The sequence below is a fragment of the Cupressus sempervirens genome, chromosome 6 (assembly GCF_028749045.1).
Source record: "Cupressus sempervirens isolate cs-2001-9-10 chromosome 6, ASM2874904v1, whole genome shotgun sequence".
Classification (NCBI taxonomy): Eukaryota; Viridiplantae; Streptophyta; class Pinopsida; order Cupressales; family Cupressaceae; genus Cupressus; species Cupressus sempervirens.
In genome coordinates, this window is record NC_143123.1 from 217,379,710 (window position 1) to 217,451,798 (window position 72,089).

Sequence of the window (72,089 nt, forward strand, 5' to 3'; positions counted from 1 at the left end):
CAACCCCACAAAACCTTGGCAAGTGCATGTAGGTCAACTTGCATCCTTGTGATGGGTGTCATTTTAACTTGCTACAAATATCCTAGAACTTGTTGCATGAGACTTGCAACTTAAACACCAAAAACTAATCCACTTATTTTGGATTGTGGAGCCACGCTCTTTCATACATTTGAAATTTCTAACTTTCAAATAACTCTAGGTTGTGTTCTAAGATTTTTTTAACTTTGAAATATATGAATTTTGTCAAAATAGTCATCCACCTCCATCTTGATAAAATTCAAACTAAGAATGCTTACAAGGAAAGTTTCTCATAGCAATGAAAGACTATACTACTTTGTTGACGAGCTTTGGGTATCCAACTTTAAAAATCTTGCCTCATGGAGAGAATTTCTAATTTGTCGCAATATCCCATTAGTTTTGTTGACAATGGTTTTGTAAAGTTAATGTTTGTGAAAAGGAAGCATCAAGGCAAGTTATGGAACTTGAACCCCAAACCTTGAAGTTCAAGGTTCAAAGTTCAAAAGCTTAGCATTTGAAATCAGAGGGTCTGAAGAACAAGTTCAAAGTTCAAATTTCAAAGTATTAGAGTAAAGTGTTAATTTAATTTCATTTATTAAATTAACTTTACTCCCTTCTTAAGATTTCACTTTATGCACTTTGCATTTCCATTAAATAATTAATTAGTAATTATTCAATGTCATTTACCACTTAGGGTTTCCCTTTTAGGCTTTCAATCTCCTTCTGTAAGGATTGATCTTTTGCAATTATCAATCATCTTTTCAGTCTAATAATATAGTTCACATACTTTTAGAGCAAAACTCTTGCCTCTTCTTTATTTTTCTTCTCTGCGACAAGTTTTTGCATACAAGTGCTCTTCGGTTTTTGTGGATTTATATTGCTCAAATCCTTCATGGTATCAAAGCCGGATCTATTGTAGCTTGTTCAATATTTGGAGAAAAAGAAGAATGAGGATTTGATAGAACAGATCTGGAATTTTTTGGGTATTTTCTATGAAAATAATGGAGTCTCTGAAATAGTGAAGTACAAACAAAGCTCACGGTTGGAATCAGAAGACGTCAAAACCCCTATTTCCATATAAAAATTGTCCAATTTGGACACAATTGGAATTTGAGGCCAAAAAGTATTGCTTCTCGATTGGGCATGTTTCCCGAGGCAATGATTTTTTTTGGGCATCGGAATCAAGATATTTTGGCTCAAAAATTGAAACTTTTTGGCATGTATATCGAGATCTTTGGTTCAAAAATTGGGACTTTTTGGCCTCATGGATCGAGATTTTTTGGCACAAAAATTGATATTTTGGTACGTGGATCGAGATTTTTTGGCACACAAATCAAGATTTTTTGACATGCACAATGAGATTTTTGGTTCACAAATCAAGATTTTTGGCACGTAAACTAAGATACTTTTACACGAACATCAATATATTTTGGCAGGGATCCTCAGGCGTTTGGTACCCATTTTTTCTTTTGAAGCCAAATGATCCTTTTTATCTTCCAGAGGGCATAACTTGCTCGTTTTAGCTATGTTTTTCGATCCAAAAGAAGTGTCTGAAAGCTCTTCTCAAGCCCTATCCAGATAGGTTTTTATTTTCATTAGTATTTCTCAAGTACATGTGTTTATCAACTAAAGCAGTTTTTCTCTTCCTATTTATGCATTCCTTCTAGTAGCTGGGGTTCGATTTTTTGTATTATGGGGGTTGTTTTGTATTATTGTTTCTATTATTTACATCACTAAACTAGATTTTTTTTAAGAAACAATCCAACACCTTCTAAAACAATGGTTGAGACCTCTTATTGTCTAGAACTTCTGACCCCTCATAACTATCACAGATGAAAGACCTTGATGACATTGCTTCTCTAGTCAAAAGGGTTGTGGTCTTGTTTAAATGTAGTGCAGCTAGTTTTACAGAGGCCTTTTGAGGTCATGCAACACAAGAAAAAGATGGATGAGGCAATGGGATTGATTGCTTTACAAGTCTCTGGCAGTCTACAATTTCATCTTGATGAGTGCAATACCCCTCTAGCTATGTGGACCAAGCTTGAAGGCTTGTTTGGTATAGTGAATGAGTTTGGGGCACTTTAAATTGAGGCAGAGCTCACCTCTCTTGTACCGGATTCTTTTCCTTCCATTGAGGACTTTATTACAGAGTTGTGGAAAAATCAAGACTGACACTGAGTACATATACCTAGTTCTTTCTAAGCTCTGTGGAAATTTTTAGATTTTTGTTTCTACTTTCTATTCCACTAAATATGCTTTGGGTAATAGATTTACCATGCCATCCGTTGAGGTTTTTTGTGATCATTTGATTCAAGAGCAGGATAAGCTCTCTCAATTGGATTCTCTCACAAGCTCACAGACTTATGCATTGGTAGCTCAGCCATCTTCAAGGACGAAGGAGAAGACACATAACTCTCATTCTACAGAGTCTCAAATTGGTTCTAGCACTAACAGTTCATCAGGGCCACCTCCTCCTACGGGGTAGCCAGATCAATCAAAGTGTGCTTATTGTAATAAGCCTAATCATGATGAGTCACATTGTTATGAGAAGAAGTTAGATGGCTATTCCTAACAGGTTTTAGATTTGACAGGTCTCCTTCAGAAGAGAAACGTTGATATTCCTTCTACTTCTCGTAGATCATCTTCATCGTCATCATTTCAGTCAGATGGAAAAGATATAGGAAAGGGTCATGGACTATGTGAAACTGCTACTCCACCCTCTTCTAGATGGTTACTAGATTTAGTTGCTTCACACCATATGGTATCTTCTCAAGATTTGTTCTCTTCTTTTGAGGTTTCTCCTACTCCGCACATTTTGATGGGGAACAACACTATTATGACTATGTGTGGGAAAGGTTCTATTGGAATTAATGATGGTACATTTCATGATGTACTTTGTGTTCCATCTTTGTCCTCTAACCTTCTCTCTATTTATCATATTACACATAGTGGGACAGGGAAGACAGTTGAGTTTGCACAAGATTCGGTGCACATCAGAGATAGTGAGACAAGCAATATTGTTGCTACAAGGATTGTTGATCACTCTTCCTGCATATACTCTTTCTCTCATTTTGGTCCACCATCTCCATTATCAGAGACTCACTCTCCTTCACGAGAGACTACTAAGGTGAAGTCAGGTCACTTGAACTTATGAGTTGTTCCTAAGACCAGTGTTGTGACTTCTACACCCCCACCTCCTGTTTAGATTCCATATATCGAACAAGATTACTCTTCAACATTGCTTACCATTGTAGCTCTAGTCATTGAGCCACCTATTGCAGTTGTTGAGGATATATCAGAGGACACACATCTCCTCTTAGATGACAAATTCAGTACACTTGTTATCCCACCTCCATTGGAGATTCAATTTCAGGATTCACATGCATTCTCCTTTGAGCATCAGCTAGAACTTCTAGCTTCATCTTACATTCAAGGGTTTCAGCCTCCTTGTCCACTACCTTTGTTTCTTTCAGATTGGAGCCACATTGGTATGTTCATCGACACAGGAGTTATGCCATTCTGGGGGGACTATGGAGTCTCAAGCTTCTATCATAGGGAGTTTTATTGTACTTGTGGTCTTCAGAGAGTCTCTTGAGATTGTATATGAGCAATGTTAGTATGCTAATACAAACCAAATTTAAATAAAGCTTCTACAAACTAAAAAAAAATCATAAACTTCAAGATAGACTAAGATGAGCTCTCAATTGAGAATATGAGCCATTAATGGGCTCTCTCAACGAGAAGCTCTCTTGTTGAGTAGCTTTGTCTAAATACATAGGATGTATGCTCAAGCTTTATGCTTCAAAAAGGACTTCAAATGGAGTTGGAATTTGGGTGTGAGTGTATGGTTTTGATGTAAAATGGCTTCTTAAAATGGCATTATGACTTTACTTCATGGATTGTGTTAAAATGGCTTGGGAGAGGATTCCTTAAATAGGCAAAGGGCTTGAGGGATTGAGGGCTAAGATGCAAGGATGGGAAAAAGCTCATGGAGGGCTCAGATTGCATGAGAGGAGAGCACATGGATTGTGCTTCCTTACAGCCAATCAAGGAGTGACACATGTCACATGGTGAGAGGATGGAGGAAAGGGGAAGGATGAGTCAACAAAGGAGGCTCAAGGGATAAAATCTTCATAAAGACCCTCATAATGGCTTGTAAGAGCAATAAAAGGGCTTGGAAGAGTCATTTATGGCCTAGTGGGCTTCATAAAGTTTTATGGTTGAGATATTTTGAGGGAGATGAGAGCAATTTCGACTTGGGCTTGATTAGGAGGGTTTTAAGCTTGCTTAGGATTGTGCAAATGATTAGAGGATGGATTAGGATGGTTTAGGATTAGCTTAGGGATAGGCAAGTGGATGGCATTTAATGAGGGTGGGTGAAGGAGGAAATATTTGTTAACTTTGGCTTGGGTTAGTAAGTCTTAACCCATTTTTAGGGAATGTGACAAGGTTAGGAGGGGATTAGGATTAGGTTTAAAGACATCTTCTAGAAGAGTCTAGACTTTGGATGAGGATAAAAACTTTCTAGAATTTCCTAGGATGAGGATGAAGACTTTCTAGAAGAGTCTAGAAATTCTTAGGATGAGGATAAATTAGATTTTTAGGAAATAAATAAAGTTTTATTTATTTCAAGGGTTTGGGTTGAGGAGATATTTATTAAAACTTTTTTAATAAACATGAGGATTAATATTTAATCTTAATTAAACATTTTGAGTTGGGCTTAGGGGTAGGAAATGATGGGATTAGCCTTTAATCAAAATTAAAGAAGGATTAGAAGATTTTGGAAGAGGTTAGTGGTCTTAAGGAAATTGTCCAAGTTTTGGGCAAAAAATAAATTTTTTATTTATTTTGGGTTTTTTGGTCAATTTATTAATTAAATAATTAATAAATAAAGAAATAATGTTTAAATAAGATTTAAACATTTTTGGGAGGGATTCCTTAATTAAATATTTTTAATTAAGATAAAGGGATTTAATGGCATAAAAATAAATTAAATAATTAATTAATTAATGATGATGTCATCAGAAATTTTTCAAAAAATAAAAATACTTTATTTTCTAAAGGTTTTTAGGTGTCTACAGAGATATTTCATTTGTGCATATGTTTCTCTCTCTTTTTGAAATAGGGTTTTTCCTAATGGGTTTTCTCTATTTCTCTGTTTCATAGAGATTTGGCTGTGATTGGGTACCTCATTAGGCCTTATTGTTGAGACCCAAGTTTGCTTTCAACATTGCATTCTAGTTGCCTTGTTTTTTCTGCATTGTTTGTAGCTACATTGTTGCTCATCTTAAAGGGCATACCTCATCAGGGGTTGTAATCGGGACCCAAGTTTGGTTTCAGCATTGCATTCTAATTGCCTTGCTTTTTCTGCATTGTTTGTAGCTACATTGTTGCTCATCTTAAGAGGGGTTGTTAGAGTAAAGCATTAATTTGATTTCATTTATTAAATTAACTTTACATCTCTACCATCTCCGAGGCCATTAGAACCATGAGTTGTAGTAAGGCTGCTAATGAGGAAGGTTTCCAGGTAGAACTCTTCAAGTTGGGGATCTCAGTTCTTGGATCTTCTATTTTTGTTCTTTTCAACAAAGTGGTTACTGGTTTTTCGCCCTCTTGGTCCCATCATATTATCCACCCAATCCATAAGGCTGGTCCAACGTCTAATCCAGGCAATTACAGGACTATTATGATTGGGCATACCTTTGCCAAACTCTATGCCATAGTACTACATATTGAGCTCACGAGATAGTTGGACAGTTTGGGTTGCAGGGCTAGAGGTCAGGCAAGCTTCTGAGCTGATTTTCAAACTACCAACCATATTCTCACCCTTAGGGCCATTATTAAGAAGGCTTGGCACCACTTGATGAAAGTCTACTGCTGCTTTGTTGACTTTCACAAAGCTTTTGATTCAGTCCCCTGGGCAGTGTTATTTCAGCAACTCAAAGATATTGGGGTTTTCGAGATTCTTATTGTGACCATCATGAGACTATATGAGAATGTCATTGGATATCTTAGGACTCCACAGGGCTTATCTGACTTCATTCAGAGGTTTATTGGTGTTAAGCAAGGTTGCCCTCTTTCCCCTACACTTTTCAGCATCTACATTGATGAGCTTAAGACTTTCCTGAGGGGCATTTCACATCCTAAGGATGGGTGTTATCTTCACAAGGTTCAGGTGTCCATCCTTCTCTTTGTTGACGATGTGGTGCTTTTTTCCTCCTCACCTGATGGGCTACAATGCCTTTTGGATGGTTTGGACTCCTATGACTCTCGACAGTTGGTGGTCGACTTGCGCAAGACTCCAATTATGGTTTTCAATAACTCGAAAACCTTTGATCGCTGATTCTTTTTCAGAGGGACCAAGATCAAGAAGAGCTCCAGTTACACCTATTTGGGCATTTTGTTTTCAAGATCACATTTCAACTTGAGACCAGCCATGATGTCGCAGGTGAATAAGGGGTTGAGTTCATTAGCTTTGCTTGAGCGACAGTGCTTCAGACACCACTTTCAGGATACTATGTCTAAGATGTCTATCTTAGACTCCCTGGTTAGACCTACTATCCTTTATGGTTCGACCATTTCGGGGCCCTCACTCCTGACCACCCATTGGGCTTCTGTGGAGAGAGTTCAGACTCTCCTTCTACGGCGCCTCATTCGTTGTCAACCGACTACTCCTACTAGTATTATCTTAGTTGAGTTTGGTGCTCATCCCTTCAGACTTTGCACGATATTTGATCTAGTTTGGTTACTTCACAGACCCAAGGGTTTTGCAGATTTTGTTGATGACAAATATCGTTATTCTTACCTAGCTTATTGTTCCTCAGCTTTGATTTCTACCTCAGATCTGACTAGTTGTGCTTGTTGCTGGTATGCTCAAGTTTCTAGGCTCCTCAACACTATTGGTATTGATATTGATCACCTTCCCCCTTTTCAGTATTCCTTGGACGCTCCCACTCATCTCCTTCCTTCTCGTTCGGAGTTGAACGAGATCACCAAGATGGACATCTACAAGATGTATATCCAAGTGAGTTGGGTTGATCCTCCGAGGGGTCTTTGTCCTCATAGAGCATTCTATGCGGATCACTTTATGGACATCCAAGACAGTGTCATTGTTCGTCCTTACTACTCCTTTCAATAATGGCCCCATGCCTTACGTATTCAATTGGGTTCTTTCAAAATGGGTTCTCACTGGCTCCATATTCAAACAGATCATCAAACCAGCAAAGTCAAGAGGTTTTGTCAGTGTTGTGACATGGATGCAATGTAGAACAAGACACATTTTATATTATATTATCCCATATACTATGAGATTAGAGGGAGGTTTCATTGCTTATTCAGAGAGTGTAGGTCCTTGTCCTTCTTTTTTAGGTATGATAACCAACAGTGCCTTGCTATTTATATAGAGGAGGCTCTTTGTCTTTGGGATCTCACCCTTTGGGAGCTTTTCGCCCCTAGGTCTATGGATCTTCACCCGCTTATCACCTCTTTTTTCACTCTAGTTACCTCTCCTAGGGGAACCAAGCAACCTCGGTGCTCATCCACAGATACTCACACCAAATTGAGTAGACCTTGCAGAGACCACATGCACCACCACCATCAGCAATGTAGCTCCTCTGTCTGACATTGGGTTCAGACTTCTCAATGCACAGCTAGTTATCCCTCCATCTTGAGCTACTTTTCCATGGTTGTGAACCACTAGTTTTGTGGTTTTTAAGCCCCTTTTTGTTGTTGATCTTTTCTTTTCTTCTTGCTCTGCTTGTCTCCGCTTTGTTTTGTTGTTTTCGAATATCGTTTGGTGATCCTGCTGCCTATTGGCCCCTGTTTCTATTCTCAATCCCTTAGACCCATTTGTGGTCTCTTGTTGGACATTAATAAATTATCTTATCTTAAGATTTCACTTTATGCACTTTGCATTTCCATTTAATAATTAATTAGTAATTATTAAATATCATTTACCTCTTAAGGTTTTCCCTTTAAAGTTTTCGATCTCCTTCAATAAAGATTGATCTTTTGTAATTATCTCTCATCTTTTTTGTCTGATAATATGGTTCTCATATTTTCAAAGCAAAACTCTTGCCTCTTCTTTGTGTTTTCTTCTCTATGACAAGTTCTTGCATGTAGGTGTCCTTCAAATTTGGTGGATTTGTATTGCTCAAATCCTTCACAAAGGTGTTGATTTATTGGTTCAGAAGTGTAGGTTTGTAATGTCAGACGCAGAAAGTCTCAAGTGTTCATTCATATTATGATTCAAGGATTTATTTGATATTGAAAGGCCTGAGATTTAGAGTTGTGATTATCAAATACATCCAGTTCAGATACACAAAGCATCGATTCCTTTATTGAAATCTGATACAGTTGTAAGAAATTCAAGGAAATGGATTAAGAGATTTCTACAAAATCTAGCTCTTTAAGCATGTGTGTGTGATACATCTCTTATTATCAAAATGAAACCATAGCAAATATAATTTCATATAAATAGATGGAGGATACTACTCATGGTGTATGAGGTACACAATAGAACATCATCCATGTTTCAAAGGAGTAGTCATTCGGCACGAATGACTAGTGCTAACTTTTTGTGAGGTTGACATGTTTATATTAACTGAGCAACTAGAAGATCATCGAACCCAAGCCTGAATCTTCGAAAGGGAAAACATGACACACACCACATTGTGAACACCAGTATTGCCAATATGTATCTATTTAACCAAAGTAGAGATTGCTTGCAGCTTAAATGATAGGCCAAGAAATTTGGCATGTCATAGGGATGAGGATTTATAAACATCAAATGTCAGTATCTGTGTGATCGATGGGATCAAACCTCTCAACACAACATTTTACTAAATCAGCATTCGATCAGTTGGATTCAAAAAATGAACCTGCAGAACCCTTCCATTCAATGGTAGACCGATATTGTGCTCATAAGATCCAAGAAGATATTAACACAATCTCAAATTGGGAGCAATTCAGACCCAACAAAAGCATTTTGGCTATTGAACCTAAATAAACTTCTAAAGTTTAATGCCACTTCAGAATCAACTTCTAGATCCTGGCAAAGTGTTAAGGATACCAACAAAATGCTTGACCAAATGTCAGATATGTTGAACAAAAAATTAGACAGTTCAATCCTTACTAGACACCTGCAATCTTGTGACTAAAATTTGGAGGAATTGTTATTGCAAAATGTTAAAAAGGTCATGGGGTCTGAGGCATCGAATATAGACTTAGGGGAAAGAAAGATCATGTCTGTTTCAAAAAAGGCTTGGAAATCCCAAAGCATCATTCTGAATAACACTTAACTCAGGTTCGCCCAACACGGTACTTTATGAAGCATTCTGAATTGGGAGGCCCACATTTTTGGGAGGCTACAGCATACATGGCCATTACTGGTAGTGAGGATCAGCTCTTCAAATCAACATCATTAGCATACTGGGCAAGTATGTTAAAATTTCACCATCCCCTGTATGCATTTTGAAGGTCACAGGAATCATGTCAGAAAATTATAGCATCAATTAGGATGTCAACAGCATAGGCTCGAATCATTATCAAACAAAATAGAAGAGTTCACAGACACGATATGAAGCCAAAATGAGATCTTCAAAGACGAGGCTCTTGTTGAATTAAAGGACCGAGAGGTGTCGAGTCGTGGGAATTTTGAAGTCATCCAATTAACTTCAGTAAAGCACCAAGATTGACTGCAACCCATTCGAAAAAATGCCAATGGTTGCACTTCAAAATCAACTGAAGGCAATTATCAGCTAAAATGTTATGAGGGCCCCAAAACAGAGTAATGGTGATGATGGTCTACCATCTTATAGTGCAAATATCAATCTAAGCTCCCAAAATCAAGCTTTGCACTTGATAAATATATTCTTTCCCCAAGAGGAGTAACTGTCACGAATGATGCAGAAAGCCGTAAGCTTTATGACTTGAAAAGTGTTAAAACAAAATTACAAAGAATTGTCATCATCATTCACCATCACTTGGCCTCATTCTCATGCTCTGACTATGGCAGAAATGAAATTTTTTATTATAAAATTGTAATCATCATTTGGTAAGATATCCATAAATAACTTTGTAATAAATAAATTATCGAAGTGAGAATATCATAAGGATGAGACAAAAAGTGAAAAGAGAAGAACTGAAAAGACTTTTTCAAGTATCAGTTATAAACCGATAACACGAAGGATGTTGTGGTAAGGAAGAACATAGATGGGTGGGTTGTTCTTCTCGGGATTCTGAAGGCTACAGAGGGAGAAGACCTTTTCAGATGTAAATGGTAACAGGGATTGGCAATCGGAATGATGGGTTTCCCTCTTTGGCGGAGACCGTGGAGTGTGTCTTGCAGTTCAGCATTTCGAATTGTTGATTCAGCAAGTTTATTTTCAGGATTGTATTGAAAGCTGTGGATAGATAAATATAAAGGGGATGAAAGGGTTGATTATTGGCATCAAACTGTGTTTTGCGACCGATATTGAAGAATTTTTCTGAACAAAATTCTCTCTTTATTTTTCCATTTATTTGTGTTTTCTCCGGCAATCTTTGATTTGTGTGTTTAATTTCTGCATTTTTCCTTCACAATTGTGGAGTTACAGTTGCAGACTCTTCACATTAATTTGAGTTGTGTTTGGTTTTTCACAGTTGTGGTATGTTGGGCACACCTTACACTTTTCAGCATCGTGGATATCTCATGGTGACGGGTATCCATAAGGCACGCCTCTTTAGTTAAGAGCATACCCCATTATTGAAAGATTTAAAACATTATTCATTGCACATCCACCACGACGGAGCTGTACCTCTAAAATTCAGAGGAAAATCAATAATTTAGTAACAATTTCTCCAACTGTTGGTTGCATTGGTTTCTTGGAATTGAGTTTGAAATGAGTCAGATTAATGAGTAATTAGGAGACAATCTGTTAATCAGCACACTTCATTTTGCAAAGTTTAAATATTAAAAAGATGGTGTTTGGAACACTGACACCGGGCTAAGATGTATATATCCCTACTGTCACTAAGATTAAGTGGTTGCCATGAAGTTCTAAAAGAGCATTAATATTTAGAAAGTTAATAATTGTGCACATGAGATATGGCTAGTGATAAAGAAATTGTACAGAAGACCTTCCTAGAGCCTTAAATCAGGCATGTGGCAATAAACAGGAGTTACTATATTTGCAGTGCCATGAAATCAACATGAATTCAAATATTTAACTGAAAGTTTCACCGTCCGGCATATTAAAAACTTGCACATTCAAATCTAAGACTAAAAATTACACTGCCCTCATAAATATTGAAACCAAAAATGTTAAATCATACAAGAACTTCACATGGGTAGACATTCAGAATTCAATACATTATATAACCTTTGAAAAGTAAATTATCTTTAAAAATGTACATTAAACTTCAATATATTATATAGATATGAACACCTTAAATAGAAAAATGAAACTGTGTTTGAAGTGAAAAAATCATAAATGCTCAAGAGTAGCTGATATAACTCGAAAGTTGAAACAGAACAATAAATATACAGAATTCTGTCTAGCAATGTGTGGTATTTATATATGTGCTCAAGTGTAGACCTGAAGTCCAAATCTAGTTCGTGAACCTTGGAATTGCATGTGAAATTAAATACATACTCATTGTAAAGGAGTTCAACAGAAAAAAGAATCAATAATTAGACATCCTTATAAACTGATCCTGCCAAAATTTGCTCATTGTATATCAAAGGTTTAGCTATTCGGTCATTACATGAAATTCATGCTTCTTGCTGGAAACAATTGTGCATGTTTACAAGCTTAAAACATAAAAATCTCAATTCTATGGTGTTCCCTTAATGAATTATATTTCCAGTAATTCAATCACCTTCTACGAGCACCAGAATTAGCTATACGTTGTGGTCCTTGTGAGGAAGATTGTCCTGCAGATAATTGTGCTGGAGCCTGTTCCTCTGCCATATTCATTGTTTGGGTCACAGCATTCATGACAATGAGCCCCAAAGGAACAAGATACATCCACTGCAAGAAAGCAATTTTCAACTGTCAATTTCATATCTACTCATTTCTTGCCACAAGCTTTGGCTGAAAATTAAAGTGCTTGACATCCTCATATAACCGTTTAATAAGTTTGGACTGCATCTCACAGTGGAAAACGTGATTATACAGCAAGAAAGGGAGAAAATGCTTACATATTTAGCCCAAAATGACCTCTCTGGGGGTTTGGGGGTATCATCACCTTCAAGCCCACTCTCATTTACTAGAAGATCCTCTGTTATTGTAGGCATCCTGCAGATCAACAAGAAACATAATTTATAATTCTTACAACCAAAGGTTTATCTCCTCTTGAAAGAAACTAGCATAAAGATCTTTCTCTATGTTTAAAATAAATCCATCTTAAACATCATGAAAAATCCAACCATATGTAACAGAAAACTCATTCGACCAAAAAACTTGCATTTTCTTACTATGAATTCACTGTAGCATACTATTATATTTTAAATGTTTACACTCGTAAATATTTACTGAAAATTTCAACTCATATCTACCTTGAGGCCTGCTCACTGCTTTTCAACACTATATGTGAGCTAAATGCCCAACGTGATGACTGCATCCAAAAAAAAACAATGCTCCAACTTATATCAATAATGCCTTAAGAAGAAACATTACACAAGACATTCAATTAGTACACTAAATAACATACTTCTAAATCTTCAAAGATAAATATATGAAATAATTGTAGGTATGGAGGTGAGGCAGCAAACATTTGACAGAGAATAATAATATTTATCTATCAAAGGAGGTTTAAGTGTGTGTGTGTGTGTGTGTGTGTGTGTATCCAGTGGCAATTGGCTAGGAAACCTGCCACCCATGCTCTCTCATTTAAAGTCTTGTATTACTAAAATTAGGTAAAATGGCACAGCTGAATGTGGCCCTGGAACTGTTGGAGCGGGATGTGCTTTTACAAAAATGAGAATAGGCATCCATTGCTGCCTTTTGTGTTTGATGTGGGAATTGGCACTCAATATTGCAGATGCAAGTGTATCATTGAAAGAGTTCAAACGGGGCAGTAATTTTGGTATAAAAACTATTTATGATTAAGTTCTTTGCAGATTGATAAATGCCATGACAACTAGTATCATCTCCTTTCAAAAGCTCAACGGCATCAAGTCGGATGGCTGTCAAAAGAATTGAAAAGTCATCTCCCCTAACAAAAGGGGTGAAAAAAAAGTTGCTGATAGTGCATTCAATATGAATTGAATTGATGCTAACATTTGGTGTGTTTTAAAATTTTCAAGAATGTTAATTTCCCAATTGGCTTCAGTTGCTACAATTTGAATATATTCGGTCCCCCAACCCATTTTCTTTAATTATCCCTTAATAACGTGGATGAGAATAGTGTCATCATAAATGGTTTTTCATTTTGAAATTGAGGCACTCAAGGCAATTGAAAGCATGATATGGATGTCAGATAGGCTGTCATGGCCAGCATCAACAAACCCATTAGGAGCAAAGAAAAAGGTAGAGAAGTTTTGTCCCACAATAAGCTCCCTCCACCTCCTGTCTTGGAAGTTGATTGGAGATGAGTGAGCCAAAGCCAGGGAAATATGGCCTAATGGAAGACTTTTCTGTGTCTCTACGACTATTGTCATTGAGCATAGATAACCATACGAAAAAACCCAACATTCTTCTTGTATTGATGATCAGAAGATTCAAAACATTCACACTCCTAAAAACAAAAATACAGATTCTAAGATCGATCTATCTAGAATTCATTGAACTTTCGTTGTTTCTTACATTTAACTACAGAAATTTACAGTGTGCATTATACGTGGGATGCCAACTTAGAAGGAAAGTTGCATTCATGATTGCAATTCAGATTCTCAAATTGATCTAAGACTAAAATTAGATTGTAGAGAGAATGATTGAACACCACAACACCATTTTCTTTATGTGCTACACAGTAAACCAATTGTGAAAACTTTTATTTGACTACAACTGCCTGCACAGAGGTGTATAAACAGTCTGACCTTTGTCATATCTCAAATGTCAAAAACATACTAAACTAGTGCTTGGTATATAAAAATCGAATTGAAATTAACTTGACAAATTGTCTATAATCCAAACTCAAAAATATTCACAAAAAATAACAAGAGTAACTTGGTACATATCCTCACACTCAAGAAATCAAAACGACTCTTATAACCAAAAAGCTTACAAACTGAAGCACACACAAATTGTGATGATATACAGCTTACAAATTTCAGCAGTCGAGGATGTGGGCATTCCCCACCTGATCCATATGTAATTGCTATGACATTCACACCTTCCTGCAATAAGAAAAAATTGTATTGTACGATTTGAATTTATAGAAGGAAGAAACATAATCTTAGAAGGAAAACAAAAACACATATAAAGTCCACATTGAAAATCATATCTTGGCATGTAAAGGTTTGAGTATAGAAGTTATGGCATTGATAGCAATGCAACACAATTCCATGCATGTGGATGTAAAAACAGGAGTTCAATTACATAATTATATAAAACAAAAAAATGCATGCAAGTCAACCCTTGTAATTCTTGGGGCTTACGATCTAATATTAAATAAAAAATTGTCCATCTCCAATGACCCACAGTTTTTACATACATACACGAACAAGAATTCACACAAAGACTCAACCTTTTTTCCTCTACCATCCACATTTAATAAAGTTTGTTACTTGTATAATGCAATGAGAAATTGTACTGGGTCATGAGCTTTTTTATCATAGTATCCAATACTACTTGCTGTTCAGTGCCAAGGGTTCCACTAGATTTTAGCTATTATATCGCTTCATTTAATCAAAAGATAAGAAAATTTATTATTTGATAAGAGCAACAAGGCTATCAAAAATCATGTTCTACTCACTCTGACTCCTGAGTTGGAAAGCTTCTTTAACAATAAAACAGATTATACTTATGTTCGCAAGGATCAAAGTAGGTCAATGAAACTCAACAAGTACATCCAGTTAGAAAACAATGTTGTACTCACCTGGACTTCTGCATTGCATAGCTCCCTTAGAGAAAATAATAAAATAAATTGTATACTATTAGTTTGCAAGGATAAAATAGATCAATGGAACTCAATAAGTACATCCAGTTACAACAGCACAGTGACGTACACAGATAAAGCTACACAAAAAGAGCACTTGCATTGTCAAGAGGTGAAAGGGTTTGCCAATAGGAAAATAATCATATTAGTAAACCTTGATGCATTATATGGATGGAGATGTGATACTAAAATGTCAACTTTTTAACTTGTAAATGAACTTAAAGTAAAATAAAAAAATGAAGGGCCCAAATAGGAATATGATAATGATAATCGTGCAAATAGGAGTGAAATGAGTATGCACTTGATTTATATATCAGCTCATTATTTATATTATTGGATTTATTTGGTATAATGTAAGTTGATATATCAGCCCATTATTTATGTTATTGGATATTTTTGAATTTATTTAAGTTGATATAGCCCATTATTTATATATTATTGAATTTTGATGTTGATGCCAGATGCATTGACATCCCACATACAAGTTTGCTAATTCCACCATTTGTGCATGTTCTAACTCATTTATGAAAATGCTAGCTTTCTAAGTGAATCCGTTGGAGTTGAAACTCTCGGTATGCGCCAAGAACCTAAAAGGACTAAATTATTTGTCATTTGATCCATAGTTGGAAAACTCGCCAAAGCCAAAAACTCACCAAGCCCCCCAAAAGTTTAATCAGGAAAAACTGGGCGATTTAAAAAAAAAACTCGAGAAAACTCGGGAACCTAAAAAAACAGCTCAAATTTAATTAAAAATACGTTGGAACCCTTCTTCTCTCCCCTCCTCAAGCCTCTAATCGCACAATACAAACTGGTGTTGAAAAAAATGAGATTTTCTGCCCTATATCACTCTTCCCAACGCGTGGCCGAGTTTTTCTTAAAAAATCGCGAGTTTTTGGTAAAACTCACTGATTTTTCAGCGATTAATCGGCAAGTTTTTTGCTGGAGCCAAGTTTTAAAGATGGCGAGTTTTTCTGCCATTTACTCGCCGGCCGAGAAAACTCGGCAATTTCCTACTACTCGCTGATTCCTCTGCGAGTGTGCCAACTATGATTTGATCTTCCAATAAGTAAGAAGAGTTTCGTGTAATTGAATCTTTCATGTAGTTTTCAAATGACTTTTTTTGTAGTAAATTATTGTCTGGATTTTCTTATCTCTGCATAACATCTGTAATTGCATTGTGTTGTGTTGTTTGGTTCCCAAACAATTGCACCTACCTTAGGATCTGTGTTTAGGATTTGCAATTTTCCAATTACCTGTCATTAAGCTGGCCTGACGGTAGTCATTAGTTGCAATTCAATCACACTGATCTAATGCCAACTGTCGGACAACAGCAAAATTTAGTATTAAAAATGAGATTCTGGCACTATTGCTAAAGCCTAATACTGTAGCTTGTATTTTGTAATTTTTAATTTATTCCTATTTTCAAACTTTGAACTTAAAGATTATCTATGTACAAGGCATTGTTCGACAACCCAAGAGTTAATGAACAAAATCCATATTTCATGTCTTGCACTTGTATTTGTTTCACATTCTGTACGCAGTTCATTTTGCATGAAATAGAAAAACAGCCTTTGCTCTCTAATTTAATGATTTTTTTAGTATATTTTTAGCTTTTGGTTAGCAAAACAATTATACTTTTGGTTAGGAAAACAATAATCACGAAAAACAATTTGATTTTACCTCTATCATTTAGACTCTAGAGTTTAAGTTATTCTAAACCTTGATATGTGTAGCAGCCCAGTGTGCCAAAAGGGACATATACTTTTCCGGGGCCTTAAATTGCTAAACCTAATTCAGAAATGGACCTGTTCAAAAAAAAGCATTAAAAGTCTCAAAATTGCAAAACGCCTGTTCTAATTCAGGGAAACAACCCATAAATATTTGCCCATATCTACTCACCCAGTTTGTACATTTAGTTTTATCTATAATTCAAAACTTCTTGGATTTCAAAGGTGGAATACTTCATCCTCACCTGTGATTCTATTTATTGCTTGCTGTAATTAGGTGTTTAACTGATATAAGTCAACAGAAAATAAAGCATATTGGTTTTCTAGAAACACATCTTTTTTGCAGAGATTGCTCACTTTTTGTAACTTCTCTCATCTCAAATAAATGCTTTCATTTATATGGCAGTATCATCTACATTTATTGGGTTCATTTTTCTTTTTCTTTCCCCAATTCATTGATTTTATAACAGATTGAGTTTCTGTAGTTTGGTATGATGTCCACCAAATTGCAATCCAAATCTGGATCTATCTGAATGTTTGAAGTTATGCAAAACTAGAAATGTGCCATGTACGGTTGAAAAGTATATATTCAATGTTATGTCCCAAAGTGACCATTTCAATGGCACCCAGAGGTTAAAATTGTAGTGGTGGCAAAATACAAATGCTTTAAGCATGCCCTAACAAGGAACTGTAAGATGTCAAACCTAAGATGGATAAGAGCTCATAATAAGATAATAGGAAAGAAAATGAATAAAAGATGATAAACGTTAGACATTAAAACAGAATTACAACAATTAAAAGTGAAAGGAGTAATCAATATAACCATTTTAATCAATGGAAAGTGACACAACTCCTATGACACACAAAACAATTAAGAATATAGCTCAGAACAGCTCCAAATCTGTATGTTTGGTAGTTATATTATAGACTAAGATTGCTCTACATTTGAAAGTTTGGCAGCTACACATAGTTAAGATTACATTTGCAACCCTTTCCATGCCTATATTCCTAGACATGTTTCATGAGGTTGGTATGTGTAGCGTCTTAAAATGGAAGCACTTAATTTTGAGACCTTTCAGCCCTCCTTAGTGTGGTTTTGGCCCCTTACTCTTCTTCCAATCTTGCTCAAATTTCTAGGTCATTACTCATTTTAATGCATAGCCCTCAAAGGTGCTATTATCACCTTTTTTGCCATAGCTTCTGGCACTTTCATCATTTCCATTGTATTTCTGCACTTTCCCCAAGACCTTGGCATCACCTTTCCACAAGATTCCCTTGGGTTTAGGTCAACCCATACCAAGAGGGATTTTTGTCCTAGGGCACATGATGTCTTAGGTGTTTAAATTGTTTTATTTTACTCTTCGGTCTGCTTGCTTTGTTTTTTATCCCAAAAACTAGTATATAAGTGAGCTTGGGCATTTCATTTTCACACACAAGCAATTAAATTCAAGCCCATGAGATATCAACTAGGAATTTTGACCAAATTTCCACAGCATACATCAAGCATTTCCTTCTTGCATCAAGTTTCTTCCTTCAAGTGACTCTGGAGTTTTGCTTCCAAGGAGGAGATCTTCCATTCACTCATTCAAGTTCTTCAAATCTTTATCAATGCATATCACAAACATTCTCATTCATGAGGTTGAAGTTTTGGCTGGATTAGTTTCCTTTTAATTTCGTTGTGTTGGGTCAAGACTATTACATTAACACACTTGATGACATACTAATCCACAAAGGTAATTATATTGCTCATTGTTAAATTCAATTCTACTACTTGCTACCATTTACTCTATCGTTATTATCATTTCAATTTCAAGGTTGATTCCTCCATCTAGGACTTCACCAAGGTAAGCCCTCCCCCAACAAACAAAACCATTTTTTCTTGTATGCATGAACAAGTTATCTGAATTGCGAATTTCGATTCGGAAACTTACTATCCAAAGGTTCCAGAAGATCTGGTGTCAATTTTGTTTCTGCCCTCTGAGAACACGTCTGTCAGGTCAACCTATACCTGGGTTCTGAGATTTTAAAAGGTTTTTTGTTCTGATCTCAGATGTCAATTTTCTAGTAGCAATTTTTTGAGCCGAAAGGCACTTTTCCTTGCACATTTTAAGGTCAAATTCCTTCCTCATTTTCATTTCATATCATAGATATTGTTTCCTACTTTAATTGGACGGATTTCATACATATTGTTCCTCAATGCATTAATTCAAAGTGTCTTAATTCATCTGTGTCATTTAATCAATTGGATCAGCTTACTTTCACATTACACAGCTAAGGTTAATGAACATTGCATGAAAAAGAGTTTGCTTGATAAAAACCTTTAATATAATTTGGGTTTAGTATTGGCATCCCTTCATCCTATTTGGGTTACTAATCTAACTGGACTTATATTAAATGTTATGTTTGGAAGCCTCTCTTTCTCTTGTACTGAATAGCTTAGGGTGAAGATGTTTAATTAATGAATTCATCTTATCTAGTTTACATTAACATATTCATTGCTTCCATTTCCCCCTAAACAGCATGAACCACTTATAAGCCAATAAATAATTACTTATATCATACATGTAAAACATGATCAGGCTGAGTTGAATTCGGTGATGTTCATAAATGAAATCAATGCAATAATTTGAAACAAAAATAAAAAACAAAGAGTATGAATGTCAAAGGACTGATTAAAGATATCCCAATGCAACTAAGATAAAACATGTAGAAATGAAAATATTGGATGTTTTGAAGCATCAAATTACAAGCAAAGATATAAACAAATCGAGGAAGAAAAGCTCTAATAACAAGATCTGATAAGTATATCTAATAAGATCAAATAACAAGATCTAATAAGAATATCGGTGTCAAAGGGCACAGCCAAAGATATGCCAATGCAACTCAGTTACAACATTTAGAAATGGAAATATGGGAATTTTTGAAGCATCAAATAACAAGCAAATATATAAACAAAACAAGGATGAAAAGATCTAATAAAAAGATACAAGGATGCAAAATGAACCAAAAATGAGAGTGCAAAACTATAATATATTAATAGAGATAACAAGTACAAATGCAGGCAATCCTGACTAAGAAAATGCCTCTTGGCCGACAGCTAAAAGGCCACACTAGGCAGTGAGACCTGGAAAATTGCCTATACTGGAATGTATCAGAATCTGGAAAGAATTCAGAATTACTAATTTGTTCCAAACAATTCTAAAGTATGCTCGGCAATTAATTTCTAACTTTCCTCTATAAGTTTTCCCCGACTTTACAAGATACCGAAAATTAAATCTATTACACATTAAAAACAACAGAAACTAGACTACGATTCTCAAACCATAAAACGTACCATGTGGATAATAAAGCGCTCTTCCAAATTACTTCTTGCTAGGCATCTCTGCAATGAAGCATTCCAAGTCAGCAGATAATTTAAGGAACATGACAAAGGTTACCTAGAAAATTATATAACCTACAATTGCAGATTAAGTACTCAAGAGTCAAAAGCAAGTAGCCAACACAACTAAAATAAAGATGATACCATACCAAAAAGTTCACTCAAATTGACTAGTACGGAAATTAAACAGCTGACAGGGAGTTAGAAATTATATCAAAAAAGAAACTTCATATATCCCAATTATAAAACATGTCGAGAAGGTCTTTTTGCAGAAATTCATCTCAGCTTATGTTGGCACAAGGTGATATAGCAATCAGCCAAGATGCCTTATTCCCATATAAGCAAATGCCAAAAATCTTTCTTGGGAATATCTGAGCAAACCAAAACATTAGGATATGTTCAATTTCTTGGGATGATATTAACAGTTTAAAAAAAGCGGATACATTCAAAAATGAAAGAGAAATATCAAATAACTAATTTTTTTTACCAAGTTGCAGTCAGAATTGGGTGGATGGATACAATGTGCCAGAAAGGTGAAGAATTTGGTGGGCTCAGTATGTTTAGGTATGTCCACCCAAAAATATATTACAAATCTCAATATGTAATATATGTAAATATATTGATTATATCTTAAAAATTAACATTTATTTTAGTTATGCTTTGTAAATATACAAATTTTAAAATATAGTTTTCTATGTTTTAGACTATTTTTAATTTACAATTTTAACATTTAATTATTGAAATATAGTTTAATAATAAATAAATAAAACCTCAAAACTATATAGTGTACTTCATAAATATATTGATTATATCTTAAAAATTAATATTTATTTTAATAATGCTTTGTAAATATACAAAGTTTTAGTATATAATTTTCCATGTTTTAGATTATTTTTAAATTTTAATTTACAATTTTAGCATATAATTATTGAAATATAGTTTAATAATAGATTAATTTAATCCCAAACTATATAGTGTACTTCAAGTTTTAAAACTATCTTAAAATATGAATTATTAACTATAGTGTTATATAATTATTAATAAATAGTTTAATAATATCCAAACACATGGTATAATAGTTTAAATTTCAAAACCATTTTGTAATTTTTGGCTTTGATGTTTAGCATGTATATTTCCAGGTTAGTCTGAATATAGTAGCTTATAATATTATGTATATTTTTGGATAGTATAAATGTAATAGCTTGCTGTTAGTGTATCAGACTGTATGTGAAATAATATTCTGAATAGATCCTCAAGATAAGAAATGATTATAATACTGAAATATGATCAAGGAATGCAGAGAAACAATGTTTATGTTATATACGCTCATGTGCACTGAAGACTTAGTAATTTATGTGTTCATTGTGCTTAATAATCAGCGGATGTCAAATATTTATATACGGGAGGGTAGAACATGAGTCACGAACAATAGGCATGACTCATGCTTGAGTCACGTCTATTGGGCGTGACACAAGTCACCCCTGATACCCATTTCAATGCCAACGGGATAAATATGAACCGGCAGGAATATTAATAAGGCAGTTGATAAAATTAATCTTATTCAAATACGTTTGTAATTAAATCTGCATATATACATATGTATGTATGATTATATTTGAATATCTAAACATATAAGAATAACATAAATATCCACACAAGATTCATTAATAAATCTTTATAATTATGTTCAACTAATCTATACATTAACACTCCCTCTTAGATTAGTAGCATTAACACACAAAAGAAGTCTTTGATCAGAAGACTTCTTTATACAATGTCAGATAAGGGTTGATTCATCAACGAAATGATATTCATCACCTTATATTTGACATTATATAACATGAGAGTTGGCCTATCAGAATATCAATAACATGATATTCACCAAGCTCTCTAGAGTAATGGCCTATCAAAACATCAACTGAACAATGTTCACCAAGTACTCAGTGTGGTATTGGCCTATCCAAATATCAAGGCAAGATATTCACCAAGTACCGAAAAATATATCTACAAAAGCAACTTGTAGATAATCAAATTAATGATATCTAACGCCTAGTTGTTGATTTATAAGATAAAGCCTTTACATGAAAAAATTACACAAAATGAATCATGCTACAAGTTATTGTAAGGACGTCAATTTACAACTTCTCCCAATACAAGTGAAATCATTTTGAAGTCGTCACTTCTTAATGTTTTCTAAATTTATAATATATACAATGTACAATAATCAATTTCTCTGAGACATTTCCTCAAATTTTACAATCATACCAAGTTCTTTACGAAAATGCTCCACCTTTGTCTTAGCAAGTGGTTTGGTAAGAGTGTCTGCAATTTGATCCACTGTACTAATATATTCCAACTTGATTACATCCTTCTCAACCATGTCTCGAACATAGTGGTAGGGTATCTCAATGTGTTTTGACATGTTATGAAACACTGGATTAAGAGATAGCTTGATGCAGCTCTAGTTATTACAATAAATAGTAGTAGGTGGAAGTGGCTTTCCAAATAATCCAAATAGAAGTTTTCTCAACCATACAACTTCTCTTCCTCCCATGTATGCAGTTATGTACTCGGCTTCTGTAGAACTCTGTGCTACTGAGACTGCTTCCGACTAAACCAAGATATCATTGTTCAACCCAAGGTAAAACTAAATCCTGAAGTGCTCTTACAATTCTCTGAATTTCTTGCCCAATCAAAATTTGTATATCCGCTTACATTTAGTTCAGTTTTAGTGTATTTGAGACCATATCCAATTGTACCACTGAGATACCTGAGAATGTGTTTTGCTGCTACTAAATGAGTTTGTTTAGGTTCGCACATGAACTGACTGAGAACATTTACAGCATAACAGATGTCAGGTCTTGTGTTTACCAAATACGTTAAAGAACCAATTATCTGTTAATATAGAGTAGGATCAACATTTTCAGAATCTTTTGTTGCTTCTTTTAGTTTTTTGAGGTTTGCTTCCATAGGAGTCTTCATTGCCTTGCTGTCCAACATGCCAAATCTTTGAGTAGGTCCAGAGTATATTTCCCTTGATTTAAGAAGATTTCATTTGAATGCTACCATACTTCTAATCCCAAGAAGTAGTGAGTCTTTCATTTCAAATTCAAATATAAGATCTTGTTTACATTTTTCAATTAGATGATCTTCTCCTGTAATCAAAAGATCATCAACATATAAAACCATGATTAACATATCCCCCTGTATGAACAATTAGATGATGATCTATCTGTTCATACCAAGCTCGGGGAGCTTGTTTTAATCCATATAAAGCCTTTTTTAATTTGCATACATGAGATTGTTTTTGTGTACTTCAAATCCTTCTAGTTGTTCAAGATAAACTTCCTCTTCTATAACACCATTCAAAAATGCAGTCTTTACATCCATTTGATGAATTTTCCAACCCTTGGATGCAGCAATGGCTAAAACAGTTTTCACAGAGGTATTGTAAGAATTTGCCTTAGGGAAAAATCACCAAAGACCAAGAAGCACAATAACTAGCACAAAATAGACCAATTAGAGTTGCTTACTCCTGTGTTGTTGCTACAGCCGTGGTATTTTTGTCGGCGAGGGATTGTTTGATCCCACATGTCCAAGGTTTTCGCACTTTTCGTTGTTTAAAATGAAAGGCCCACGGGGTAGTTAAGAGGCTTGGAAGCCACCACTTGATATCTGCCGCAGTTTATATGATGTTGGCCGGGAATATAAAAGCCCGTACTCGGCCGCTAGAATATTTGCTGTGAAATAAATAAGGAATATGCGGCCGATTGATGGAATATTCCTCTACAGGGGCTGAGATTTGACCACTTGGTGCCTACAAAAAAAATTCTCTACACGCCTAATAGGCCAGAAATATTTTCCGAAAAAACAATAAAAAAGCAGAGAAAATTAAATGCAAATTTGAAACAAAATAAATGTACAGATCTAATAGATCATACCGAATTTGCAAATTGGGTCTTCGGGTGCTGGTTTGCAAAAAAATTTGCCTCAAATTCGACTATGGCCCAACATAGTCAATTTTCACCGAATCAACTCTCCGGATGCAATGATGAGGTTCACTTTGGCTCTGAATGCTCCCAATAGCTGCAGATACTCCGGATCTAAATCAAGATGTCCTCAAAGAGGTGAAGCAAGAATGGTCTCCAATGGCTATGAAATGATGCCTCTATGGCTCTAATACCATGTAAGAATTTGCCTTAGGGCAAAATCACCCAAGACCAAGAAGCACAATAACTAGCACAAAATAGACCAATAGAATATGATCAGAATAACAATATGATATTCAATTGATGCTTAAAGTACACTAGGAGTGCTTGTATATGAAGACCTCTAGAATGTCTACGAGTTAGCAATATGATAAGCCTCACAACTAAGCACATGTCCACTAAGAGTGGGTTATCCTCCATTAAGCACAAGAGTTAGTGCGATGATGAGAGGATAAGCCTACAAAAGTGTGTCACATAAAATTATGTTGTAGACACCATATGCTTAATTAAGAGTGCAAACAACTATGTTGTCAACATGACAACTCAGTTGATTATGCAAACTCTAGTGTTGTAGACACCATGTGCTAAATTAGAGTTGCTTACTCCTGTGTTGTCCACAAGACAACTCATATGAGTACGCAAACTCCTAGGTGTCTAACCTAATAAATAATAAAATAATGCATTTATCCTAAGTAAACTTAAGTGTAAATAATAATTATTTACACTCACAGGTATATCTGACTACTGGAGCAAAAGTTTCCTCATAGCCTATTCCTTCCTTTTGAGAAAATCCTCTTGCTACAAACCTTGCTTTGTACTTGTCGATACTTCCATCTACAGCATGTTTGATTTTAAATAGCCATTTTGAGGAGACAATTGATTTATTTTTGGGTCTAGGAACAATATCCCAAACATCATTTTTAAGTATGGAATTATATTCTTCTGTCATGGCATCTTTCTAATTTTGATGTTTTATTGCTTCTTTTACATCAGATGGTTCAGATTTGGAGATTTCACTCATTAATGCAATGTAACTAGAGTATATGTTAGGTCATTTTCTTTCCCTAATGAAATCTAAGGGGATGGAATTGTTCTCTTCAATTAGCTTTCTAGCCCATAATGGTCTTTTCTTTTCCTCAAAAGTGTGAGTAATGTCCATGGGTTCAATTGATTTATCTTCCTCCATTAGAAACTCCCTCTCATTATCAAGGTTTTGTTCTTCTAGAGTTTCTTCTGAATTTGATTCATTTTTATCCTTAGATCTTTTGAAGGCCAAATCTTCATCAAATATTACATCTCGACTTAGTTCAATATTTCTTTGTCCAGGGATATAGATACAATAAGCTTTGGAAGTTTCACTGTATCCTACAAAGATTGCTTTCTTTCCTAAGGGCTCTAGTTTGGTTCTCTTCTCTTTAGGAATGTGTACATAGACAGGGCAACCAAAAATTCTTAGGTATTTAAGATCAAGTTTCTTCCCGGTAAATGTCTCTTCAGGGGTCTTGAATTCAAGATGAGAGCATGGACATCTATTTTGAAGGAAAACAGCAGTATTTGAGGCTTCTCCCCAAAGAAAGTTTCAAGATTTTGATCATGAAGCATTGCTTTTGCAGATTCAACTATGGATCTATTCTTTCTCTCAACTATTCCATTTTGTTGAGGATTACAGGGAACAGAACACTCCCTCTTGATCCCAACAGTTTTACAGTAATTTATAAAGATCTCAAAAATGTACTCTTTACCATTGTCTATTCTTAAGACTTTTATTTTCTTTCTAGATAGATTTTCTTCAAGGGCTTTAAACTCTTAAAATTTTGTCAGGATTTCTTCACACTCTTTACTTTTAAGAAAATAGATCTAAGTCTTCCTAGAGAAATCATCCACAAATATGATATAGTATAGAAAACCTCCTAGTGAAGGAACTGACATAGGACCACATAAATCTAAGTGAAATATAGTTTTAATATTCTTCCCCAGAGCACAACCTTTACAGGTTCCTTCATGGTACGGATGAAGTTTAGGTAGACCTGTTACCATTTTTCCTAGAGAAGGTAATCCTCGAAAATGAAAATGACCTAGTCTCCTATGCCAGATTTCATTTTCTTTGAAAGAATCATGAAGTAGAGCTGAATGAGTCCGAGAGTTAATTTGATAAAGACATCCATGTTTGGAGCCAATCTTGTATGCATATTTTATGTTAGAATTCTTAGGCCAAAATTAGACCTTTCCTTCCATAAATGTAACTCTGGATCCTTCATCTTCAAGAGCAAAGATTGAAAGCAAGTTTCTTTTTATACCAAGTTCATAAAGTACCTTAGTAAGTTCAATTGTTTTCCCTAATTTCATATGAATAGTACATGTTCCTATTCCCATTACGGGATAGCTTGCATCATCTGCAATGGTTACTTCATCAACATAGTCTTCCTTGATAGAGTCCAACTGTTCTTTAAAACCTATAATATGTTGAGAGGCTCCGCTATCAATTACCCAAGTACTTGATCTGGTTGATGTTTCACTGGAGAGAGCTGAATAGAAGGCATTGTGTTCAGAATTTCCATTTGAGTTTTGAGTGGTTGCAAATGAAGCTTGTTGCTTAAATCTATCCCGACATCTAGATGTCGAATGTCCAATTTTATCACATCTAAAACATTGCATTTTGGAGAAATCGAGTTGCTTTCTCTTCCCTTTGAATTTTATTTTCTTCTTATTTACTTGAGTAGAGAGAACTTGTAAATCTCCTTTTTGGCATCGAGCTACTTGCATACACTCTTCGTGTATGCAGTCAACTTTAAGTCTTTCAAATTTAGGAAGTTTAGACCGAGAGCATACCCCTTGTCTGAAAGTATCCCATGATGATGGAAGGCCTTTTAGAACCATTATTGTTAACTCCTTTCCATCACAGATGTGTCCTATTGAAGAGAGTTGATTTCAAAGTTCAATTATTCTCATAAAGTATGAGGAAATTTTCCCTCCTTTATTCATTTTAATATTTGACATTTTGTCCTTTAATGTGATAATCCAAATAGCATTATTTATCTCAAACATATTTCCAAGCGCATTGTACATCTCATGTGCAGTGTCTAGTTCTAAGATTACAAGAAGACGATGGGTTTTAACACCATCCACAATAAGCTTCATGGCTTTATTGTTGTCATTCTCCCATTTTTCCAGTTCATCATTTCCTTTGGGTGGTGGGTCAGAATTTTCAATGAACTTATAGAGGCCATGTTCTTTTAGTATGAGTTTTAGTCGTAGTTTCCAGCCTGCAAAATCTGAATTACTTTCTAATCTGTCTTCTAGCCTCATGTCGTTCACCATTTTAGAATAATATTTGACTAAAGTCTGATTTTCGGATCACTTCTTTAAACCTGCCCTGATACCATGTTAGTGTATCAGACTCTATGTGAAATAATATTCTGAATAGATCCTCAAGATAAGAAATGATTATAATACTGAAATATGATCAAGGAATGCAAAGAAACAATGTTTATGTTATATACACTGATGTGCACTGAAGACTTAGTAATTTATGTGTTCATCGTGCTTAATAATCAGTGGAGGTCAAATATTTATATACAAGAGGACAGACCATGAGTCACAACCGATAGGCGTGACTCATGCTTGAGTCACGTCTATCAAGCGTGACACAATAGTCACCCCCGATACCCATTTCAATGCCGACGGGATAAATATCAACCAGCAGGAATATTAACAAGGCAGTCGATAACATTAATCTTATTCAAATATATTTGTAATTAAATCTGCATGTATGTATGTATGTATGTATGATTTGAATATCTAAACATATAAGAATAACATAAATGTCCACACAATATTCATTAATAAATCTTTATAATTTATGTTCAACTAATCTATACATTAACACTTACAATATGTATCGATGGAAGGTTGCTTTTAACGGTAAATTACAGCTTTATGGGGTTATGCCCTAAAATTAATACCAAAAAACTATTAAAATCTTATGGGGCAGTAGAAAGTAACCCCTCAAGGTTAGAAACTTGGTTGTAGGCACTATAGGCAAGAAGCCCTGCCATTTCACCAAAGGGTTGCCCTCGTCAATAAAAAGTGTATTAAAATAAAAGTGAGTGTTTTAATTTTTATTCAAAATGGAATCAAAGCCATAGAAACCTCAACTAAATTATCTGAATAGTAAATGTAATAAAAATTATTAAACTCAATAAAATTAATATATTAACAAGCAATGGCCTACAACACAACGATAAACTGTGAACCTCTCATCTCGGAGGTCTTGGGTTGGAGTTTACTCGAACTTAACTAATAATAATAATTAATCTAAACAAATAATAATGATAATTAATCTTGGCTTCGACCCATTACCCATCAAATGAAAATTAATATATTAACAATAAAAAATAAATATACATAAGAAACAAAATTTAATAAAATATATTTAAAATTTAGAAAAAAAATAGTTTAAATGGCCTATTAATGGGCAAAAAAGGGTTAATCTATGTGTTTCTATAGACTACTAGACGGAATGGTGTCCTCCAGCTATTCGTTGGGCGAAGGTGAATTTTGATGGGGCAACTAAGGAGAAGTTGGGGCCTTCAAAGGAGGGATGCATAGCTAAGGAGAAGTTGGGGCCTTCAAAGGAGGGATGCATAGCTAAGGTGGAGTGGTTTCCCCCTGGCATTGAGAACACAAAAGATTGCTTCCCGGAACAAATAACATTGTTGAAGTCAACACTGCTTTGTTGCAGGTCCAATTAGCAAAAATACTCATGATTCCACTATTGTATTTGAACGGATCTTTGATGGTAATAATAAACACCATCATTAAGGGGAGAGCAGATGATTGGATAATTCAAACGTTAGAATATCTCTAGTCTCCTTGATACATTAGAGAATTTCAAAATATCCTATGTCAAAAGAGCAAGTAACACAAAAGCAGATCGATTGTCTAATGTGGCAGTTGTGTCAAAGGATGGTGTGGATGTGATGGCTTTTACGGACTTTAAAAGAAAAGTTAATGCCAAAGAATAGTGAGATGTTAGGCAGGTACAAAGGTCAAAGAACAAACTCATAAATGTGTTGCATTTAATCCTTTGTGAGATGGTAGACATCTTGTGTGGAAGAGATAGTAATCTCAAAATGATGGTTTGTTTCCTTTTCCTTAGCTTCAATTACCCTCTTTCAAAGCTAGTTTCGGGTATTTGTGAGGCAAGCAATGAATAACACCTCTACAGTAAACATGTTGGCACATTTCTCTCTTCAGGCCTCAAAACCAGTGATTGCTTTCTAGGGTAAAGTTCCCTTGGATAGAATAAAGAATATCTTCAACTTTGAAGATGAAGTATTCCTGCATAAAGTCTCTATTACTTTTCCCAGCCATCTTTTGCATTTCATAAATTCTATGTCCCCAATTCTTCCTCCATTCTAATTCAACAAGGTCTGATTTCTTTCCCTTCTACCTCTAAGTTAGTAAAGGAAGGGTCTGGCAATGATGGAATCACTATGATGATTGTGAATGAGGAGGAGCCCTGGAAGAAGGAAGGTTTCTTTTCTTTAAGAAATGTCTCTTTGAAAATGGAAAACAGAGTTACTTGTTTGACCTTAGATGATGACAGCATTCAAGCAACAAAGACAGAAATTGGAGCACAACAAAGCCTGGGTTCTTTGGTAAGCGTGATTTTTTCATGTGCACTTTGATACCATTTTAATCCAGCCATTCATCTGATTACTCGAGCACATCTTTTGGTGAGATGCCACAATCTCCCTTTGGCCATGAGAAACCTAGAATGATTCAGCAAGGTTGGAGATTTCATGAGATTCAACAAAACTTCAAAAATAGCTCTCAGCATATATTTGTAAAAGTATGTGTGACGGTAGACTTATTGCAGCCAATCATTCAGCCCATCGATCCTATCCTCTCATGAAGCTTTAAATTTCATTATTTTGCTGCTTTCATACCAAACAACTCTGTGATAAGGCTACAGATTGTTCTTCCAACAATCTTTTGGTTGCTCACTTGTATCACAATGCAGCAATGGATGAGGAAAGTGGGTACCCCGAATTTTAGTACAATTCCTTCAAATTCTAAGCAGCAAGCAGGCTAAGGTTCAGATTTGTGTAGGTAAAAACTTTGGTTAAACATCAGGCTTCAGTTGTTCAGTTCGAACAGTAGGATGGTGTGGTACATTTGGAAGGGTAGGATGAAGCAGCAACAGAAACAGATTGTATGGTATCTACGAAAATCTTAACTGCATGTAAACAGAAGCCACTCAGACTAAAGCAAATTGCATACTTCCTAAACATCCCAGATGAAAAGTTTGAAGCTGAGTATTTGTGCCTAGAAGTTTTCACTCTGTTGATGAAGGCTCACAATGGAGTCATGAACTATGGAAGCCCTTCTTTCCAACAAAGAAAAAAGGCTACTTCTAACTAAAGGATGATCATATCTCATGGGGGTCTTGAAAGTTATTGCCTGTCTTTACAACTATAGACTCTTTAGAGTTTGGGTTATCTTACCCTTAAGCTTATTAAAATTTGTGACCCCCTTTCTTTTTAAGGATGTATTTTGGACTTTTGTTTGGGAGGCGGCCCCTATAGATTCCATCACTTAATGTAGCAAAATAAAAAATAAACTTAACAAACAAAGTCAAAGATACAGTGATACACATTAATTAATAAGTCTATATACACATACCAGGGGGAGTAAGAAGCATATCCTGCAATTATGAATAATATGAAACATAATTTATATTGAGAGTTGTCAAAAACAAAGCTTGCGTCACATACAGTACACAGGTACCCCCGGGATACAAGCTCAGAAAATGAGTTCATCGTCTGATAGATATCTAGAAAACTGCTCCTCTTCTTCTCCCTTTTCCTCAAAGAAAAACAACAACGGCCGTAGGCTAACTTATTACTTCTTTGGTTCAAAGGCAAGGGCAAGGGCTTTGGTAGGTCCTCTTTTAGAATTTTAGAATGTCTTTTTAAGTATTTGAAAAACTTTCTAGTATTTTACTGTATTTCATGCAATTGATGCAAGTGACACCCTAAAGTCTTGGAGACAACCAAGGGCCATTGAGATGTCTAGAGGATGCTAGGTGAAGTAAGTCCCCAAAAAGACCAAAAACAGGTGGTTGTCGCAAAATTTTCAAGAAAAAGGGTACAAGGAGGAAACACCGCCTCTGATCCCCAAATCCCATAGGCATCACTTGGACCAGGTACACATGGAACATTGATTTTATCAGTACCTCAACACTTACGTGATGTGTGGCTTTGAGCTTCACGGCATTTTTGTGAATGTCTACAAGACATATTTAGGAAACCATTTTATCTTGATATAAGAATTAACAACTAGAATATGTGTATAAATATGTTCAGTACAAATTCTATGGAACCAAAAGTCCTTACATTTAGGGTCCCCACAAGACCCTACAGCTCAACTTTTTGTCAATTTGTGCATATCTATAAGTTTCTCTATAGTAAGTGTGCCTAAGTTTTTTAACCGTTACTTCCATGCTCACATGATAATTAAAAACTGGACTAGTAAATCCATAATATATTTAAGCTACAAGTAGATTAACAAAAAATGTTTTCTTTAAATTTACTACTCACAGCTTTTATAGATGAAAGGACATAATCTTCTCCAGGAGTCACTACATTGGCCGGTAGCCTTATCCTGTAAAAGTCATCCTCTTTCAACAGCTCCTGATTACACCAGAATAAAGGCATCAAGATAGATTATTGTGCAAAGAACATTGACAACATAATGGACTACTAAATGGAGTACAAAAATTATTATTGAATGTGCAAAGTTTTAAACCTCCAGAACAAATACTTACTTCAAATGCTTTTTGCTCACTTTCAGTTAAAGGATTTCTTGTAATGCGAACCTTGGTTAATGTCTGCATACAAACAGAATATTATCCACTGATACACACTTTATCCTTTTAAAGATGGCCGTATAGTGACAAATTCTTTAATCTTGGTGAATTAATTTTCTAAAAAATTGAATGAAGCAACAAAGACAAATATTATAATTATAATCCTGGTTCAAGCACTAAGTTTAAGCTTCAAGAAGATAGCTAATTAAATACAATCTACAAATAGCTGCAGTTTTAGATTGAAAAGAAAAATGTAGAATTGAAAAATATCACAAGGTCTTATCTTTAAAAACAAAGAGATAGAGGCAGTTGCTTCCATTGAGAGAGGAAAGTAAGCTATATATAGTGTGTTTTAAATAGCCTTAAGGAGGATCCAAGTTCACAAGAATTGTCATCCCTGAAATGATAATGTTTATCATCGCAAACACGCCACAAAGAATGCTAATGCGTTTGTTAAATAATGGATCCACAAAAGCCTATGAAATTAGAAGTCGTAAAAGACAAACAACTTGGGCATGCATGTCAAAAACATGGCTTTGCCACTGAATATGCCCGCTACTTTCCTCACTTATATATTTCTAATTAAATATGCGTAGATACAATCCCGGTATTGAGCAGATTTTGCATATTACAAACAAAAGAGATCTTGAACGACTGATACATAATCCAAGATGAGTCCCACAAAACAAGAAAGGAAACACTCGACAAAATAAAAAGAATGCTCATCCGTTGTAATGAGAAGGGGTTTATAATTGTTCTTGCACTTTCTCCAGTTTTTTGTAGAAGCATTTTTACTAATTACAAGATTGGCTGGACATGGGAGTGCGCAAAATTTAATACAGCTTGTCGAAATTGTCTCTGAGATTCGTTCAGTCATATTTTGTAGATCGAATCCCCCTTCCTTGTCCAGCGTTGAATTCCATATAATATCACATAATGTTTTCTGTCAAACTCTTCAAGTTAAAACTTAGGGGATAAAATTTGTAGAATGGAACGTAAAAGGAAAAAATTCACGTGAGAGTACATGAATCTGGCTTGTATCACTGATCGGGAAAAAAATTCGAATTTTTTACATCGTGTTCACTAAAATGTCTCAAATAATTAATATAGAGACGTGTGAATCTTAAATCAGTAGAAAATACTTTTTCTTCAATAAAAATTAACTAATAAATAAGTGAGAAAACCCTGTTGTGAATCCATTTTACAACAATTGAAAGAAATAATGAGATCTAACAAACAGAAAAACACCAGAACCTACTAAAAACTTCCTAACAAATACTCAACCCCCTTCCAAATCCAATACACATTTACGGAATTATTCACACGGAATAGCTGTATTTCCTTGATACCCCGTGATCAAGCTTAAATTTTGTATTATGTGAAACCTTGGGGATGAATAATACATGCCTGACCACCGTGAGGAGACGCCTTCAAGCGCGCGGTGAAATAGCCGGCGGGTGTAAAATCGGAGTTACCAAAGGCGTGTTGGAAAGGAAACTGAATGCGCGAGTCCGCAGGGATGTTCTCGGCTGGAAGTACCGTTCTGGTGGCAGATTTACGTTTAGGAGGCGCAGCAACAAAATCGCCTTCGCTATGTTGCCCTCCGACAAGACCCCATTCTTCATCGTCTTGCAGCTCGTCTGAGCGGAAAGCATGTGCAAGTCCGGAGGACACAAGGAACGCTACTGTCGCCACCACCAAGCATTTCAACAGCCACTCCATTCTTTGCCAATAAATCGGTGAAAATCTACTCCCTCTAGCCAACCTTGTAGCATTTACAGACTTTCTTCCGCCCGTCCTGAATTTTTTTAATTTATTCTGCTTTTATAGTTTGACTGCCTCGTCATATTTTTTGTCCCTCGACTTCAAAATTTTGAAGCGAGGGTTCAATGGAAAGGATTGACAAAAATTTGGGATGAAATGACTTTAAAAACATAAATGAGTCTAAGATAAATGAAAAAACATAAATGAATTTTATAACTATTAAAAAATATAAATGAATTTTAGAACTATTAAAAAACTAGTATATGTATCAAAAGAAGGTGTAATGGTTATGTTCATAGAAAGATATATTATTGAACTCTTATTAAACTATGGAGAACTATGATACAATGAGAAATAAAGATTTTATTTTTAAGTACAAAAATGTTAATTCTAAAATATATTTTTTATTGGTAAGGTGGGTACATTGTACATTATATATTCACAAGTACATAGAGATGTTTGGTTAGCGGTCTTTGATTTGTTAAGAGGAATCTTTTTGCAAGCGACCTTCCTCTTATTTCCTTAAAATTGTATAGAGGTTATTTTGCATTTTTTGAGAATCTTTCAAAGGAGAACATTGGTTGAATGTCAAGGCTACTTAGTGACCTGATTCTAAACATGGTTGTGAATGTCAAGCCCTACCTCTCCTTTTTGGCAATTTCATTTTTTACTTTTTGTAGGGTAAACTCTTGAGTTTTGTGTACGATTATAAATCATACCATCATGGGTGGTTATTTGCCTTTGGCTACTTAGTAACACAAGAACAATCAATACAACTTTAAGGTTATCTTAGTCTCATGGTGGCTCGTAATAATTGTCAATTATTGCAACAACATACACCAGAACATCATGTGGGATAGAACCAGGGTTGTAAACTTTTTGAATTATATTTGCTAAGAGCTTCATTCACCAGCCTTGTGTATATCCTTATGTTAGTTGTGAGTATAATGTGTTGGCCTTTTTCAAATAGGACCTATCACTCAAGTTTTTGATCACCTAATACATGTTTTGTTGTGGTTATGGTGATTTTCACAATGCTTATTGCAATTGAGCAATTCAATAATTTTAATGTCCTTCTATTGTATATCCTAACTGAATCATTGATATCAAATAGGTGTATTGAGTTGTCAAATTCTTCCTTCTCATTTGATGTAATTTTTATATCTGTGTGTGTCATCAAGAGTTCCTAGTCTTGCCTTGGGTATTCTTCTCATATATTTTAGAGCATCTCATGGAATTATGTTTGTGCTTTACTTTCACCTTTTTGTTGGGACATTATATGTAAGGTGACTACTATCTTGAATTGTTCATATGTGTTCTAGAAGTCAAGAATGATGTATAGATAGGAAAATCCATCATAGAAGGTAATTGTTTCAAGTCACCAACCAAGCTTATGGAGACTCCTCCAAAGCACATGTTGTTGATTGTAAGGAAATGTTTCATTTAATTTATTGTTTATTTATAATAGTATATTTGGCCCTATATATCTTAGTTCATTGATTAGGATGTATCTTACGTCCTCTAATTCTTCCTAAAATTTTGTCAATGCAATATTTTCATTTCTTTAATGGGAAGCCCATGGTCATATAGAATCTACCTTCACTTTTGCATTCAAAATTGGCATACAATTGAATAACACCCATCATCGTAGGGGCCTATATTAAAAGCTATATAGTACGTAGTATAGAAAACTATATTTTTCATGATAATTGTTCGTAATATAAATAAATGAATGTCTTTTTTATCAATAAGATGAAAGTGCCCTTTTTTATAAATTCAAAAAGATTTACAAAGCACCCTATTCAAGTGTAGGCACTGGGGGAAAAAGAACAGGGTTAAGAAAATTCCTAGTGTAGCCCAAGACCAAAGTCCTATTCAAATAATATAAATGTCCAATAAAGGGACTTGAAGAGGGCATACCCCTTTTTACATAAAATCAAGTAATACATAATTTAAAATCAGATTTAGATGCTTTATGAAGCAATATTACATGGATCTCTTTGTAGAGAGATTACATAAATGACATGTTCAATAGAGATGTTGATCTATACCTAGTATTTTATACTATCTTTTGAAATCTTAGAAGCCATAAAGAGCAAACAAACTGATAGTTGATCTTGAGATCACCAATGTTGAACGACTTGACATGCATAACCACAATAAACCTTTCCCCACACTAGATAGAGCTATAATTTGAATCCAAAGTTAGAGAAAACTATGCATATAGAAGTTATCTATTAGAGCCTCCCATAATACCAACATTACCCTTAGAGGGGGGTCTGAAGTAAAGATCTTATTATCAATTTTACAATGGCGGGTAATTGGATATGCCCTACTTACATTGCAAAATTCATTTGGGCGTCAAATAATTAGCAGTAAAGATTTAAGCTTTTATAAATTAAACCTTAAAGTTTAGTTCCATTCATCATTTAAAGTTGAGTAAAGATGTCATAGTTTTAGTCTACTTACCAATATTTGTTATCAGTGGCCATATCTTTTTAGAACAGACATGCCCCAACAATACCCTCTTAGGTTGATTCTTTTGACTACCAGATGACAAAATAAAATGGCTAGCCCTTTAAAAAAATTGATTCCATAAATCATATATTAGGTAGTCCTGGAAGAAAACAGGGCTTAAGCAGCCAAATTGCTCTACTTATGAGAAACAACCAACATAATTTAGAGATCTTAGTTATATTCATTGATTAAGAGCTCGTATGTACGAATCTTGAATTAAATGATGATGAAAGACATTATGGTTCTAAAGGAAAATTTAATACTAAATTGAGACAAACCCAAAAACTTTTTCCTTAAAAATCAATATATCCCTATTCTTTTGTAGAAATATCCTTCTTGAAAATGTTGTTAAGACAAACCCATGATTTTTATTCAGCTTAAGTCGAAGAGCCTTAGCTGACTTTTTAAGTCAAATATTAAAATTAAATTAAAATAATATTTTTCAAAAATTTAAAGTCTCCTATGTATATTAATAGAGCTAGTACTTTGAAGCTTCACAAAATCTTTCAATAAGTTCATTCTATTATCATTAGTATTTATCACAAAGTTTAGTAAAGATATACGTATTCAAAATATTTATCTACTTCTTAAAATGTTCATATTGCTCTTCGATAATTACCACAAATTTAGAAAAGGTATATATGAGATTTCCTTTTTAAACAAAAACTAAAAAATGGAGAGTTTTCAAGAATAAAATAGTGTCATCCACTATTCTCCCCTAAAAGTTGCACACAAGTCCTCAATGGTAGCATGTAGATATCTTTCATACAAAATCCCTTCCTCCTCGAAGTATCTTTCTAATTAGTCCTCCTCAATGGGGTCTAGTAAAACAAAGAAGAAGAGGAGAAATTGAACATTCCTATAATAGACCTCCCTATCCTCACATCGGATCTTTAGTGAAGATGATTGGATATGGAGGGACTGGTTCCCCCCTAATATATAGTATATCATTGTTGGTAGCTAAAGGAATTGTGAGATCCCCTCTGATGTTCATCAAAATTGTGTTGAGACTACCCAATAACTCATTCTCGAATAATTCCTGGTAGAGGCTATCAATGAGGATGTTGTTAGCATACAAATGTCTAGCTACTGCAATGAGCATGGTGACTATATCCAGATTGGAGTGGAATCTATTAGGCTAGTTGATGTAGTGAGTGCCCAAATATTGAAGAATTATTCTCTAAATAATCATGTTCCTTATAGGCACAATTTTCCCTATCCTATCTAGCTTAATTGGGTTGTCAAAAGCCATTAGATGGGACAGAGTAGTGAGCTTGACAAGAGAGTCCATGGCTTTCAAAGTGCAAAATGAAGCCAGCTATTCCCCATTTTAATAAGGGATGAAAAGAGAAAATAAATGTCATTGTTCACATTTTTGTCACCATTTATCCCATCGGAGATAATCGATCAGAGACATCTTCCATGGGATAAGTTATGTGTTTTGGGCATTCAATAGTGTAATTTTTACATTTTTTGGCCACAAATCAGTTGTGCAATTTTGAGCAAAAATGGGTGCACAAAATTGAACAATGCAATTTTGTGCATTGGAGGAGTCACATCGAATGAGTTGGTTACTGTTCATTTGACATTTCATAGGTCGAAACTGTGTGCAATTGCTCTATCATTATAGGCTACAATGATCTTGGTTATTGCTATGCACAGAAGGCAGAAAATGATATAATGATGGGCAATGCCAGGGCTTATCATTATAGGGTATAGCGACCATTGGCAAACAGTGATCACAAAAATGGATCGCATAATTGTAGGCAATATTAGGCTTAAGTGATTTTAAAGTTGCTAAGTTGTGATCTACAACAACAGTCAAGTTCACGATTTTTGCATCTTCGCATGTAGTTAAGGGTAACCCGTGGTTAAGGTGGTGAAGTCTTGAAACACTTTGTTCACTCGTTTGGAGGGTTAAAGTTGCGGTTAAGATTCATGGTCGCAAGGTTGCAATCAAAGAAAATGTTAACTCCAAGAGGCTTTCACATCATCGTTGGGTTAAAAGACAAGAGACAACAAGCAATCGTGACAATGCGATCGATAGTTAAGAGTAGTCTTCGCAGCATCACAGGTCAACATGGTCAATGGAGAATTTAGTTACGAAGGTGTGAAAGCTTGTAGCTGCATCATCGCACATAGAGAAGGTTAACCTAGGGTAAAGGTGGTGAGTCTGCAAGTGCTTTTGTGCAACATCGCATGGAGTTAAGAGTGATCTAGGGTTAAGGTTGTGAGGTGGCAATTTAACTTTATCACACTGTCACAAGGTTAAGATATGAGTTAAAAACTTAAGTCATGACGTTGCAAAATGAATTAAAACAATTTAGTTAGCAGCTAGCGTGACATTGCAAGGTTTCATCTACAGTTAAGGTTTTCAGTTGCAATGTCACAAAACAATGATAGCAGTCATCCAAGGTAGTGTTTGTGATGTCACTTGATCAAAGCATGTTTTGCATCTAGCGATTGCAAAGGGGTGACAAAGGTAAAAAGGGATGGCCTTGCAACATCACAGGGAAATAAATGTTAAGTCATCAGCTACTGTGAAGAAGGTAGTTTGATGGTCATCGCAAGGTCACAACGATTAGTGGATTGAAGTGATTTCAAGCTACAAAGCATTGATACGACATAAATGAAGGTGTTGTTATTTTGCAAGGTCATGCAGTTAATAAAGATAAAGAGTTATGTAACCGCGAATAGGTGCAACATTGCAAGTCAACAAGGAGAGGAAGAGTAGGTGAGGTAGCGAAACATTTCAAGGATATGAGGCCACATGGAAGAATTGATTATTGAATGATGACATGGTTGACCTAGCATGGTCGTGAACATGAAACCAAACAACTCTTTGATGGCGAACAAGTCCTTTTGATCATCTACAACCACCTTTTAGTGTTCTCCATGCTTGGTGAATGCAAATTTCCTCCTACCACCACCATGGTTATCCATCTACCAACTAGGGCAGTTATGGCCACCATTTCTATCTCTTCAGGGCTCAATTTGCATGCAAGATTAGATTTTATGCATGGAGATGTACATCTGATTAAACTTCCCTTCTAATTCTCAATTATTGCTCTCTTTTGCATTTTCAACTCAATTCAATGGTTGAGTTGGAGTTTCAATTGTAAACATTAGAGTTATGCCTTAACTCTATAAAAAAACTATTGTAAATATGTTTTAGAGGTTCTTCCTTATTCTGTCATCTTTATTTGCAATAGCCTTATGCTTTGCAACTATATTCCTTGCCTTACATTAATGAAAGAGTTGGTTTCTTACCTCTTCTTACCATTCATGATTATGTGCATATTCTTGCCTCTTTTTGAATGTTTCTTTTTGGCTTCTTTAGATTTATATGTTGTGTTCAAACTGTTAATGATTGTTTTATTGTGAAGACGTCTTTCCTTTCAATGTTTAATCAGTTCCAAACCTACATGCAATTTCTTAGAAGGTAGAATAGAGTCAAGACTTGTGTATTTGGCTTTTTTCATCAATGTATTGTGCATATAAGGGCAGAGTTGTAACCATTTCAATTAGGTGCATCACCTCCTCTGGATTAGATTAGATAGTTTGATTTCATGAATTTCCTTCTCCCATTTCCTTTCAAGAAGTAGTTAGATGTACCCTAATAGTGAGGAAGTTGGCCTTCTCTAGAGACTCAATCTCATTGTTCAAGTCCCACAACTTGGACATTGTTTCCATATTTCACAAGGTTTCTTTTAGGTCAAACTTCATGAAAGGGTGCAAACTTTTGTGACAACAATTTTTGGTACACCTAGTGGGATAGATTTAGATTCATAAGTCTGCTAGCTAGCTAGTTTGAAGATTCGTTCACTGAGAAATTACGTATTTTTCTCAGTGTCATTAGCCTCCAGAGGCATTCTTATAACACCATGGCAACTCTACACATCTATTGGTTTCAGTAGACCAATGTTAGAAATAGATAACATTGAGAGGGGGGGGGGGGGGGGTGGTGAATTAGTATTCTACAAACTTTTTGCCCACAACTGAATATTGTTAATTACTTTATAACTTGCATATGAAAGTAAACCAACAATGTTGAATAGTAAATAAATCATAACACCATTATTTGTTAACTAGGGAAACCCTGGCCAAGGTAAAACCCTAGTGGGGATGATACCCACTAGATGATTCACTAAACAATAGGATCATGTTAAGGATATTGACATTGTTAGGAGTCTATGAAGTACATATAGTGTCATGAGTCCCTGTTAGGAGACTAGGCCTTGTTAGAAGTCTCAACCCTATTAAGAGTTGGTAGAATAAATGCAATGTATGCAAGAAGAGTCTATTTCCCTAACATGCAATTATATAATTCAGTTCTTCATAAGAATAGATATACATACAATACTTGTTGTTTGTTGTACTTTGTACTTGTTCTGATCATGCATAAGAATTTATATCACATAAGGCTCACAATAGTTTGCATCATATAACACTTTCTCATTTATCATAGATAACACACTTATCTTTGCAAGATAAGATCTTTAGTTATACCTTGCATAATTACAAAACTATGCTCAGTCGGCCTTCATGTGTTCACACGCTTTACATAATATAAAATAACTTATGGATTAATATCCACATAGTTGTCTTGTCATAACTTAGTAATTATTTCATAACCAAAATAATTCCTAAGGCTGTACAATCCAATTCTCTGTTATGCTCTATTATGCACTGTTAAATACTTGTTACCATTTTTTACGCCCTGCCAAGATTCAAATTTCAAGTGTTTTACCCGCCAACGACTAGTGTGCAGAGTTATTATTATTTTAAATACTCGATCAAACCTTATAATATGTTCTGCGGCCCGCAAGTCTTCCATCGTCAGATCTAAAGAATATCTATGGTTGGCGCTATCTCGCCATGGGAAGTTGCACAGTGGATACGTTAGCGACATAGCGCCCTTCTGTCGCGTGTCCGGTAGGTCCCAGACATGCCCTATCAGATATCGACAAGGATTCGTCAGACAATTGGCACGTGGCCAATTCCTATTGGCTATACACTGAGAAGCCATATCTATCTTGCTCGTCGTTAGATCAGTTTAGATCTACGGCAGGCGCTATCTCGCTATGGAGAACTGCGAGAATTTTAACCATAGCGACATAACGCCCTTTCGCCACATGGACCAGGGGGCCAGGTCTCGCCAAGGTATGTGTGCCAAGGATTGCCAGGTGTCATTTGAGTGTGGTGCAGTTGCCGAGATGGCGCCACGTATGATGGGCTCGGGTAAGAACAAGCGTAGTATTATGATGAGTCTTCACGATCGATTTCAAGAAGATCGATGGTTGGCGTTATCGCGCTATTGAAAGTTGCACACTATATACCATAGCGACATAGCGCCTCAGTGACACATGTCAAGTGGGCCCATGTTATCTCGTGAACCTCAAGGATGATGCCAGGTTGTGCCAGGTAGATACCAGGTGTGCTGACAGTGTTTCGCGGGCCTAGAAGTTGAAAAGCAAAGTGTGGAACACGACGAGTCTCCACAATCATCAGATTAAGAAAGATCAATGATGGGCGCTATCTCGCTATGGAGAACTGTCATAATTTTAACCATAGCGACATAGCGCCTTGGTGACACATGTCTCGCGGGCCCAGCCAACGTTGACTGTTAAAGGCTAGCGGTTAGTGTAACCGTCGTAGCTGGAGTTGGAGGAGTTGGCGCGATTAGTGATGAAGAGATGGTCAACTATGTAGGACTTCCACAAGGTGGAAAAATAAAAGAGGCTGTTGGTCCATGTGGTCCATCCTGCTTACAAAAACAGGTTAACTCGCTGAATCTGTTGATTCACAACCCAAAAAATGAAGGTAATTGATTTTGTTGTGCGATCTGATCTTCATGATCGATTCCAACTACCATGAAATGAATGCAGAACGAGAAGAACACTCCACCACCCATCTTTTGATCCATCTACCAGGTTAGAGCGAAGTTATGGCGCCGTTTCTATCTTCTCAAGGCCCTGTTCCAAATCATTGTGTCTGGATCTGCATCCATATCAGATTTCCCCTTGATTGTTCTCTGCAGAACTTAATGGCAGGTAGTTGCGAAGTCACTTCAACTAGAAGAGATCTCAGTTATGCCTGAACTACAAAGGCAACTTTTGTAGATTTTGTTGAGGTCGGAACTTTCTCTAGCTTTTCTCTGCTGTTGCTCTGTAATTCCAGTGTAAATTCCCCTGTGCCTCTAAACTGTATGATTCTCTATTTTATCTCCTTCAGCCATTGGTATGAAAGTGCAAGAACTCTTTTCCTTCGCCATTGTTTTGTGAAAGTCTGTAATCTGCATGATTGTATCTATGTTGGCTTGTGAATGGTATAAAAGTGAATCTCTCTTTCCTTGTGACATTCATCTTGATCATCTTGATCTGCATGTGGTTATTTGATTAAAGCAAGTCTGAATGTGTATATCCTTAGTTTCATTCTGGTTCAATAGTGCATATATGGATAGAGATTGGTCTGAACACTCTATTTTGGTGCATCGCCTCTTTAGATTAGGCTAGGTAGATTTGTTTCATGCTCTCCTTCTCCCTTTTCCCCTCCAAGAGTAGTTAGGTGCACCCTGATAGTAAGAGGAAGTCGGCCTTCTCCGAAGATTCAACCTCACAGTTCAAGTCCCACAGCTTGGAGGTTGTTTCCATGTTTCACTAGGTTGTCCTCATGCATAGGCTCTGGACAAGGGTGCAAACCTAAGTGACAACAATACCCACACTAGTATTTTTACCATATCTCATGCCATATTGTTCGTACACATCTGCGCACTGGTACACATCAACATGATACTGTAATGAAGCTTCCCTCAACTATGCATGAGCTAACTCTCAATGATTCATTTGTACACTTTTGTTCACTGTGTTGTTGCAATTTGTCTAACACTTACACAATTTTCTAACTCTAAATGCATAAATGAAATGTTGAATGTATGTTTCCATAAATGACAACCATTAAGATGTCTATCTGACCATATTGCTAACAATATCCCCCTTTGGCATTGATGGCAATATTTGGGAAAATTTGCTAAGTCCCAAAAATGATGTCATACACAACAAAAATAAATAAATGCAACTGCATAGAATTGCCTTCAAAACATAATAATTTTATCCATGTTTTGATGGATCATTACATTCTTTATCACTCCTTTACATTGATACATACATAAGCTCCCCCTTACATATACATATACGTCTATAAAAATTTCCTTCTACACAATACTCCCCCTTTGACGTCAATGGAAATGGTATCAAAAACTATATACAAAAATTTGGGTTTGTTGTTGATCAACCTGTTAATTTGGAGAAACAATCGACATACACAACCTTTAGTCTTTCTATCTCTTTCTTCTAGTTCTCCTTTAATGACTCTGAGATACTAATTGGTGCACAAAATACATAGGATGCCACTTCAACTACACTCAAGTCAGTGTAGGCAAACTTTTCATAGGAAGCCTTAGATTTAAGACATTCCTCAAGTTGCCTCTGCAAAATGCTAACTTTTGTTAGGATAAACCACGGACAGAAATAAAAAACTACATGCAAATATAACCAATAACAGAAAAATAATAGAACACACAGAAATGAAAACAAGGCACCAAGATTTAATGTGGTTCACCCCAATTCCTGGGCTACGTCCACCAAACAGCAAGTCCGATCTTATTACAATCCAATGATTACAACCTGATTACAATCCGTAATCCCTTACAGCTCAATACCGCCACAAGAACCAATTTCATATCACAACATAATGAAAAATACCCAACCCTAAGCCCTTTTTATACAAGTATTAAACCACTTTAGGGTTATAACATGTCGGCCATATGTCGGCCATAATATGTCGGCCACTGCCCAAAAAATTTTTTCAGGGCGATGCCCCGAACCCCATTATTTATGAAGTATGTACAGTACTTTCCTGATCAGTCACCACAATCTAACAACTTTTGACGACAAAATTTATTTAAGACTAGAGAATATCATTGTTGCTCTCTCTTTATCAGATTCCAAGTTTCTGATCATATCATGTATCTTCTCCACTTCTGCTCCATAGTCTTCAAGTTTGGATTGCGGGAGTTGTAACTTGACAAAGAGTATTTCAAGTTCAATTAACTTACCTTTAATCTGACTCTCAAAGTTTGTAAGGTACTTGTATGACTATGCACATTGTCCATACATTCTTTTCCCTCAATCAATATGCTTTCTCAATCCCTTGATGTTTCCATTAAGTGCCTTCAGATCATTTCACACATTGGTGCACATTGTGTTAAATAGTGTTGCATCATGTTTTACCTAAGCTTGCACTGAAGTTACTTCTACTAAAGTTGTGAATTCCTTATCAAAGGTTTTCACCAACTCCACAACCTTCAAGTACGAGTTTGGAATAACTACAGTTTTAGTAACTATCTTCTGCATTCTGTCCAAGACTTTAGTTAATGTCTTCTCCAAAGACTTTACTAATTTATTTTTCTCAAGAAATTTACTCAATGTGCTCATCAAGCCTTTCTGATCTTCATCATATGATGTCAGTATTGTTACCATTGATGGACTGGTTGCTGATGCTACTATTGTCGTCACTGGAGTTGTTGCAAGAAAGAGTGGAACTACTTTCAGTTCAATGCTCTTCTTCTCTTCCTCAACCTTCATCTTATCTTCTGCTAACCTTTCTTCTTCTTTCCTTGATTCCTCCTCAATTATCTTCTTATCTTCTTCTTCTCTCTTTCTCTATTCCTCTTCTTCTTTCTTCTTTTTCTCTCCTTTTTTCTTCTTTGATTCCTCTTCTTTCATTTTCTTCTTTGCCTTTTCTTTTTGTATCCTTTCCTTCTTTACTACTTCTGCCTCTTTCTTCTTTTCTTCTTCCTCATCATCAAAGCTAGAGTAAGTAGTAATATTGCCAACAATGGCTTGGCCAAATGTTGCAAGAGGATTTTCCTTTGTATCCACAGTTATGCATGTACTATCCACTTGTATGGAATCATTACCCATAGAGGGTGCCTTTTGTGTTTCCTCTGCTTCTTCCTCTTCTCTAGAAGGTGCATGTACTTGTACATATACATGACTCTCAGGTTTAGACTGTGCCCTCACCTTAGGCACTATAGTCATCTACTTTACAATTGCCTTCTCATTCTCTTTCCTAACATCTTCATAGTTGCCTCCCATCAAAAGGATTGCTCTTCTTTTGTTCCTTGGCAAGGGGTCAATACCCTTTAAAATTCTATTAGATTCCTCTTTAGAATCAACATCACATAGTTTATTTATCATTGTGATCCTCATATTCATATCTTCCTTTGATATTTTGCTTTTCCTGTTTACAAGCCTATTATATAGATCCTTTGGTATTTTATTTTGTATATTCTCAAGTCTTTTGTTCCTGAAAATCATGTTCCTTACGATGGCATTTTCTAACTGTCTTCTATCCATATTACTATAAAAATCATAATATGTATTGAACTATACAAAATTGTCACCATTAATAATTTGCATGTTAAGGTTTGCTACCTTTGGCTTCCATGCTTTCTTTCCAGTTGTTGTTCTTCCTTGTTGCGCATTTTGGACTATTGGTCTATCTACAGTTTCATCCTTTGTTTCCTCAAAATCACTAACTTGCATTGTTCTTCTTCTCTTTCTAGGTCCGTTGGTGGTCTGCTTGACCCTTTTCTTGGTTGTTGGTGCAAGTTCGTTCTTCACCTTCACCAATATCTTTGATTTCCTTTGTGCAATAGATGATTCAACCTCTAGCTGACTTCTAGGTTGATCACTTCTTGATCTGACTTGTTGTACTGGTGCAACTACTGCATATGGTGCAATTGGGCCTTACTCAGATGGTTGTGCTACAATTACACCCTTTGAAGGTATCAAAACTACAATGGGAGTTGTTGTCAACGCTTTAGTTTGTCCACTAGCCTTCATCTCCAATGCAATACCTTTAATCTCATTAAATTATTCTTTTGTCATGCCTAATTCCTTACGAATGGGATCCATCTCTTTTTCAACCTTTTTCTTGCTTTCTTTGTTGTATAGTTCTAAATGAACTATTCTCATATGCACCTTATATGCACCTCATCTAGGGCACTCTATATCCTTCTTAGATTCAAGAATAATATATGCATACCCTTTTAGGAGCTCTGCACTTATCTCATATCCCATAGGTTCTATAATTTTAACTCTAGGAATTACTGCTTCGATGCAAGTGTTGTTAGTTTCCACCATGAAGCATATCCCTTCCTTGTACTTCTCTACCATGGAGGGAGGTATCCTATACCTTAGTTTCATCTCAGACTAGAAGTTATTCATCATCCTATCAATTTCATCATCTCTGATATTTTTTGGCTTAAACCTGTAGCATTGAGTCACCAACTTCATTGCGCACTCATTGCTATCCCAACTTATCAATCCAAGAAACTTCCTTGTAGCATAAAATAATGTATGAGTCAATAAGGACTCAAATCTGAAAGCTTCATTCTTTGTCTTATTAATCTTTGCAATGTTGTACAACAATTGCAATCTGATAATTCACACAAATTAACCTTTCTTGCTTGCATAGGCATTACATAAGTTGCGTGCAAAAATCCAACTAGTACAAAGTTTACCCTTGATCCATAGTTCAACTTGTACCCTAATATCTTGGTTAACAACTTTACTCCTCTGTCCTGAATGGAGTCTGCCTTCATGTTCCTTCTGTCAAACTTTGTATTTAGGTTTCTCTCAACCATCTTCCTAACATTTTTCTCATTAATAGGATTGTAACCTTCATTACTCAATCCTGTGACCTTGTGAATTAGGTCATTGTTAATAACAATCTTCTCATCTCCTAACCAAAACATATCATCATGTACCCTACTCAAAATGATTCGGGTCTAATCGTGGTTGTTCGATTGCGTATAAAACATATACTTTACTATATTCCAATTTTATAGGTGCACATACTCAGACTTCAAGGATAAGTCATTGTTACACATCTTTCCCAAGTCCTCATGAATCTCTTCATCACCTATGCTCTCAATATTATAGTGAATATAACTTCTTATATCCTTGACATGCAACACATTTTCGAAAGCTTACAAAAATGTGCCCAATCGATCATCCAATAAAGAAATAAATGGATGTTTCTTAAATTCATATCGTGGTCTTTCACTTACATCATACACATTTTGACTTTCCATTTGAATTGTAATTGAAAGTACTGGAAAAAACTAGATTCAAACTTTGCCAAATACCTTAAAAACACGATTTAGGGCTTCTGCAACTTTTCGCTTCTCAAACTTCACACTTCCAATCAGTGTCAAATGTCTCTTCAATTCACTCAAGACACTTCACATAAAAAAATGGTACATACAATCTTGCTTGCGATCCTTAAATCATTTCAAATCGCACTACACATTAAATGCATATCTACCACATATTGAAAGAATGTCTTTGTACACCAATAAGCTTGATTTCTCAATTCTTGCTCATTGCGATCATTTCAAGACTTGTGCACTTGACCATAGCTTACTCACTATGTCCTTAACCTCTGTTAACTGCGCAACTTTCAACTCTCTCTAACATTATTTTTGGCCAACAGATGCCCTGCCACAACTAAAACTACTTAATTCAGGTAGGATGAGTCACAAACGATCTATGACTTCATTATCTTATCAGGGGCATCGAAAAATTGTTCCTCCAAAACTGTATAAGAGCTTTCTGGATCTTTAGATGTCACAAATGCTTCCTTGAATTCATCAACATGTTCCTTAATTTCTTCCTTCTGACTGTTGGCATTGCCATTAATATTCCTTCTGTTATTCAGATTTATGTTAATGTCCCTTTTTTCCACTCTGCAATACCTATGTGTTCGAAGTTATTACATAACAGACATACAGGTGCATTTCACCTCTGATTTGTTCCATTCTAATTCTTAGGTGCTCTACAATTTCTTGCAATGTGTCCAGGATTGTTACACTTGTAACACACGAACTAGTTCATCTCTCCATCATTGGATATATTCTATGATCTTCCTCTTTCATTACCTGTAGGGTTAGTAATCCTAGACATTCTACTATTTGCATTATTACCATCAAACTTAGGTTTCTTACATTCTACTACCTTATGTCCATAACCATGACAATTATAAGAATAGAAATTAGTAATGGGTTTAAAAGACTTACCCGTGCAATCTCTTTTCATGTGTCCAACTTCATTACATATGAAGCATCTACCTTTGAACTCACATCTTACTTCCTTGAGTGGTTCATATTGCTTAGGTTTATCAACTTGCTCTATTTTCTTAGGTTCATCAGGTTTAGCTGATAAATCAATTAATTCTACTTCCTTTGATACTTCATTAGATGTGCTTGATTCTACCTTACTCAGATCAAATTCCTTAGGGAATTCAATATCTAGATTTGGTTCTCTTCTTATTTCAACTTTCTTGGCTGGTTTCTCTCCAATCAGATATCCAAGTCTTGTCTTATCATAAGAAGGCCTTTGATGAAATATCTATTGATCTATCTTTTCACCATTGTAATAAAGTTTCTCTAATTGTTGTTTAGCTTGTGTTAATTCTCCTTTCAAAACAATGTTGTACTTATCTAACTTAGCATGTTCAATCTTGATAGTATCTAGTTCAGATGTAACTTGACTTAATTGAGATCTAAGATCTACATTCTCAGTTTTCAGTTCTAGTTCATTCTTGCTACCATTTTTCTTAAGACTTAAGTTCAATGATTTTCAGTTCATATTTCAAGATCTCATGTTTGTTTTGAAGATTTCCCACTTCATCATTATCACCAATCTGTCTAATTGATTCCTTGTCAGATTCTAAATCATCGATCTTGTCTTTTAACTTACCAATGAAAACTTTCGCATCTTCGTATCTATCTTTCAAGTTATCTCTTTCTTCAGTAAGAAGGTCAATATGCTCAAGACCTTCTTCTAGGTTTTTCTTCAACTGTTCCATATCTTTAGGGATCTCACTTGAGCTATTAAACTTCTTCAAAGTATTTGTGCTCTGATACCAATTGTTAGAAATAGATAATATTGAGAGGGGGGGGGAGGAGGGGGTGGGGGTGTTGGTGGGCAGGGGTGAATTGATATTCTACAAACTTTTGCCCACAACTAAATATTGTTAATTACTTTATAACTTGCATATGAAACTAAACTAACAATGCTAAACAATAAATATAACTGTGCACATAGATAACTCATAATACCATTATTTTTTAACTAGGGAAACCTTGGGCAAGGTAAAACCTCAGTGGGGATGATACTTGCTAGATGATTCACTAAACACTAGGATCCTGTTAAGGATATTGACCTTGTTAGGAGTCTATGAAGTACATATAGTATTTTGAGTCCCTATTAGGAGACAAGGCCTTATTAGAAGTTTGAACCATGTTCGAGGTTGCTTTAACCCTATTAGGAGTTGGTATAACAAATACAATGTATGCAAGAAGAGTCCACTGCCTTAACATGCAATTATATAACTTAGTTCTTCACAAGAATAGATATACATACAATACTTTTTGTTTGTTGTACTTCACAATTATTTTGATCATACATCATAATTCACATGACATAAGGCTCACAATAGCTCACATCATATAACACTTTCTTTTCTATCATATATAACACACTTATCTTCACAAGATAAGATCTTTACTTGTACCTTGCATAATTATAAAATTATGCTCAGTCGACCTTCATGTGTTCACACACTTGACATGATATAAAATAACTTATGGATTAATATCCACATAGTCAACTCATCATAACTTAGTAATTATTTCATAATGAAAATAATTCCTAAGGTCGTACAATCTAATTCTCTGCTATGCTTTGTTATGCATTGTTAAATACTCGCACTAGTATTTTGACCATATCTCATGTCGTACTATATGTACAAATCTATGCACTAGTACACATCATCGTGATATTGTAATGAAGCTTCCCTTAGCATGAGCTAACTCTCAATGAGTCATCCGTACACTTAACATCTGTTCACTATGTTGCTGCAAACTATATAATGTTTAGAAAATTTTCTAACTCTAAATGCATAAATGAAATGTTGAATGTATGTTGCCATAAATGAAAACCATCAAGACATCTATCTGACCGTATTGCCAACAACCAAGTGTTGGTATGTTTCTCAATTTTTTTGTTTCTTTAGGATTTCTATGAAGGTACTTATTTGAAAGCTTTACAATGGACCCCTTTCATAGAAATGCCTCCCACTTTTCCCCATATCATGAAGAGGCTATTCCTCAGCCCTCCCATCCCCTATATCAACCATAGCTTGGTTGTGATCAACTTGTCTAGTCTTCCTTAGAACCTTATAATGATCCAAAGGCCAAGCTAGGAGAGCTCTGCAATCATATAAATGGTTTGCTCTTTGGTTTTTCTAATTTGGAAAGGACATTTGAAGAATTTCATAACCCTTATGAGCTTTTAGACAGTGGGAAATTTTCTTTCATGATACTCCTCATGAGTTCTTGGATTAATGTAACATGTAGCGATAAGGAGATTTGGATATTTGATCCTTATGTACGTCAAGTGGTATTTGATACGATCAATCTTTCCAAAGAGGCTCAGGAGGCTCTCCTCCATGTGTTATAGCCAGAGGAAGAACCAAAACAAAAATAATATGAGGAGAAGGCAAGACTGAAGGTTTCCCAAATGTAGAGAGATGATGAGCAAGAGCCTCCAAGGAGGAAGTTTTCTAGCTTCAGATGAAGCAGGCCTCCCTAGATTTCTACTTCAAACTTCCCTAAACCTTAACTTACAGTTCAGACACCTTTACATGTCAATGATGGTGAGCCCCAATATGATTATTGTCCCTTCTTTATAGTTCCTGAAGAAGTGAATGTATCTTCACCCACATCAAAGATAGCAAATGAGCAACCACCAATTGAAGGACATGTGTTGCAACAGGAGTTTGGAAAGGAGAAACATTAGAAGGACCTGCTTGTCCTCAAGGAAGAGCACATTAATGTGCATGAGGTTTCTTCTTAGCCCATATGCAATGTCACAACAGGGAAGATAATCCAAGAAGAAGAGTTTCTATCTTCTTCAATCCATCATAGAGACTGTTGTGACATGGGGACATCACAGTGGATGAGGAAGATTGATTTCTATGAATTTGAGGCCTCGTACCTATCTAACAAGCCATCTTCCCCGTATGAGGAACATATGTTGCAGTAGACAACCCTTCATGATATGGAGGATGAAAAGGAGGATTCCAAGGATAGCTTATCCTTGAGGAGGAACATGCTGACATGCACGAGGTTGCCCCTCAACCTATGCATGTTATTGCAACTATAATGGAAGAGATTGATGATCAAGATGATCTTTTGGATGATTTTGATGCAATTTTCTCTTTCATAGATGTTGAATCATCATCTCCTATATATGAAGAGCATGTTCTTTAGCAACAACGAGTGGAGAGTCACACCATACCAATAGCTCCCAAAGAGATGGCTCGTAAGCACAATGAAGACAAGGTGGAAATTGTTTCTTCACAAGAAGAGGAGGAGACACTTTCTAACCAATTGGATGCCACCATTGCATAGTACAACACAATCAAGTCTAATTTCCAAGACCTGAAGCCATCAAGAGGATGCCCCATCAAGCACCTAGCTCTAAATCAATGCAAGTTTCCCCTGGTCATGCTTACTCTTGAGCATGGAGAAGATTTCACTAGAAGGAGAAAGTTGAACTTTCTCAAGAAAAAGGTGTCCCAGTGTTGGAAAACTTCAGTGTTTTTAGCATTGGGAAGGTGCTTCAAGTCGTAGCAACATGCTTGTCATGCTTGTTGCTATTTTTAGCTGCCCTTATGCATGGAACAAAAAATTAGTTGGTAAGGAAGGGCAACTACTTCAATAAACCAATTAATGGATTTGTTTAACCTTCCATATTTGTAAATTTTTGTAAATAGTAGATTAGGTGTTTTTTGTTTTCAAGAAGTGCATGAGCACGGGTTATTTCTCTATGAAATAACAGGTTTCAATTTTGCTAGTTGTAGAGATAGATTTTGTGAGGTTGAAGTTTTTGTTGTAGAAAAAGGCTCATTTTTGTGACTCTTCAACCCAATGGGTTTCTTAAGGCCACTGGTCCATGCTTAGTAGGCAAGCATCCACCCTAAGTCACAAAGAAATATTGACATTTTTGTCACCATTTATCCCATCACAGATAATTGATCAAAGACATCTTCTATGGGATAAGTTATGTGGATTTCAGACATACAGTGGTGTGAATTTTGCATTTTTTGGCGACAAATCAGTGGTGCAGTTTCGGGCAAAAGTGGGTGCACGAAACTAAACAATGCAGTTTTGTGCATCAGAGGAGTCATATTAGATGAGCTAGTTAATGTTCATTTGACAGTTCATAGGTCAAAACTGTGTGCAGTTTCTCTATTGCTATAGGCTACAATGATCTTAGTTATTGCTACATGTAGAAGGCAAAAAATGAGATCGCGATTAGTGATGTCAAGGCTTATCATTGTAGGGTATAGCAACCATCGACAAACGATGATCACAAAAATGGATCACATAATCACATGTAGTATTAGGCTTAAGTGATTTTAAAGTTGTGATCTACAACAATATTCAAGTTCATGGTTTTCACATCTTGCATGTAGTTAAGGGTAACTCATGGTTAAGGTGGTGAAGTCCTGAAACACTTTGTTCGCTCAATTGAAGGGTTAAATTTGTGGTTAAGATTCATGGTAGCGAGGTTGCAAACAAAGCAAATGTTAAATCCAAGAGGCTTTTGCATCATCATTGGGTTAAAAGATAAGAGACAACAATCAATTTCAACAATACGTTCAATAGTTAAGAGCAGTCTTCACAACATCGCAGGTCAACATGGTTAATGGAGATTTCAGGTTGCGAAGGTGCAAAATCTTGTAGTTGCATCATCGCACACAAAGAAGGTTAAAACAGGGTAAAGGTAGCAAGTCTACAAGTGCTTTGTGTAGCATCACATGAAGTTAAGAGTGATCTAGGGTTAAGGTTGTGGGGTGGTGATTTCATTCGTTGCACTCTCACAAGGTTAAGATATGAGTTAAAAACTTAAGTCATGGAGTTGTGAAATGAATTAAAATAGTATAGTTAGCGATTAGTGCGACATCATAAGGTTTCATCTACAGTTAAGGTTTTTAGTTGTGATGTCATAAAATAATGATAATAGTCATTCAAGGTACTATTTATGTTGTCGCTCGGTCAAAGCATGTTTTATGTTCGGTGGTTGCAAAAGGGAAACAAAGGTAAAAAGGGATGGTCTTATAGCATCACAAAGAAATAAATGTTAAGTTATTAGCTGCTATGAAGATGTGAAGAAGGTAGTTTGATGGTCATCGCAAGGTCAACTGAAGTGATTTCAAGTTGTGAAGCAGCGATAAGGCATGCATGAAGGTGTCATTATTTTGCAAGGCCATGTAGTTAATGAAGATAAAGAGTTGTGAAGCCATGAATAGGTGCAAACGTAGGTCAAGAGATGACGAATAGGTGAGGTGGTAGAATGTTTCAAGGATATGAGGCCATGTGGAAGGATTGACTATTGAATGATGACATGGCTGACCTGGCATGGTCATGAGCACAAAACCAAGCAACTCTTTGATGGTGAACACATCCTTTTGATCATTTGCAACCACCTTTTGGTGTTCTCCATGCCTGGTAAATGTAGATTTCCTCCTACCACCACTATGGTTATCCATCTACCAGCCAGGACAATTATGGCCATTGTTTTTGTCTCTTCAGGGCTCGATTTAAATGCAAGATTAGATTTTTTGCATGGAGACATGCATCTGATCAAATTTCCCTTCTAATTCTCAGTTATTGCTCTCCTCTACAATCTCAACTCAACTCAATGGTTAAGTTTAAAGTTTTAATGTAAACATTAGAGTTATGCCTAAACTCTATAAAAAGTAGTTGTAAATATGTTTTAGGGGTTCTTCCATGTTCTATCATGTTGACTTGCAAGACCCTTATGCTCTACAATTGTATTCCTTGCCTTACATTAATGAAAGAGTTGGTTTCTTACCTATTCTTTCCATTCATGATTCTTTGCATATATCTTGCTTCTCTTTAAATGTTTCTTTTCTGCTTCCTTAGATTTATATGTTATATTGAAACTGTTAATGATTGTTGTATTGTGAAGATATCTTTCCTTTCAACGCCTGATCAGTTCCAAACCTGCATGTGGTTTCTTAGAAGGTAGAATAGAGTCAAGACTTGTGTATTTGGCTTTTTTCATCAATGTATTTTGCATATAAGGGTAGAGTTGTAACAATTTCAATTAGGTGCATCACCTCCTCTAGATTATATTAGGTAGTTTGATTTCATGCATTTCCTTCTCCCTTTTCCTCTCAAGAAGTAGTTAGATGCACCTTGATAGTGAGGAAGTCGGCCTTCTCTGGAGACTCAATCTCATTGTTCAAGTCCCACAACTTGGAGATTGTTTCCATGTTTCACAAGGTTGCCTTTAGGTCAAACTTTAGGCAAGGGTGCAAACTATTGTGACAACAATCATTACTACCTAAGATTTAAAGAGCAATTAAGATTTGCACATGGAAAGGATAGAATCTTGCATGACAAGGACACACCACCCTAGATAAAGCCTAAGTGAGAGTAAATGATAGTCAAGTACACTTAATGACTCGATCCCAAACTAAATTTATATAACTACATCATTTAATATATTAAGTATATGGTTAAAATGTAATTTTTTAGTGATCTTAAAATGTTGATGATTAAGGTGGGTATGGATGAGGAAAGATGATGGTTTTATTAGTACCATTTGCCTCCTTGTTAGCTAAATTATCCATACTACTATTTCATTCTTCTTATATATGATTAATTGTTATTTTCTTAATATTTTTTGCTAACTCCAAGGCTTTGGTTAGTAAAGTATTCAATTTCCAATTAGGCATAGATTTATTTCTAAAGGCACTTATCACTATAATTGAATCACCCTCAATTTATACCCAATTAAGATTAAGCTTAGAGCACATCCAAAGGCCTTCAATCAGAGCTCTTGATTCTACTTCATTATTAGTAACCTTACATATTGATTTTGAATAAATCGCTAGAAGCTCTCTAAGATGATTTCTAATACAACAATCAATCCGAGTTGTCCTAGATTACCTCTAGAAGCACCATCAAAATTTAGTTTGACCCAATTCTCCACTGCAGGGGACCAAACACATTGGGCTCTTTTTTCCTTACATTCCTTGCCTCCCTTATTGTAAAAAGGGGAGAGTTTAAACTAGGCCACTGATTTCTCATCTTATCATCCCAAGAAGACATTGGTAGTGTTTTCCTATTGAGACTCATGATTTTACAATTTAAGGTTTCAATAATGGAGGCCTCTATTTTGATAGTGAGTCATGAGATATGCTCAAGTTCTGAAAGACTCATATTTCTTTCCTTCCAACACTCCTATAGAATGATGGAAGCATATATGATCCATAAACCATAATAGATGCATCTTGAATTCAAACTATGCTAGGATTATAAGAGGGATAAGATAGAGTTTGGTAGGGCCAGTTTATAGTTCATTTTACTACAAAACTAATACTAAACATTAGAGGCACATGAACAATTTAGAAAGATATGGTTTACATCTTCCTCAGATATCTTGCAAAAGGGGCATCTAGAAAGCCCTTCAAATCCAATTCTCTTAATTATGTTTGCAGTTAAAATTCTTTTTTAAAGGGCTAGCTAGGAGAAGGCTCTAGCTTTGGGCAAACATAAGGGAGCCCAACATCGAGCTTGAGGTAGGGGCACCTTGAGATGATGTATAAGATTGTAAATGTACTTATAATCATCTTTGGAGTTATATTTTCCATTTTAATATACATCCCAAATTGGCATATCCTCCTAACTAGTTAAGGTGATGTATCTTTCCATTAGTAATGTCTGCAAGCTTTCAACTTCATTTGGTGGAATGTTAAAGGTTGAAAATGTCTTCCATTTCCAACCTTCCGGAGAGTTTTCATATTTATCCACATATTTTATTAAGGATCCAAACTATTTTCTAGAATCATTTTAGAGGATTGTTGATTTGCCATATTTATAATTATTCGATAACCTCCCCAGGAGTTAGTCCAAGAATAGACTTGATCTCCTTTACCTATTTTCCAACTTATTTTATTAAGAATGATAAACTATAGCTAAGCATAAAATTCCACAAGTTAGATCCACTTAGACGATTTTTATTTCTAAGGATGCTAAGCGGATCATTTGGATTCAGATATTTATTGTAAAGAACTCTAGCCTATTTTAAATTGGGGATCTGATTAGTGTCCAAATAAGTGTGGCCCCAAGGGCCATAACTTGATCTTCTAGGTTTCTGAAGCCAAATCATCCCTTTATTCTAGGTCGATAGACCTTGTCCTATGCTAGGAGGGATAGTTTTTCTTACTCTCTGAGCCTTGCTAGTGGAAATCTTTTAGTATTTTATTTATGCTATCTCTTTTTTGGGTTGGCAGATTTAGGGCTAATAGTTGAAAGATTGGCATGCTAGATAGAACTTATTTAAGAAAGGTAATTCTTCCTTCCAAAGATAGTCATTTTCCTTTCCAAGATTGAATTTTTTTTTTTGACTTTGCCAATAAGAGTATCCCAAGTAGAGGAGATTCTTTTCCCTTGTTCTAGCTAGATGCCAAGATATCAGAAAGGGAGAGATCCTTTTTTAATATAAACAATTTTACTAATTTCAATTTCCAAGGCTTCCTTACTATTGAATAAGAAAATTTCAGATTTTGATAGGTTGATTTCTTTTCCAGATGCTAGCATGTAAGTCTAAAGAATCTTTTTGAAGGATTTGGCTTGCTTAAAGTTGGCTTCCCCATATAATATTATATCATCAACAAACTATTGTTGAGTTGTAGTCTCTTCCGTATTATATAATTGTATACCCTTAAGAGAATGATTAGATTTGAAATTACCAAATTCTCTCCCTAGAGCTTCTAACATTAGGAATTAGAGGAAGGGGGAAACATGGTCCCCTCGTCTTACAGCTCTGGATGGTGAGAAAAAAACCCTTTGGGGTTCCATTAACCAAAATAGAGAGCTTAGGAGTGGTATACATTCAAAGATTAGATTAATCCATTTCCTGGAGAAGCCAAAGGCTTGCAAATACTTACACAAAAATCTCTAGTCCACCTTGTCATAAGCCTTGTTAATATATAGTTTGATGAGAATGTTTTAGGAGCCATTATGCTAAAGAGAGAGGATGGCCTCTTGACTTATGACTATCCCACCATAAATGGATCTTCCTAGAAAAAATCATGTTTATTACTCACTAATTAGGAAGGGAATAAGTTTTAACAATTAATTAGCCAATATTTTAGACAATAATTTATACAGAGTGTTACATAATGTTATTGGTCTATAGTCTTTAAAACTGTCCATAGAGTCTTGTTTGGGAATGAGTGCTAAAAAGGTATGGTTAACTTCTTTGAGTAATCGGCCTGAGTTTCTAAAACCTTCCAAGGCCTTAGTGACTTCATTCCCCATAAAGTGCCAACATTTTTTAAAGAAGCAAGTTGGGAAGCCAGCTAGCCCTAGAGTTTTGTCAGGGTCCATATGAAAGAGAGTTGTTGTAACCTCTTCATTAGATATTTTTCTCAACAAAGATTTGTTTTGATAACCCATAATTAGTTTAGAGATATTACATAGGAAGGAATTTTGAAAAGCTAGAGATGATCCTTTAAGATCAGTCAACAATTTTCCATAGAAAGATACCACCTACAAGGCAATATTAGTAGGCTTGTCTAACATAGTAGTTTCATTGTCTTTTATTTTTGAAATTTTAATGTTGGCTCTTCTCAATTTGGTACTATTATGGAGAAATTGGGTGTTTCTATCCCCTTCATTTAAATGAATTAATGTCTTTTGAAGTGTTGGGTTAGAATAATTAGAGTTAAGATTATAGTTAAAGTAGAATTAACTTGACTATTTTTATATTAATTTTATTATTATTTTTTATATAAGTATTACATTATACTATTTTATTATTATTAATAAAATAATTAGATTATTACACAAAAAAATTAACTTAATTGACGTGGGCATAAATTATATAGATAAAACTATTATATATAAGCTATTTATTTAATTACATAGATATTCACTATTTTTTAAAAAAAAATTATACAATAATTATCCAACTCCTACCTACTCGTGTTGATTAACTTTTTATCTTATGAAACAATTTCTAGAATTATATCTCAACATAGGAACAAAAGTATACTATCTTTCGATCAACTTTACTATCAGGTTAAAGCATCTTTGTTTATTATATCCACATGCAAAAAGATGGGCCCTTTTGTTGCTCATCTAAAACCTTTAGGGTCTGTTTGGTTCCTCAAAGATGACAGGCAAAATGGAATTAGCATATCAAATTTCCAATTTTGCCTCAAAACCAGGTTTTCCAACTTCCTACTAGTAAGTAGGAATTGAAAATCAAAACTTGGTTATGTTTTTTAAGGAGTGTAAAAACAATAGATTGGACTACCTTTTGAAATTTGCCTTCAACTCTAAGTTTACACATAAAAATGTGTCTTCACACACATCTTTCAAATGAAACAAACTATTTAAGTAAAATCCCAAAAATTGGAATGAAGATTTGCAAAACCATGATTTGGCTAAACCAAGGTTTGTAGAAATCCCAATTTTTTAAATTCCACAAACCAAACAGACCCTCAATGAAATTGAAACTTAATACACTTTGGTATCATGTTAGAAAAATTAGTGAATCTGGAGCACTGACATATTCCAACTAGGCAAGCCTCTCATTAAGCCCTTCTGATGGCCCTAGGCACGTGGAAAGATCTCATGGTCTCACAACCAATGAAGATCGTGCAAGTTTCAACATTAGTCTTAAGAACTATTGGATCAAATGTGAAGTCAACCTCCTTCTTGACTTCAAACAATAGGGTGACATGTCCCATTATATAGACAACTTTAAATATCTCCACTTATTTGGGGCACGTTACACAATTTGATTATCCATGTCAAACAAGTCATACATTGGGTGATACATGGTACAAGACACTCCATCACCTTTTCATATGTCCTAGCTAATCAAAAAATCAACACCTTTCATTGAGGTGGATGTACTACTAGCCCCTCACACCATTTATATAGATGTGAGTATAATCTCACAAAAATGTACAGTTGACCAATTTTCAAAAGATCAAAAATATCATGGATTTTTTTAAAAATTTCAGCATTTTATCTTCATGATTTGCATAGTTTGAAGTCAAAAACAACAAAAAAATTGGAAAAAAATCACTATACTTTTGTGAATCTAGAAATTTTTTTTTTGACTTTGTTTTGTCTTGGTAATTTGTTTGTGGGAAATTACCCTGTACCATATTCTACCACCATGGACACATGGAAAGATCTCATGATCCTACGATCAATAGAGGTTGATTTATTATCATTGCAGGATCATGAGAGCCATCAAATTAATCTATGTTTTCATCTCCATTGACACTGATAGAAAAGTAAAGAACCTACCTTTTTTACACAACCCTTTGTCGTCGTTGATCTAAGCACATGCTTAGTGATAAATCGATATCACGACGATTAACCAAGGCCCCTTATAAAGCATAAAATAAAGGATGTCGGTCCACCAAAAAGAGCATGCAATGACAAGGCGTGATTCCACAATCAAATATAAAATATAGGCTGACTTCAACGTGGGATCACGACAGTTAGACACGCAACCTTCTCGAGAAGTATAAAATAAACCTTGGCTAAAAAGGATATGTAAACCAAGAATTTTAGAATAACAAGATTTAGGGGAATAAAAGGCCCACTACATCAATAAAATGATACTTAGGAAATTAATAAATAGGGCCCTTTTGATGATCATTCAACCCATGAGTTAAGTGACAAAAAGGTAACACATGATTAGAGAAAAACTAGGGCAAAATAGGATTTTTGTCAAATTAACAAATGACTAGGCATAAAACCCCTATGTAAAATATTCATAATTTGCAAACAAACCATGAGTATAGCCAATTGTTCAAATTTGTGAGGATTGTATGCATGTTGGAGTTTTTCTTCTTGGTATGCCTTCCACATATTCCTTTGCCCTTTTAAAGATATTAGACATTATTGTTTGGACAACTATTACAATTCAAACAACATTACCAAGTACTATTTTTTGAAAATTACATAATAATTATCTAACTCTTACCTACTTGTGTTGATTAATTCTTTATTTTATCTTATGAAATGATTCCTAGAATTGACTCCATGAATATCCATACAAACTTAAGAAGTTTTAATAGTCATTTAGCTCCCATTCTTAAATTTAGGTTAAAAAATTCTTGAATAAGATTTATTGAACAAGTTATAATTTTTTCATTACTTTAATATCTTTAAAATAATTAGTTTAGTCTTAAATACTACTAAATAATTACATATCAAGATTTTGTTCATTATAATATTGATTACTAAATTAAGTTTAAATTATTCTTGGATTAAACTTCAATCTTTAAAAAAAAAAATTCAAAATAATAAATTAAATATAAATTATTTTTATATAATATTTTTTTATGAAGAAAACCATATTTTTCTTTAAATTACTAATATAATAGTACTTAATTGCATAATGTCACAATCCATAAACAAAAAATTAAATATTGTAACAATTTTTTCCATAGAACATCATATTATTTTCCTATAATTTCATACTTGCACAATATTAGATTTATCAACATATTTTTGTGATTAATGTTTTGTATATATATTTTTGATTGCTCATTTTCTCCGACTATAAAACGACTTTGTGGAAGAATTGTTTAAATTTGAACACAAAATTCATACAAACAAATCAACCACATATAAGAAACTAATACATACACTAATTTGCAAGTTGCATCATCTTTATTGTTATTAGTACTTGTCAATAGGCTAAGTACTATTGTATCACTTTTTGAGTTCTTAACTTAATTAGTGATTAAAACTCTTTACTTCCACCAATGAAAATCAATTATTTTTATGTTTTCTTATAAAATTAATAAACTCTATATTGAAGATGCAATTTTTTTATGCTTAAAAATGAACAAAACTAATTTGTAACTATCTCATTGGCTAAAAGCATTTAGCCTCTTATACACACTTTTTATAGAAGCACTATAACAATACATTTTTTAGGTATTTTTATCGGGTTTATGAAATTGTTGTATAATTTACCTAATACTATTCATGATGCATTTAATAATGTTGGGATATAACATTAAAAATTGTAATATAATACAATATTATAATATATTTTTATATAAATAATTATTACTATATAAAATATGATACTATAATATGATATATAATATAATACTATATCGTATAAAGTATTAATGATGATATATATAATTAGAAAAATACAACACTAAATTACAATTAAGATTATTAAATAATATAATTAAAATGTATTTAATTACAAGTAGTCACCAAATTATAAATTTAGTTATAAAATTAAAACTATAAGTAATTAAAACAAAAGGCAAGTACTTAGCCACTATGTGGCACTTGTTATTTTTGTTAGATTGCTTTACCAATCCTCCTCATGAGATGGGGAGAAACTATTGTTGTTGGAAAATCAATTGAAGTGATTGTATAATTCAAAGATTTATTGAAGGTAACAAGAAAAGAGGCAAAGACAACCATTTTTAACCATTAAAATCTTCCTGACAATTTTTTCGCATTTTTCGTGTGAGATACCACATTCCATCCAAAGTCCAGCATATGATAGCCTATTGGCTAAATATAAATATAAATTTCTAAATATATCATTATAGAGTATGATTAAGAATATAAGGTTATTATTATTTCATTTTTTAAAGTAATTAGATTTTGTATTTATTGTACATTAATTAAAGTTACATAACAAAATATCATGTAGAAAATTAACATTGATGTCCCATAGAGAAAAAGTTGGTGACATTGCTCTATTATTATGCATTTCTAAACCCCCATGATGTACTTTCTTTAGAAAAAAAATGTTTAGTAAGACAAAATATGTTGTGCCTAAGGTAAAATCCAGGTCACTTCCTTCTATGCAACCTAACATTGATGAAAATAGATGTGTCGAAGTATGTCCAAAGAAGATATGGAAAAAAATCTAATTCAAAAAAGAATTCGAAGCTTGAATTACATAAGGAGTGATTGGAATAGATTGCTAGGGCATAATCTAGGAGAAATATCTTAGATCACAATATTAGGGAAGAACTCGTACCTCTTTGGAACTTCTCCTTAGAGATATTAAATGAAAAAGGCCACAAAATTGACCTCACCTCCAAGGAGGGGCAAACAAAAATTACGTGCAAAACAATTGATAATTTGAAGATAAATATAAATAATATGCTTCTTCATAATATTGACAAATCTAAGATCAAACTAGACAAAGAACCAATCATTTGCCTACAAGGACAATGTGAAAAACATGTTTTTTTTTGTAAAATGGATGGGGATTAGGTGAAAAATAAAGGAAGTTGTTTTGGATTGAAATCCATGTATGGTAAGAAAATAGGGTTAGTAATGTTAGATCAATATTTTCTATATATTGATTGTAGCAACATTGATTTAAAATAGCATTTGATTTTTGGTAACAATTTGACTTTTAAAAAGCAACCTTTTGAGAATTCTGGATTGACAACCCTTCTTTAATCCTAGTAATTTAGAAAAAAATTCAAAGTAGATAGACCAATTTCACTACCTAATACCAATATATATTTATAATAAAGAAACTTTAACATTAATTGGAAATAAACTAGGTAAGTATGTTGCCTACAAGGAGGAATAATTTTCCTATGCATTGCATGTTATTGTTGTGAGGATGGATATTAATGTCAAAACCCTTCCAAAAATTAAAATCAAGGTTAATAATTAGTTAGTTTTCATAGAACCTAAATTTTATAGAGGCAAACTTAGGGAATGGTTTCATCTTGATAAAGAGAGAATATGAATAACCATATTCGCCTTGCTTGCAATCCAAATATTCAAGTAGTTCTCTATATTGTTAAGGGGGGGTTTATATTAAAAATTTCAAACAACTTTGAATCCCTAGAATATGGAGAAATTAGGGAATAAAATATACCTTTCCTTGTATAGATACCCTAGAGATTATCCAAGAAGCATATCAAATGCCCAACATTAGTACCTTCAAATCATGACTTTAATATGATGAAAAATCTCAATAAGCCTTCTGATTTGTTAACTTCTAAATCCATTTCCATTAGAGAGCTTAATATTGAATCTGATTCCAAGAAGGAATGTCCTCAAATAGATGAAGAGAGTTCGCTAGGAAAAATTGATGCAACTGAGACTAAGGAAGTATTACAAGAAGTAGAAACAAAGCTAATTATAATCTCATAATACCTTAGCGACCTAGTGGTTAATGATCTTATGGAAACACTTATGGATGAAATATGTGATGATCAAGAACTTTAAACACAAAAAGGTCTCCTAATTGATAACATAAAGTGGATGGATAATGAAGGAATTAATAATGTAGTGGAATTAATGATGAATTTAGATCTTTTAGAATAGGAAAAGTATGAAATCTCGGGGTTAACCACTACAAATCTAAGTAAGAGTGCTCTTGACTATGCAAAACCTACAAAAATAAGAGGAAGGAAAACTAATTAGGAATTGAGAACTAGAGATAGGAAAGCTAATGACCAATCCAAACTCACAAATATTCTAAATGTAGGGAAGGGGGAGTTCCTTCCCAAGCTACTATGAATATCCTAACCTAGAATATTAGGGCCTTAATTCCCCTAAATACTCAAATAATACATTTTTAAAACTAAATGTGGTATTTAACTGCTCCAAGAAACAAATATTAACCCATCATAAATGAAAGGTCTTAATCATAAACTTGGGTTTAAGGAATTATGGGATTTCCCTCTTTCAAGTGCCTCTGGTGGTTTGTTTATAATATGGGACCCTAGGAATCTAGTTGTGTCTGCCTTGGAATCACATAAAAAAAATGGATCAATGTTCTGGTCTGTTGTCCTAAGCTTAACATATCTTTCAGATTTGTAAATGTTATGGACTGACTTATAATAAGGATAGAATCTTGGTTTGGAAGGAAATTGAAGTTTTTTATTGACCCTTAAACAATGAATTATGCATTATTGGGGGGATTTTAAAGCAATTATAAAACCATACAATAAGTGGGGAGGAATTATTAAGCTTTCAAAGTTGCAAAAGATCTTGGCAATTGGGTAAGAATAAACAAACTCTGAGAAATTGAGACTTCCAACAACTCCTTTACATGGAACAAAAGACAAAAAGGTTTTAGTAATGTTGCATAGAAATTGGCTAGGTTCTTGATAAAAAGGAAGTTTAGTTGATTTCCCATTCTTGATGATATCTAAAGTAAAACCATTCTTAGTCTCAAATCATTATCTTGTAGAACTCAAACTAGTGATGAATTTGAAATCGAATAAATTCCCATTCAAGTTTGAAAATATGTGGCTAAGGGACATAAATTGCCTCAACCATATCAAGAAATAGTGGCGGGAAGCTAAATTTAAAGGCTTTAAGCTCTTTGTGGTGGTTAATAGACTTAAGGTAATAATTTTTTTTTGAAGCGATGAAGTAAGAATAGTTTGGCAATATATTTGAGACTAAAGAATCCTTAGAAGCCAACTTGGAGGAAGTCAATAATTAAATAATACTAAAGGGTATGGATGAATCCTTATATTGGAAAGAAAAGAACATCTTAAATGAATATGAGGATATTTTAGCAAAGGAAGAAACTTTATAGAGGCAGAACCCCAACAATGTTTGGTTGGTTGAAGGGGATTAAAGATAAAATAAAATCATAATAGTAAAAACCAAAGGAGAATGATTAGTAAAATCACATGAATTAAAGATAATAATAGTAGTTTTCAAGAAGACCAGAAACAAATTGAGAATATTGTGATCAAGTGTTTTGAAGATATATTCAATAATTCCGAAGGATCCCTCTTAAATGAACAAAGGACCATTTTCAAAAATATACCAAAACTTATTTCGGAGGAAAAAATGAAAGTCACTTAAGAAAATTTTGTGTTAAGAAGTGGAATCATTATTAATGAAAATGAACTGAGATAAAGCCCTCGAACCAGATAGTTTTCTAGCTAGCTTCTTCTAGATATGTTGGGACTTTGTAGTTAAGGAAATTACTAATGCTCTCTAAGGGATAAGAAATTAAAAAAATATCCTAAGGTAGGTTAACAAAACATTTAAATCATTGATACCAAAAAAGGTAGAGTGGAGAGTTTTGATGATTTCAGACCCATAGCTTTATGTAACACTTTGTATAAGCTCTTTACTATGACCCTAGCTAGTAGACTCTAGAAACTTTTACCTTTTCTTATTGGAAAATAAATAAATAAGGTTTTTACTAGGAAGATCAATTTATAATGAAGTAATTGTAGCACAAGAAGCAATTCATATGGTTAAGAACAATCATTTCCCTTCAATGCTCATAAAATTAGATATCAAGAAAGCTTGTGTCCAAGTAGATTGGAGATTTCTATGTAAATGTTTGGAAGAATTTGGATTCTCTAAATAATGGATAAGCCTAATTTATGAATGTATAACTAATCATAAAATTCTAATCTTGGCTAATGTCTCCATTACAAGTTTTTTGTGATTTGAAAGGGCTTAAGAGAGGGAGACACAATCTATCCCTTTATTTTCTTCATCATGGCAGAAGCCCTTGGACAATCTATCTCTAGAAAAAGGGAGGAAGGTAACCTACATGGTATAAGTATTACTATTTGTACCATCTTAAATTGGAAGCACTCCAATTTAATAAAGGTCTGGCACCTATTTATGTGAGATCATCAATCACCTTGCACTTTTCCTTCCTTCCCACTTTTTTGTCCTTTCTCTTAGGTGGAATTGGGGTAAAAACTAAATAGATCCTCTTTAAGGCTCCTATTTTCATGATTTTAAGCTTGCTCATGTCCTCCCTTCCCTTCATCTATCCACTTCAAATCTACTCTATGCACTGAAACAACTATATCTCAGACTATGTGCCTGATTTCTAGGATTTAGGACCTATTTTGGGATCCCAAAGGGATTGCAAAGGTTTTGAACCTTGGCTGTTAAGGGCGTAGTACACCCCTAATGGGCCAATTAGGGTCATAGTGCACTCCTGATTAGGCCCTATTTTGGGTCCTTTATTCTAGACCCATGTCTAGATACTTTCAGGGTGTTAATTCCTAGGCAGGTTGGCATGTGGGAGTTAGTCAATTATGAGCTCTATATAAATCCATCCACTTGCTTAATTTTTAAACTCTCCATGACGATTCACAAGCATTCATGTGCAATAACCCTCAAATTTTCAAGCATTTAGGCATTCAAGTCTTCAAGTATTAATTCAAGCATTCTTCCATTAAAGACCAAGGATTTAAGGATTCAAGCAATTTGTTAGTGAACAATGTTTCCATTTTTTACAATCTTAAATAATTGACATTCCACATTTCTAACACCTTTGTTTTAAACTAAGCTAACCCAAATAATTCATTTAGGAAAAGAGAAACAGTTTTCAAAATTCAAGTTCAAGTTTACAACAACAATAATGCAATGATGAAAGTCATCTCTAAAATGCTCTTTACAAAAGCTACAAAACCTTTTCAATATACATAGTATCTTTTACATCTAATTTCACTTAAACTGAAAAAAAAAAATTCAACTAATCCATTCTCATGAATAAAACTAAACAACAACAACAACAACATTCTCTGCATGCTCTCTCTCTCTCTCTCTCTCTCTCTCTCTCTCTCTCTCTCTCTCTCTCTCTCTCAAAATACTTTCTTACAATAATATTCATTTTCACATCACTTTTACAACAACTTTAACATCTAATTTTCTTTCCAAAGAGTTAACATAAAATAGAATATGGATTTAGTTGAGAAGACTCTCCACATTTGTTTTCAACAAGGACATTGTTACAACACAAACGAGAGACAATAACAACTACATTCTTCACTTCCAAGCATGAAAGAAACTCCACAAGAAAACCATGCAATGAAATAAAGAATACTATGCCATGGAAGGCTCACCTCCTAACCTAGGCCTTTACAAGGCCACCCTCGAGCTAAGAGAACTAGATACCAAACTGGAATTTCACACATGCAAAACTAAAACACAAGAACTTACAAACTTACAACCCACAACACAAACAAACATCCCTTTTCCAAGCTTGCACAATAAGCCACCAAAGGGCCCATTAAAGAGGGTGAAGGTGTGTCAAACCCAAGAGGAGAAGCCATACAAATAACCAAGTATCATGCCTTCACAAGGCTCCAAACCCTACATAAACAATACCATGCCTTCACAAGGTTTTCAAGATGCACATACCATCCTTCTCACAAATTCTCCCCTTATCACCCCTAAGTGTAAAATTAATATTTGGCACATGGAGCCCATACTCCATGTTTTTTTCCCTCTTCCCTCCAAGAGAAGAGACTCTACACTCAAGGGTTGGCCCAAATAACCCCTTCAATCACAAGGCCACTACTTCCATCCTAAGGGTGAGTGATGCCTTGAACACCCATAACAACATACAAGAAAAAAGAAAAGAAACAAATACCCTCCAAAATATCCATTGCATAAAAAACAATAATATTTACAATACCAATTTGCAGCAAGAACATGAAATACACAAGTTGAGAAGGAGAGAAACCTTGGTCCAAGCTATGGCAAGATAGTTGAAGAAGATTTCCCTCCTAATCCTCCAAAATTTTGTAACTCCTAAACTTGTCTCTAGAGCTAGAGAGAGGGTGAACACCCTCTAACTTTTGGGGACCCCTCTAAAAAGGTTCTACACACTTCCCACAACTCTCTTGGGAGAAATAAAGTGATACTATTGGTTGGTCTTCCCAACCTCTTACAAGCTTCCTTAAAATGGATCTTACAAAGGTGGCTTTGGAAAAGGAACAAGTTACTTGATCACATAAGGGACGATTATTTAACCAAGATCAACTTTTCAAAAGTTGATTTTCGTCCATCTTGGAAAACTAAATTTTGAGGTGACCCTACACTCACATAGAAGTGGTCACATTCCTAAGAATGGGCCTTACCTATAGGTATATCATATGGGCCTTCAAAAATGACCTAAACTCAACCTTGGGAGTTTGTTTGACCCCCTAAAAACCCACCTAAAGTTTGCATACGGGTTCCAAATTATTTGACCCAACCCAAGGCTCTCTAACCAAGTGGGTCACATGGGAATTCTAAAATTATACTATGGTAACGTCAACACACACTCATCCCCAAGTGGACATGTTTTTGCCACATATGTGCAACACAACTGTTAATTGACACCACAAAAACACATCACATTGCACAGGGCATGTCCACTCAAGAATAACACATTAACAAATTACAAATAACATTTATACACACAGACAAGTAACACATTTACAAATAAAACACTATAAAAAACTATTGTGGTTTCACAATGCATGCCCCATTTATCCTAGAAATGGGAACCCCCTAGTAATTTTCTTGTTTTCCCAGACCCCTCCTTTGGGGTATGAGTCCTTTTTAGGGGTTTTTTTTTGTGTGTGTCCAAATTTAACTTGGCCCTTTTCCTGAAAAACCCATGTGTTAGAAACATAGAATTTTGGATGAAAAGGTGATTTGGTGAGGCAAGGGGCACACTAGCGCACCTAACACACCTAGCGCACCCCTCAAGGTGCACTAGTGAGCTAACTGCGCTAGTGTGAGAGCACTTCTCTTTGGAAGTGTGCACCTACACACATGTGCAAGTGTGCAACCCCAAAGGATGTACTCCATCCCGGGCCTATAAAAGCCTAGGATCCTCCTTTCTCCCTATTCATTCTTCTCCTTTGATCAGCTGTGAGCACACCTCCACACCACACAGAGGTGCGTAAAACCTTCAACTTTCTACACACACAAAGCTAAACACTAAGTTAGAAGGTGCATACTTTTCCTCACAAAACTTAAACCTAACCTAAACATCAAACTAAGACATCACAAAAATGGTGCACAGTTGCACACCTTCCCAAGGTGCACAACTACGCACCATTTTGTTTTAAAACTAAGTCATACAAGCATAAGGTGTGCACATGTGCACCCCATAAGGTGTGCAAGTGCACACCCTATTTCCAACACTCCACACTTTGCAAAGGAAAAGGGTGCGCACATGTGTACCCCATGTCTACACCCTTAGTTTTTGAGTTTGCTTAATTGCATGAGCACACCTAGCATAGGTGCAAGGTATGCTAAAAATTGTGCATCAGAGGCATAAAATGAGGTTTTTGAGTGTTTTGATAGGATTTTGTGTTTCTGGGTCTAGTTTTCAGTAATTAGGGTTTGTTTATGGTTTAAATTTCCACCTTTCAAACTAATTTGTTTCTATTTTGAGAGGATAAAATGACTTCCTCCTCGTCCTCCCTCACAGTGAAGATTGCTCCAAAATTAGTTGTCTTTAAGTTTCAGGGTGTAAAAAAAATCATGCTTCCAAGATGCGCATTCAGAGATTTGGGACACTAAATTAGGTCATATTGATTGGAATGCATTCTTTATACTCTATAGCCAACCAAATGAGAGATCCCTAATGATTTCTGTACTCATTAGATCTGGGTTAGTTAGTGTGGTCTCACATCCTACTTCAGTGCAATCTTCAGAATTTATTATGGTCTTGGTAGAGAATTATGTATCAAAAGAAAGAGTCGTGAAGAGCATAATAGGAGATATTATCCTAGATATGAGACTGAAGAACATTGAGAAAGTATTCCATCTCCTAAGGACAGATCAATACATTAGGTTGACTTATCATCAAGCAGAAAGGTGGTATAGGGACAATGAGAAAAAGGCTACTGAAATCTTTCAATCGTCATATCTAATTGATAGAACACCTGTGGGAAAAAGAGCGAGAAAAGTTGACAGGACAAGAGGTTATATGAAGGATGATATCATATACTCCATAGTGCTCCTAAGCAGGATCATCAGATTACCAACAGTAGGGCACTTGCACATTTGGATGGTACATTTCATCGAGACCATCAAAATGGCTAAAATACCAATTGATCGGGCCACAATTCTCAATGAGAATTTAGATGAATAGCTAGTGGCGGTCAAAAATGATCTAAGGTTTTATATGACATCTTATTTGTTGTATCTATTAGTAGTAAGAACCACAGATTATCTAGGATTGTTTAAAAGGGGAAGCATGTAGGATGCTAATGCATGGTTTTATGCAGTATACCCTCAGCTAGTAAAGAAGAAGCTCTAAAATCACAACAAAGAATACAAAATAGTGAACAATGCTTTCATTTTTGTAATCATCTAGTTCATTGAGGGAGATTATGAAAAAAGAATGTCAGAAGAGGTAGGAACAAGAATTGTAGAAATAGGCACCTACTACATCCAGGTTAAGACATTCACCTACCTAAGGGTAGTGGGTACAACCATAAATCTTAAGAAGCTCCCTAAATATCCATGTGATAGACTCATTATGTTGGAGATTATGAGGCAACTCTCATTTGCATATGATAGAGTAAGGAAGCAACATAAGAAGACTTGGGTATGGCCCATCATCATAGGTCTATTTGGAGTCAAGTAGAAGTAGGATATCATGACTTTTGATTTAGAATGGGATTAGTATTCCTTGGAGGACTATAACTCCCCTCGTCCATGTTTTGACAATATTGGTAGAGTTCAATACTGGGCAAGAAAATAATTTAAACATGAAAATGTCATAGAGGATCATTGGATGAATGCAGTCAATGACTATGATATCTGGATAAGGGATTATTGTAGGATGACTCTTTATTCAATAGGAAGTGCCTTAGAAATAAAGGTCCCATTGAAGGTTGTTCAACAAGACACTTCCAATGTCTTGAATCCCCTGTATAATTGGGATAAGATATATGATCGACCGGTTAGGAATGCAAAAATTAATAGAGAAGAAAATGAAGATATCAATTACAAGGCAAGACATATCATCTAGTTGACCAAGGAATGGATTAAGAGACCATTCAATTTGGACCCAGTTCCTCAAACAATAGTCTTACATGCCACAACTTGTCCAACAAAGTGAAGAGGGACAAAAGTTACAGTACCAACATTCACAACTCAATCTCCAATAAGGTTAGAAATGGTGTATCAACATGATAGGGAAGTAGGATACTTTAAAGTGGAAAAGGGAAAGAATAAAAGGAAAAGAAATTCTCCTCAAAAAGTTGAGCCTGAAGTAAAGGGACTCACGCCCAAGAAGCAAATCAAACACCTGAGAACTAAGAGCCCAAAAATGTAGAAACCACTCAAACTCAGGATAATCCACAAGTGCCACCATTGGAAAGGGACAAGGACCTAAAGAAGAAGCACAAGAGGTGTCCCTACATGTTCAAGAGGAGAAAGCCTCTCCATCAGCTCCTAAGAGAGCTAAGACTAAAACTCCTATCAAAAGGACTAGAAGACATAAAGTGCAAAGTATGGTTATTCCTATTCCTTTAGTCTCAAAAACCATTCCTAAAGAAGAGAATAACCTTCCTTTGAGTTGGAGGACTCATTTGGCTAGGGATACTAAGGAAAAACAGTGAAGGAGTTCCACTATAATGCCACCATCTATTCCCACACAACCTATTCAGGTTACAATTTTAGAGGATGAGCAACAACAATGGATTGATGAACAAGAGGGTCAAGACACTAATGTCTTTAAAATGTTAGATTTTGATTTCATGCCTATAGGTACTAAAATCATAGGTGACAAGATAAGGGA

The 72,089-nt window shown here is 35.0% G+C and overlaps 1 protein-coding gene across 1 annotated transcript; it reads right to left on the reverse strand.

The window, feature by feature from the left end:
* Nucleotides 1-11,699: 11,699 nt before the first annotated feature.
* Nucleotides 11,700-33,864, reverse strand: LOC149552044 (ER membrane protein complex subunit-like protein). Its single transcript, XM_089787518.1, has 8 exons — nt 33,475-33,864; nt 32,026-32,088; nt 31,799-31,891; nt 20,161-20,208; nt 14,267-14,338; nt 12,557-12,615; nt 12,200-12,296; nt 11,700-12,029 (listed from the first exon to the last, which is right to left on the reverse strand). The coding sequence occupies exons 1-8, from the start codon at nt 33,787-33,789 to the stop codon at nt 11,874-11,876; spliced, it is 903 nt and encodes a 300-aa protein (XP_089643644.1). The 5' UTR covers nt 33,790-33,864; the 3' UTR covers nt 11,700-11,873.
* Between the last annotated feature and the right edge of the window lie 38,225 nt (nt 33,865-72,089).

Excerpts from the sequence above, each read along its gene's own strand:
- LOC149552044 (XM_089787518.1), bottom strand. The coding sequence starts at position 33,789 with ATGGAGTGGCTGTTGAAATGCTTGGTGGTGGCGACAGTAGCGTTCCTT. Across the intron at positions 12,616-14,266 it reads ATCCTCGACTGCTGAAATTT|TCATCACGTTGGGCATTTAG; the intron begins GTAAGCTGTATA and ends TTTTGGATGCAG. Across the intron at positions 12,297-12,556 it reads AGCAGTGAGCAGGCCTCAAG|GATGCCTACAATAACAGAGG; the intron begins GTAGATATGAGT and ends GTTGATCTGCAG.